This window comes from Nesoenas mayeri (genome assembly GCF_963082525.1).
Source record: "Nesoenas mayeri genome assembly, chromosome: 12".
In the NCBI taxonomy this organism is placed as follows: domain Eukaryota; kingdom Metazoa; phylum Chordata; class Aves; order Columbiformes; family Columbidae; genus Nesoenas; species Nesoenas mayeri.
In genome coordinates this window covers 17828630-17900718 of record NC_137547.1, presented here as the reverse complement: position 1 = coordinate 17900718, position 72089 = coordinate 17828630, and positions in this window count along the sequence as shown.

The following is a 72089-nucleotide window of genomic DNA, read 5'->3' as shown; positions in this document are numbered from 1 at the left end:
TAATCATGCGGTGCTGCAGAGGTTTCCATAAACCTATGAACTTTGCAAGGCTGCTGGGAACATCCAGTGCTACCTTCTCAGGTGAGAGAGCCAGAGGAAACAAGAGATACTCCTCAATTCACCCCTTTATTCACATATAGGAAGGAAAAGTCTTCTGCTGACAATAAACCACAGCAAACATGAGCCACCCCTCTGACACAACATGCAAGCCTACAGTTGTGAAGTAGGGTGGACCCAGCATAGGACACCCCCAAACTTCTGCATTTTAGTAGGATTAACCACCCACTTTGTGGACATGCTCTGCCTTTGGGATTTATCTGCTCTTCCTGAAGGGCTGTAGCTGCTTCAGGGAAAGAGGACAATTTCAAAAAGTCACACGTTTAGGCTAGTGCATTATTATGGGCGACAATTTTCATCAGCCCTTTTAAAGGGGTGGTTCAGTGGCTGTTTGAGGATTTCAGTGTATTATATTTTTGCTGTTTGGATGAGACGGGCTACAACCATAGCTTTGAAAAACAAAGTTTGTTAATATCCCACTGGCTTTAAAAGAAAAGGTTTGGCACATGCATCTTCCCTTTCGGATTTTGATTTCTCGGGTGTGAACCCCATGCAGCAGGGGAGCCACCATTTGGCAGTAAGGCAAAGAGAGGCATGCTGACATTCTTTTGTTCACACAAATCTTTGCACACACCGAATTTTGCTGAAATGCAGGTAAATGTTTAATGAAATCGTAGCTGGATAAATCAAAACTGGGTGAAATAAAGTCATTTGGAAGTGCGGTATCAACTTCCTATTGCCGTAAGTGGGCCCGAGTACCACTGTGGGCAGTAGGAACCCCGAGGGCTCCACTCCCTGTTGTAATAGCAATATGAACATGCTGGCTGAGGTTTTAGTTTAAAGTGCAATAAATCCAAAACATACCTAACCACTGATTCTTCACCCTTGCATATTGATGACTAACCTGCTGTGTTTCTTATCCTCATCACATTCCTGTTTTGGCTGTTTTCTGTTTTGTTGAGTAAACTCAGATATGCTAAACAATGTTATAGGACTTCTCTCCAATCTCAGTATCATTTCATACTACAGCACTTCAGTGCCACTTAATACTGTGACGAGAAATAATGCATTGACTGCAATGTATATCGCTTATGTTCTTCACTGCAACAATGAGTCATTATTCAGAGTATGTTTATGTAATATCATAAATACCAATCTCTGGTATTTATACAGCATAGTATTTACTTGGGCAAGTTGCCACATGCACTAAAGAAGTAAACAAAGAGCCATTCTTTGGAGGGTTAAAAAAGTCTTAAAATGAATCCAATTTTCCTTCATAAGGCACTCCTTGTTATTTTACCTAAAGTGGCTCTTTAAGATATACAGTATGATAAAACACACAATTCCTGGGAGACATAATTACGGTTCCTAAGAGACTGGTGAATAAACAATCAGAAATAGAGTGTTTGTTTTCCCTAGGTTTTTCTTAACTATTAATGGAAGGCATTAAAACATGGAGAGGAATGTATTGGATTGATAAATGGTAAGAAAAGTTGAGGAGCACACTTTACTGAACACACAGGGTTTCTGCCTAAAAGCAATACTATTTTATTGGATTGCAAATAATCCTATTTTGCAAATGCATTTGTGGTGAGGGTAAATACCACAGTGGACTCTTTGTTATATTTACTGTACTGTGTACATCAATGGCACGACGCATGTTCTAAAGTAAAGAGCTTACCTTGTCTCACGTTACCTTTAAGCATTAACACAAACAACTTCCTTCAAATCGGGGTGACAAAATCTTCTGTGTTGTACAAAATGTTCTGTCTGACACAAATTCCTACGGAATGGTGGGGGAAGGGGGCATCCAGTGCAGCGCTGAACCATTGCAAACACTCTTCTAGCAAACCAAGGACACTGCAGTCAACCCTACACACGTGGCCACTGAAAACCTAGAGGATGGCTAAAGCCAAGCTGAATCATCAGCTCAAAACCCCTTTTTTGCAACCTGTGTAGTTCAGAATGGAATTGAATTGGGGGTGACGCTTAATAATATTGGTCTCCACAAGATAATTCAAGCGATACATCACCTAAAAGCAGAGGTTCCCAAAGCCACTGGTCACCTCTCTACATCAGTTACCTCTTCTGTAAATCAGATTGATGAAATTAAGCTGTTCATTCCATTCAGTGGTGTGAATCTTTAACTTGCTGTCATCAGTAATATTTGAGCAAGTGATGGACTCGGCAGGACCCTGGTGGAAGCACAGCTTCACACTGCAGGGCCTGGGCACACACCGGCACCTGTCGCTGCAGGTTCTTAACCTCATGAATATAATGATCAGGTCTTATTAGATTAGCAGAGACAAACATAGACCTCATGTTCCTCCTGTGGCAAGTAAGGTGTCAGAGCAATTGATCACACAGCTGTAGTTAATATGCATTTATGACCTACTCATTGCCTTTAAACAAAACCAAAAAAAAAGCAAAATCATGATAAAGTCTATTTTGTACCAGCTCTGAAGTAAATGCTTATGCCATTACAGGTGGAAAAGCACACAGCTCATGAGCTATGAGTTATTGCCTAAGTGATGGGAGATATTTTGTCTCTTTCTATCCTGCCCATACAGATTTGCAAAAATGCCTACAAAAGAAATATATGTACAGGATGAATCTGGTCAAGCTAGTACTTGTTCCTGTCTTAAGAATTTATTAGAGAAGTGAATAAACATGCTTGTTGTAGTAATTAACCCCACGTAAATCACAAATCTTGCCTTTATAGGGTTTTGTTTGTGCTATTGTCATTAAGGACCACTCGGTGTCTCCAAACTGGAGGCAAGCCTGAGGTTAAACCTCTGCAAATGAAGGGAGAGGACATACAAAATGGGGGACAAGGGGACAATCAGTAAGCCAGCCTGTTTGTCACTGGTTTGCTTCCCTGAGAGTCCGAGGAAAGACAGCAGCAATAAACCTCATCAAATCCTGCAATCATTGGGCAGTCTCAGGTTGGTAACGACATTTCTGTAATCTAAACAAAATTTTAAAAACTCAAAAAATATTTACTTTCAACCTCTCGACTCCTGGGCTCCCTCCTTGGCCAGGAGAACAGGGGTTTGGCCCACCCTGTGCTGCCCCAGCTCGTGTGGGGTGTGCGTGGGGCGCAGGGTATGGCCGCCATCCCTCACTGCGGCCTGACAAGGAGCTAATTATTTGTGCGATACTGGGTTAGCTGCTCCCCAGCCTCTGGATGGTCCCTTCCACGGTCTACCAAAACCTGCAGGAAGCTTTTCATTGATTTCAATGGGCATTGGATCAGATTTAATGTTCGCAAACCATATGCCAGAACACATGCACGGTGGCAGTGCTGGTTCAGCTCTCAGGAATGGCCCCTTGGCTGCTTCTTTGGTTCGTAGGGCCCATCTTGACCTGTTTTTTCTAGCAGTTAACACCATTAGTATTGAAAAATCTATGTCTAATATCTGTAATAAAGCCCTCATTACTTAGAAGCAGTGTGATGCCTTTGAAGAAAATCTGAATTGCTGCTATAAGACTGACTAAACAGATACTTCGGTAACTTGCTAGACCTCTTGCTCACATATGTTATATAGGATATACAAATGGTGAAGGTTAAGCAATAGCAACAAGAAACAAGATAGTTTCTACGCACACCCTTCTGAGTGGTCCTTCAAAGACACCTTACAGATCAGGATGCTTCTTACTAGAGGAAGTTTAATCAGTGAATAATCTGCAGCCACCCAGTTAGAAGCAATCAAAAATATAAGCTCTTTGTAGGTAAATACTGCTTGTGAGACAACTACGCTTCTCTATAAGCCCATCTTGTCTTCTGGTTGCACTGAAGAGAAAATGATCACCCAACAAAGACAGCACAACACAGCAAAATTGAAAACACATTTAACAATTTGCATACCTTGCGTGCCATAGAACACCCCCAAATTCTGGTGGAAATGTGCATAATGTGCCAGACATCTTGAACCCAGGAACTCCCCTCCCCATAATCCCTCGGGACCAAAAAGTTTCTGATTGTACTCCAGCTTCCCCATAAAAGCTTCATTGTTACTGCAGCCCAGCCTTTACCAGGAGTCATGGCATTGGGCCACAGCCTCCAGGGACACTCTCAAGCTGCACAAAACAAGTTTTTCCAAACAGTTTAAGTATTTCCCAGCCCAGACTCTCACATTCTAGTTGTTTGTGCAGGGACAGTAACCCACCAAGCCCTGCCTAAAATACTGGTTGTTTAAACTCCACAGAGACATTTTTTACTAACATTCCTTACTGCTGTAACCTCTTGACCATTTAAAACTACTATTAACGGGCAGACTCCATAGGGCTAATGTCAAGGAGTCATCCCTGCTGAAAAAAGGCAGCAATCAGACAATAGATACATAATCACTGCTTCCTCTGGACCACTACTTCAGCTAGCAATTTCTTAGTTTAACTGGACTTTGCAGCAGTCCATGAGATACATGCAGCATCAACTGCACAGCTCTTAGTTGCAATATTTTGTGATGAAAACAGAAAAAATTGCTCAAGGGGAGTTCACTTGGTTCAGCAGCACCGGAGGAGCTGTATGTCTCGGAGGGACCTGGGCCACCCTATGGGCAACAGTACCAGGGTGCCAGCTCAGTGCTCAGCTCCCTTACTTGGTGCCCAGAGCACCCCAGCTGCAGGGGTGGGTTTCCACAGTTAAATTTTGGAGGGGACATGTCCAAGGTCACGTGCAGAGATTTCATCTTCTTTTCTGATCAGGCAGCACCACAGCGGGAAAAGGCCATTGCGAAATTGCTTGTTGTACTTAAATTTCTACCCTGGGCATTACGGGGAATCCTATTGTTTGCAGCAAGGGTACAGACAGGCTGGGTGCAGGGATTTGATGGCAGCAGGTAGAAGCTGGGGATGAAGAATGTCACTGGGACACTCTGCAGCTGCCATAACAGTCTCTGAAGATGTCTATCTTACACATTGTTCATTTGCAAGGGGACACCACAGTCAAAAGGTCCATGACAGTGGCTCAGGCTCCCTTAGCCCCACCATAAGAAGTAAGAGCCTCCTCCTCTCCAGCAGGTTTTTGACAGCCTCTTCAATATGTGCTACACCAACACCAATCCATCAGAACCTCCCTGCTCACAGCAAAGGGCTGACAGCCTGAAATACACTGTCTTTGGGGATCTGATGAGTGCCTAGTTTCTGCATGAACAGCAGCAGCCTGCCCACATGTTCCAGCCAGTCCCAGGGAGCCATGGACCTGCAGGACAGCAGCTCCCCAGCCTCACTTAAAACAGAGTAGAGCCCCCAATATCCCACACCTTTCCCTCCATTCTAGTCCTAATCAAGCTAATCATGGCACTCATTTCCTAAATTAGTACTAATTAATGAAACTTTACGTACAAAAAAAGGCTCACGAATTCACAGCTTCTATTCATAATGGACTTCTCTCTCAGCCCTTCGGAGGCATTGGCATCTCTGCTGTGTGCTGAGGAGGTCAAAGCCATTCAAAGTCACCAACACAGGTCACAGGGACACTCCAGCCACACCGCCTCGGCTTCCCCAAGTGTCTCATGGGGGAAAAATAACACCGGTTTGAGTCACCACTTAGTGGCATGGAGTGTTTGGTGTTTTTTAACATGGGGCCCTTTAGAAAGCGGCTTTTAGATGGCTTGCTCTGCAAAGATGATAAAACAAACAGAATTGGAGCTAGAGAGGAATTTCTGGAGTACTCGGGACCAGCCCTGGCCTCTACCGGGAGTCCAGGCAAGCCCTTAATGAGCCGCTGCAGGCTGGTGAGTGCCAAGTGGGTATAGCCCTTTTACAGGTGTCTAAATACACACTGTTATTTGAGGAAATAAAAGGCTTTAAAACGTACTCATGAATTCAGACAGGGGTGCTCATGTTGAAATGCCCGTAGTCTATCCAACCTTTATTTTCCTGGACCTTGAGGGGCTTTGGGCAGGGATGTAGACAGTGCAACCAGCCAGCTGCCCTCCCTGCATGCTGCCAAGCTTTTGGCTTTGTGGCAGTGTCCTCTCCAACCAGACAGCTGCATAAAGCAAGCATGCAACAGAGCGTCATCTAATACATCTAAGGCCCTTTGGCTCAGTTCGGTCTAATTTGCTAACACACGCACCATAATTAACAGGGCTTGCATTTAGGAATATCTCAAGTGTTCCTTGTACATATAATAGGAGGGAAGCATCCAGAGATCATTAGGAAAGACCCGCCCTAAACTGTCCAGGGCCGGGCACAGAGCCCTTTGCACAGGTTGAAAGACCCCAAAAACCTTTGGGAATTTGGTGCAGATAAACCTGACATCTGGCAAAATTCTGCTTTTGCACCTTGCCCTTGCTTCTTTGCAGCCTCACTGGAGACTGCTGGCGAGGCAGGAGTAGACATGCAGGCAAGCTCACTCACGAGGGTGCCCAGTGACTCTACAGTTTTCAGTGTGGTGTCTCTTCCTTGCCTTGCCCCGGCTATGGACACAACGGCAAGATTGAAGGTGCCAACCTGGAAAGGGCTCAGCCGGCCAACCTGGAGAGGGCTCCTGTGCCACCATCCCCACCTCCCAGTGGGATGCACGACTCACGGAAGGAGACTCAGATGTTTACACGAGGCTTCTTGCCAGCATAGCTACATTGCTTAGAGGTGTGTTACCTTCCTCTTACTTGACCATTGTAGCTATGGCCACAAAATTTACATGGAGACCAAACTCGAACGTGGGAGTTGATTCTTTGCCTTGTGTGTGCCTAACGGCAACATCTTGTGTTGTCTAATAAGCTCTATCTCGCATCTCTCATTGCACAGATTGAGCCTTGTAAAAGCTTATTGGATCTCGTATAAGCCCTCAGCCAGGTAATGTGCAGCCCTGCAGAGAGGGCAGCTTCTCCTGGCTGTGCCCCCGGCATGGGCCATGGGCTCTTCCTTCACGTTTGCTCAAGTTCTGCACGGAAACCATTCTTGATCCAGACTCAGCGACACTCGCTGCTTCTGAACACTGAGCAGAGATGTTTTACATGCTTTGAGATGGCAGCAAACCAACAAAGAACAGCTGATACAATTAGCTGATGGAAAAATAAGTTCATGGCATTTTTTTGGCCTAGAAACCTATCTCACATTAATGCAAATATTCTATCAGAAATCCACCGAGTCTCTCCCCCAAATAGGCCTACACCTGACGGAGCAGTGCTATGGAGCTGCGCCATGCAGTTACATGCTAGCAGGCTCCGAAGGTAAGTGAGGTGCTGTGCAAGGCCCCGAGGGTTCTGCACCCCAGGGCTTGTTTCTGAACTCTAATGGTTTCTGTTTGCAATACAGTGAATTCCGGGCCTTCAAGTGGGGCTGTTGTGTGGGGGCACAACGTGACAGTAACAGCTCTGCAGTGGTTACAGTCTTGGGGCAAAATGGGAGGGTGGCAGCGTTACCAGGAAGGTTGGTGCCTCTTTCCTGACACTTTTATGGAGTTTCTGACAATTGTTTAAGACATTTAATTTATAAATTTCTCAAGAGAGATTTTTTTACTTCCCAGGGGACTGAAACATTTTGAGCTCTTTACACTGAATTATTGGCTCCAGCTGAAGATGAAACCGTGCAGCTGCCTGGACCATGGTGTTTCCATGAGAGGACGGACATGGCTGTCAAGTGCGCCCCCTGTCAAAGCCTATCTCCACACACCCACTGAAAGATCACGGCCCCAGCTCCAAGCTGGCAAAAGCCCTTCCACTGAAGTGCTGCACTTACAACTGCTCTCACTGAAGCTACATTTGGCCTTTTATCTGACCTTGTTCGGTCTGTTCCACAACCTCTGGCAGGTCTTCAGTGCATTCAGTTCTTTATACTAAAGCAATCAATTCCACATGCAACCAATTACGTTTAGACATAGTTTGGTGACCATAATATTGTACAGACATTCTACCAAGTTTTCAACAAGAGAGGGTGGCTCCTACATGTCACTTTCTAGTGGGGAGCATGCTGACTGCAGTTCAGAAATATCCCAAGGAGAAAAACATATTCCAGAATTACACTCCAAGCCCAAACATCCCACTTGCAGACAACATGCTGGCTTTGTGTACATACAATAGGGACCCAAATTCTGCTCCTCCTTGTTGGGCACAGCAAGAAAGGGCAAGAATCTCACTAGACCTGTGTGACCAGGTTTGTCATCCAATAACCTCATCACCTGCCACTGTCATTGCCCGTGACACACACCAAATATGTTTTGCTTATCAGAAGCAAAGAGGCAGCAGCACCCATAAAGTCTTCTAGCTCCATTCATTTTGTCCACACCCCTAAAGAGGGGTGGGAGGGCAGCCAGTGCAGGTGGATATTTGCCTTCACTGCCTTTGCACTGAACGCACTGCAATCCTCACTGCTGCTCTCTCCCTTGCTCCTATACTGATGCAATGCAATACAGCCAATGTTTATCGTATTATCTGAAGCTCCTCTTTGGGCAGTCTTCACGTAGAGATACATCCTCCATTTGTTTATGGTGTCAAATAGTTCATACTTGGACATGGATGAAAAATGAAACTCCCTTCTTTTCAGATAACACTCGAACTGCACAAGCCTTTCAAAATTCAGCAGAGGCACTGAAAGCACACCTCCAGTGTTTCTTTTGAGCTGTGGGACACAGGCTCAAAAGAAACATTTGACACCGCTATTTGTTGAAATGTCCTTGAGCCCTTTCACCATGGACTTCGCCCTGTTAGTGACAGAGAAGGAGCACATTTCCTCGTGTGGGTCATTTCCTTTTGATGGAAGGAGCCAGCGCTGATGCAGATTGCTGGTTTGTTTGCTTGCTCCCCTGCCAGCAAGAGCATTCCTTGTGTCAGGGGGCTTGGTGGCAGCAAGAGCAACTTCAAGCCAATTCTCCCACACCTTGAGAACCCTCTTCAGAAAGAGTGATCTTCTCTTCCTGCTTGCACCTTGCCAAGGAGACAGAGACACCTGTGCAGACCTTCTATGTCTTGCTGTAGCACAAACATGCAATAAGAAGCCCACAAGCAGCAGCATTATAGACCATGGTTCTGCCACTAGAATATCTGTAGACTTTTCGCGTTACAGCAAAAGGTCCGGACAACGTGGCAATAGGAACTCTAATGAACTTCAAATGGAAAATTATTTAATGGAGTAGCTTTCCTTCAAAAATGTCATTCTGTCACAATCAAAATGCTTTGTGAGGCTATTATTTTTTACCAACTTCTTATTTTTTGAGGAAAAAAATGCAAACAATTTCTAGAATAAAACATTTAGTTTTTTGATTTTATATAATATACACATTTTTAAAGTTATAACAATCTAAATAAGCCAAAACTATTTATTTTTGTGGAATTTTCCTTTGTGGAGAATTTCAACATTTTGAGGTTTTGTTCTGAATTGGAATGAAAACAAATTTCAAAATCTCAAAATCGTCTGTGAAACACAATTTCCATTCTCTTGCCAGCTCAAGTTTCAGGCTAGAACATGTATAATAGCTCCCCTGCAGGGAATCCCTTTAGGAAAAAAGGCTCTGAATGAATTTACTGGTGGAAATATATAGTTTTAAAGATTTGTCTATTTGTCCAAGCAGACATCTGCACCACTGAAATCTCCTTCAAGTCACTATACAAGAAGCCTCCACAAGCTACTGAAAGACTTATTTCTGAAAGGCATTGCTAACTTTGTACAGTTGTTGGTGGTCAATTCTGGTATTGATATTAGTCAGGCACAGTTGCCACTTATATGCCATAGACCACAAAATTGATACCATAACCATTTTCTTGTCCCACTTCAGTTGGACTGCTTTTAATAGTTTGAACTAGAGATTCTAAGCTTGGATTACATATTCAAGGCAGGTACTGTCTGTTCAGATTAAAATATGCAACAGAACAGAATTTATATTCTAGAATATTTAGATGAATTTAAATATTTACAGCCTTAGCAAACAATTCTGCCTCAAAAAAAATGGCACATTACAAACAAGAAGACTTGCACTTTTGTGTGTAAAGAATAAAAACCTGCTGCAGGACAAATTAATTATTAGGGATGCTAATGGAGACCTACTGTAAGTGCTGTTTTCAGGTGAGTTACTTTGGATTTACGGTGACATAAATGAGATCATAAGCGAATCTCCTCACAGCAGCTTTATATCTCACAATGGTATTAAGAAGACCAATATTGAAATGAATTAACGTAAATATATTGTAAGTTAATCACACACTCTATTTAAAACAAAAAACAATCCCAACACCTGCATACCGTGGGGGTTTTTTCTGCCTTTCTCCAGTGTGTTTTTCTGGAGAGGAGTTGGTGTGCGATGTGCTATGGACACCGTCTCTGCTCCTCCAGAAAGAAAGGCTTTGTATCAAGGTGAAAGCTGAACTAAAGACACACTGCAGTCAGTCTGTTTATAACTCCTGATTCTGCTGGGTCACTTATGTGGCAGTTTCACTAAACAAACAAGTAAAAAGCAGGTCAATGTCCAAATACTAGAGTGCAGCTTATTGAAACTGCTTCAACAGTTGTTGGAGGAGTAAAACTGTAAGTGAAACAAACAGCCTCTGCAATAAATAAAAGTGCATGAAACACAGTGGCTCAAACTCATGCCCAGGTATGACTCTGAGCTGTCCTTGTCTTTCACTAAGATGCCTTTGACCAAGTTTCAGCATAAAGCAGGAAGTTATTAAAAGCACATTTGGCACTTGATGCCTTTGTTGCAGAATCAGCAACATTAATCTTTCAATTCACTGTCTCCAGTTGCTATATTGTAAGGTGTGTGTTAAATCATCACAACAGGAATCGCTCTCTGAAGGACTGGTACAGGAAAAACAAACCAAAATTGCATGGTAAATCTATCAAGGAATGACACAAAGGGGTGCAGTCTGTTGAACCAGTACTGTATCTGTCCCTTTCCCATGCCTCAGATATTTTCTGGAATCATTACCCTGTTGAGTTAGCTGTTTACCTTACATATACAAACCACCCTCTTTAGTAGACTGCCCATGCACCTCATATGCCTTAATGTAGTTCTCTTTAGAAAGCCTGTGAGGTACAGAAGTGCCATTATCCCCATTTTCTATAGGCAACTGAGGCCTAAAGTTAGGAAGCTGCCAAAATTTAGGCAGCTAAACACCAGCCCTGTTTTCAGCTGAGCCTTTCCCTTTGTATTTTCTTCTTGAAAGGCTGAGTGCTCGTCTGGGTCTGGAGAAGAACTTTTTCATCCCCTGTTCTTTCAACTGCGTACCCTGTACTGAACAGACAAATATTAAAATGAGCAATCGTTCATCTGATATGCATCAACAGGTATCTATCAGTTCATAAATTTGTTATCAGCATACGATGTAACCACAGCCTTTTGACTTAATAGCCCATCTTTCCTTCTATGCTAGGATGCGTGTAAAAAAATGCCCATCTGATTAGATACGTCATTTTAACGTTAAACAAACCCTATATGAATTTGCTGCCTTCTTGCCTTGTATTGTCCAAGAAACGTGTTTGTCTGCTTCCTGCTTGGAGGCTGACTGTGCAAAGGCACTGCCGCGGCACCCTGTCACACTGCCACCAATGCCACAGCTCAGCCGAACGGCGAGTCTCACCCCTTGGAAGGGAAGCTATGACTGCTGGAAGGGGAGAGAAAAGGGTCTAACAGGGAGTCAGCACCCTGCTGGGAAGGACCTAGTGGTATTTCTCACGTCCTTGAAAGTAATTCACTTGCTTGATATCAGCAAACTCATCAGGTGGAGTCTTGGTCACTTTTCTCTGTGTAAAATATCAGTACAGCCATTTTGGAATGATACATTAATTTTTATTCACATATCAAGGCTCTTCTCTTTCCAGCATGCCTCTGCTCCTGTGTTTGGAAAAGTTCCATATAGATTGTTGTGGTTGCTCTCGTGCATTTTTGCTCTCTGTCAGTATTTCTGAGGGGGAGTACCAGAAGCACTCTGTGTTGGTCTCACTCTGCCCTGCCCGTAGCATGGGCTGCCTTTGACAAGAGCAAACGTAAACCACAGTTGTCTGGCTTGGAACACTCCAAACTGAAACAAAAATAAAGATTTGTAAAATTAAAGCAACCTTACTCATGCAGATTTATTCTAAGGGAAGTGGGCAGAGAATTGGTCCCAGGAAGATCGCAATACAGGGATTCCTAGACAAAACCTGTCTAAATGAGTTTGTGGTCAACACTTGAAACAAGCAATTGGCCCTCCCATCAGCTCTTACAACAGAGTGATTATGGCAGAGCTCCATGTGGCACGGATTGCTCCTCCGCGGCTTCTGCTGGCAGTCTGACATACGAAGGTGCAGTAATATATTAACTGTGCACCACAAGATAGAAACCACGGCTTCTTTTGATTCTACCTGGGATACTTTTTTTTTTCCTACTCAGCCTGTAAACATGTGAGCAAACAGGGAGAACAGTTTAAAAAGCAGCAAGCCTGATTAAAATGCTTAAAGCAGAAGATATTGTTCAGCTGAGTAGAAGTGAGAGGGAGGCAACTATCCAACTCAGAGGGACAAGGGATTTGCTCAAGGAGCCACAGAAATATTTGTCTGGAAGCCATGGGAGAAAATGAAGAAAACTATGCTTTATAATAAACATCAGGATGATCTTGTATCACTGAGATCTAGCAGGCTGAGAAATATTTCCTTCAGGGAAGCTCCGGACTTCAAAGTCTAACAGAGATTTTCTAATAGTTAAGGAATAAATACATGCATAGAGTAATTAAATAGTATTAGATTTCCATGCAGAATGTATAAATGAAATAGCAATAGCACTTTCAGAGCATCAAGTATTATATAGGACTAAAAGCCTAGTGAGACAAAGCTAAATTGCTGTCCCATAGTCAGCGAGCTATGGTGTCTGATCTGCAACCATGTCAGAAGGAAATAATGGGAGAAATTAAATGGGTCAGTATAAACCCAACAAGGAAGTAGAAGAAACAAAATCTGTGACACAGTATCAATATGTTGATCACTTTTTGTCATTCAGCCCATTTTACAATGTGGAAATGGCTGGTTTGCAGTGCCACAGTGCAGGAAAACCCTACTGCATGCTTTCTTGTATCTTTCTCAGCAGATGATCACAATTACAAATTCTACTTAACAACTAACAATTCTGTTTTATTAGTAGTAGCAGCAGCAATGGTTGTTGTGTTACAGTAGCACTGAGAGTCACAAACTCTATGCCCTGGCCTGCTGCACATTGCACTCTACAAGCACACAGTAACAGATGGAAGAGTTTAAAACCTGGATCTTACTCGTTTGTAAAATTTTGATTTGATTTAAAATTTGCTCTATTCCAGCAAAGATTTATTTGTGTGCTTTTCTTTACCACTGAGAGGAACGTGACTACTCACAATGTGGAAAGCAAAGCACATCAGAATCAGAAACAAGCAAGCAAGAGAGGGGAGATGGAGAATATTAGCATTCCTGAAGTCTTTATTTGATTTCTTTTCTTTATAATGTGAAGCTTTATTTACTGCCAAAGCCCCTCCACACTCAGAAAATGGGTGAAGACCCAGAGCATGTTTAGATGGCCTTAAAACTTCAGAGATGTAAAAATGGCAACACTATTTGGCTTCTTGTTATTTGGCATCTGGTTTCCGAGCCTTGCAGTGCATTTGGATCACATTTTCAGGCTTTTCCCTGCAACTGGAAGAATTAGAAATTTATTGTTTAAAAAAAAAAATGAAAAGTGAGAGAGTCATGTGATCATGTGCTTCCAGGAGCTGAGACTTGAAGAAAAAGCCCCCCCCAGATTCACAATAAAATCATGAGAATTGAAAACACCAGACTTAAGAAGCTCATCCAGGCTTTCTGCTGTGCATATGGAAAACCAGGCTGTTGTCAGGACTAGTTAGCTAATGTTATAAAGCACTCAGAAGAACAACGTTCATTATTATTTAGGAGGAAACCAAAGTGTAAAGTGTTTTACATATAAATCTGCCCTCTAGAAAAGCAACATTAAAAACACAAGATTGAGCTCTGAATTACTGAAGTGTAATAAAGAGGTTTTAAACACAGCCATAAGTCATTCTGCATGAAAATGACTCAGCAGTGCCTTGACCAGGCTGGAAACAGGACCTCTGGAATTGATTAGGAGTGGACTGTCTCCCATTGCCCTCCCGCTCTGATCAGCTTGGGACAGTAGATGTGCAGTGTGGCCCAGGGAAAGGAGCTGAGCCCAGGGCCGAGCAGGGACACAGTGACTCTGAGCCCCGCAGCCACCCTGCCTTCCACCCAGGAGCAGAGCCAAGGGTGGTGGCAGTGGCTCTGCTGGCACTGGCAGGTAATGCCTTGCAAGGAAGCAGATTGTGCTGTGAACTACATGGTGTGGCCATCCTTGTGTCTGTATGGCAGCAATTTCAGGGGTTTCAGACAAGCTATAGCCTGGCTATGTGGACTGAACACCCCCACTAGGAGTTGGAGCCCATTTGGTGCACTCCTGGAGTGCCTCTGTCCATTTGCTTTCGGACAGAGCAATGCAGTTTGCACAGGTGAGACCATGCTGCAGCGCAATCAGAATTGTGTGAGCGGCGACAATGAGGATATTTCCTTCAAAAGTGACTCCTGAGCTGAACCGACCCGCTGCCACAGGCTCAGCCACAACCCTGCGGTGAACATCGGCTCGGAGGGCAGAACGGAGCATTCTGCAAAAATATTTTGGGCCAAGTGTTTTTCAGTTCTATCCACTTGTGGGTTCATAAAGATACTGCCAGTGGGGGTGAGGACTTGGTGACAGCAAATGCAAGCCTGCTGACAAAAGGTTTGTTTTTCCTTTGCACCTTTTGCAGACTCTTCAGAAGTCCCTCCCCGTCTGAGACATCCCCAGCTAAGGATCACTGGTTTCAGTATTTTGGACCAGATCTATGAGCAGCCGAGCTCTGTTCAGTTTGGTGGAAGTAGAATAATTCACACATGTTGAAATGTTCATTTCCTGGCTTTTGCTGCTTTAGAGCTGGACCTGTCCTCCACGCTACACAACTGCTTGGAACCCGCTGGTCCGTTCCTCCTTCAGATGTGACACGAAGGGAGTACTGTTACTTTGTTAGGAGAGAACTGAAAACAAACAAACCAGCACCAACTGCAGTTCATGTATATGGTTATGATTTTAAATTGCAAACAGGAGGCTACTTGGCTTTGCATGGTAAGCATTGTCTGGCAGCGGATGGGCTCCTCTGATCTCCCTGAGCCTTGGATTGCTGCTGTGAGATTGTGTCACAACTAGTCATTAATTATTTCATCAAAAGCTTATTTTTCTCATTTCCTCATCATTATTTCCACCTAGTTTCTCATAAATTGAATCCAGTTATTGGTAAGTCTTGTTTCTTCCCTAAGTGGGGTCTGGGCTTTGCAGAGAAAAACATTGACCTAGAAAAAACATACTGTTGATATATGTAATTCATGTGCATAAACTGAGTGAGAAATTACTATATACATGTATAAACACTACTCTGACCCTTCTTTTGTCCTCCCATTTACTCTGGAAGCAGATTCCCCTTGTTCCTACCTTTTAATGGACAGAAACATTGTCATTTTCACCATGGGAATGAATGAACAAGGAAAAGCAGAAAGAAAAAACAAGGTGAGTGCAACTATCAGGAGATTCGAACAGTATCTTCACCTCCTTGGGAGATCCTCATTTTCAAAAAGTGCCATAGTATTCTTGGAAAAATGGAGACCCCTCCTGGTAATGCCAGCCCTGATATACAAAACAGAACAGCACTTCCCATGGGAATAATTACAACCTCAAGAGAGTTGTGAGTACCAAGCCAATGAAATGGAGGAGGAGCAGGTCAGCCAAAAGGTCCAGAAAGAAGGCTCAGAAAGGTCTCCTGTCACCAGCTGCTGAGATGCTAGCAAAGAGAAAGGAACAATGGGATCCACCAACCCTTCCATCCTCCCAGAGAACCAAAGCAGCCTCACAAGCACATGGAAGGTGACAGCCCAAAGCATGGAGGCTCCTGGGCCACAGTGGGCCAGAGGTAAGGGGAATGCCCCAGGAGAGGCTCCCCAGGCAGCCCCTGCAACCCAACAGCCTGCCTGCTAAACAAAACAAACAAACAAACAAACACACACACACACACAACCATCAAAACCCAAAAAAAACCAAAAAAAAGCAGCAACAAAAGCTGTTAGCAGAAAGCTGCCACTGCTGCCCTTCCAGAGCCTGGAGCTGGAGCAACCCAGCTGCAGGAGACAGGAACACTAGCAGCAATTTGCTGTACCTATGTCAGAGTCATCTTGATGAAGAACCCAGCTTATTTTGGGAAACACAGAGTCTTCCCTTCACAATATGTTCAGCATGTTGTGCGCAAGGCAATGAGGAATGTCAGCAAGATCCCGTCTGTGCCTGACTCAGCAGCGGCGCCATGATACGCACGGTTTGTCCTGCAGCTTGTGCTAAAGAACGCAAGACTTACCACAAGGACTCCAACTCTTTCACAACACGAGAGTGAAAGAAGCCGCACTGGGCCAGGCCAAAGGTCCATCTAGTGCCTGTCTCCAACAGTGGGCAAAAGCAAAATGCCTGGGGAAAAGTATGAGCACAGGGTAAGCACATACAATATTTCCCCCGAGTGCTCTCCCAGCTGCCAACCATCTCCAGATTAGAAATTTCTGGAGCCAAGTATGTTTTCATGCACTTAGAGCCCTGCAAACTGCCCCGGGTTGCATCCTTCAACAGCCCTTGTGCTTCCTCTAAGCCTTGTGCTCTCTCAAGACTAATTCTTTCTGATCTCTCATTTATTTGCCTTCCAGATGCTTTTCACCCTCTTCATGATGGATGTATGTCCCTCCATACCATTCATCTCACTTTTCCACATTTAGTCTTACATGCTCCTCCTTCCTTCTCCATCCTTCAAACTTCACCACAACTGATAAAGAAGATGCCTAAAGCTCAAAGTCACCTACTGGGACTGCTCATCACTTGAGAGTTGACTCTTCCACGCTACAAACTCTCAAAACCTTTTGGTCCCAGGATACACATAGTGTCCCATGTTTCCTCACCCTCACCAGTTCTTTCTGACCCTTGTATTTTTGTGGTCCTCTGCTCAGGGCTGGTGCCTCTCCCTGAGGTTTACCTGTTCTCATCCCAAAATCTCCGTGGATCATTGGCATTTCGCTGAAGATTTTTGCCTTATTTGTAGCAGAACTGATGATGAGAAGTGATGGACCATCCTTCTGGTGCTGTTACTTTGTGTAACCAAGGTTAGGCCATGAAGTGTGTGAACTAGGTAGATCAAATATACATCAGATTTCTGCAAAGTGTGAAAAAGACAAAAGCCTTAGGTCTTTCTGGAAATCCCTATGCAATCTTTTTTTGCTCCTGAGAAAGACCCATTAAACTGTCTGCAAGCCCTCATTGGCAAAGACCCCATTCTGAGGGGACACTACATGTAGTGGCCCCGTCTTAGTAATTCTGAACTGACAGTGAGGAGACAAATCCCCAAGATCTGCACCACGTGTCTCATTCCCAGAAGCAGAAAGTCATTTTCAGTGCTACAACAGTCAGGGGAGGAGTCCATGTAAGAGACAGCAGCTGTCCCTTTGGGAAGGCGGTGTCCATACTTCATCCTGGACTTCCCCAGTGATGAATCACCTCTCTAGGAAAGCTGTTGCCATGAGTGCAGTGGGTTCAAAGAACAGCTCTTGCACCCATGGTGATGAGTCAAGCCTCTGCTCTCTATGTTTTCTGTTGGATTGTCATCAATGTTGACGTGCAGAGCCCACTGCTGCTCTACCTGGGAACAAAACTACCAGAGCTTCCTGACTACGGCTACAAACTTCTTCTGGGGAAGACAAACTAATCTGGCCAACCAAAGGAAGGCTGTTAGTCCTTCCACCCCTCATTCCTGGTGGAAATGGAGGAGGTTAGGGAAGGTCATAAGTTTTTTCTCTCTCTCTTCTCACCAGTGATCACCGTGAAGGACTGAGTGAGCCCCATGGGCTCTGAGCAGTTTTTTTCCTCACCCACATGTTCCACAGATACTCATTATACAGAGTCAGTTCCTTGCCTGGCTTCTAACTTCCAAGGTTAAAGTCTGTTGCTCATAGAAATGGTACATGCTGGGCAGGCTTCTTGTAAGCACCTCCACATTTCCCTGTGCTGATAGTAAGGTGTAGAGACCATGTCTACATATCCGCAGGGAGCACATTTTAATGTCCATCAGTCTCTGGCTTCTCACAGCCAGTAAGTGTCATTTTGAGTGGTGTTCTTGGGAGCTCCTGAGTGCTGCTCTGCCAGAAGATATCTTAATTTAGAAAAGCAAATAGTGAGGCAAGCTTCATCTTGCTGCACACACAAAGAAAAGAGAGGATGCAGAAAAGTGTGTAGCTTAACCCTTGGATGCTCATCACAAGGACTTGGCACAGGAGCCATCACAGTACTTCTCGAGTGTCAAACGTCTGTCAAGCCAGCTATTGCTCACCTCTGCAAATGGCACTGGAAGAGTCCATATGTATTCTAGCCCTGTGACAGACCATGACTTCAAAAGCCATCCCGAGCAGATGATATGCTGCAAACTTGTCCAAAGTTGTAATTATCTCCACCACAAGAAGGAGCACACAAAGCATAGAGGAAAGTTATTATCAACATAAACAGTCTTATTTTTTGCTTTACCAGTTGTTGCCCATTTGTGTCTGGTGTGAAGTCATTGTCCTGCAACTAACAGCAGGCTCATGCATGCATGACATTATCAAAGCAGAAGGAGATGTTGTCATGCTCCACTGGAATTAGAAATCTTGCCAGGAAGAGGAAAGAATATTTTTAAATATCGTTTTGCTACATCCCCATGGCTCTATAGAGCAGGAAAATGTTTTAAGGATTCTTACTTAACATCTTTCAGTGTATAAGCAAAATGAGATTATTTTATAGCTAATGTTCATCTGCGTAAAAAGTTGGAACAAAAAAGGATACTTAAAATCCAGCTAATGAATATGTAAATCAGCCATTGGTTGAAAAGGTTTCACTCAGTTCAGTGGAAAAATGTTATTAGAGCATTACCCTCCACTCTAATTTTTCTCCTACCTACACCTTTAAATCATTCATCTGTTTAAACTTACATTCAATATTTTTAATAGTTGCTATATAGAGACTGTGAGTTCTTAGGGGCTGGGATCTTGCCCCCTCCACTCCTCCCCAACCTAACACAACAAGGTTGTGCCCTGCCTAATAGCCGAGACATCTGTTCCCATATAAATATTAATGCTACACCTCAGCAGGCACCCTCTGATAGTTATCAGGGCTGTAATTCACAACACACATCTCACTGAGAGATTTTCCTGCACAGCACTCCAAAGCCCTAACAAGCTTTGAGCAGATGACAAAACAGTTTGGCAAGCTGGCAGTGACAGCAAAAACGGACATTTTTGCAGCAAACCCAGAGATTTATACAATGTCTTCTAAAACAGAAATACATTATGGAAACACTACATATCTGCATAATTGCACTCTGCATGATGCCATCTACTCCATACAGCCCACTGTGCTGGAATATGTGCACTCATCACCTAAGGTACACTGGGCTCCATTTAGATCACATTAGTACTAATCACAGCATCTTGTCATGCTTCCTTTGCAAGAATAAACACCAGGAGGAATGTGTTGCTCTGCCCATCCCCGCCATGCACATGCAGAGACTATACAGCAGCACTGTGTCCCACTCACAGCAGACCTGAGACTCAGCATAATATAGGTCAGCTCCTTATGGAGGTAACATCACTATACAGGGTGTATGGATTTCATTTTCAACAATCTGGCTGGTTTAATGGTAATTAGTCCTTTTAGGAGCTTTACACTGAAACATTCACACCCCTAGACCAGCCCAGCTCAGACGAGCTGTCGTTAGAGTGTCTGTGCCAAGTAGCCTGTTTCAGAAGTCCCTTCGGTCACAAACCCTTTTCTCTGGTTGCCCACCCTCCTACTGTTCCCATCAAAAGTACTTTGGACACTTCTGAGCTCCAGCTTGGAGCTCTCAGCTGCCACCAAAGAACAAACAGGACAGCAGTGGCAGAGCCTCTGCCACATTTCAGTCTCAAACCTCAACCGCAGCAGGGGCGTGAGCTGCAGTAGCCCACGGGTGCTCTGCTCCCACGGCATGCACCAACCCATGAGACTGAGCCGTAGGCATCTCTGCAGCTTCTCTCAGTGTCAGCACCACTCACTGAACTGAGCTCTGAGTTTTTCACATTAAGAAGCAACTGGATCTGTCTTTCCCTCTTGGCATGTGTGTCTTGTGTAATCTAACAACAGCTACACATATGATGGTGAGGAGTGTAAGGGAGATACAAGTTAGTAAAAAGTTAGAGCTCCTTTAGAAAAGGCACACAGAAAACAGAAATCTAAGCAGACCTCACAGTGCCAGTGCTGTTTCTGAGATAATTCATTTAAAAGCTAACGGGAATAATATATTTAAACTGAAAATTACACTATTAGGAGGGGCTGGGATACTATCCAGTTGACAGAGTAAGCAATGTAAAAGAGCCTTAGCCATGCATCAAGAGAGGAACTGGACACATTTTTGGAAACACAGCAAACCGAGGCATAAAGCCACTGACCAAGGTTAAATGAGCTGGAAAAGAAAGTGATTTATATGTCCTGGGCTGATAAGGGCAGGTCTTGCTGGGCTTTCAGGACAGACTTTCCCCATTTGTTAGTGTTCCTGCATTGCTTGCATGTTCAGTTTATAGAGACAAGATTAAATGTAATGACTTTGGAAGTGTGAAGCCATGATTGTTTTGAAACTCCCAATCAATGGGATAAATCCAGATTGCCTTCCCTGAAGCCAGTAGAGAAAGGCTGGACTTGGCTCAGTTTGGCAAAAATCAGTGTTCAGCCTTCGATAAAACATAACATAACACATAACATATAACATAACATATAACATAACACAACACTGTTTAGCTTAGGCAAAGGTAGCAGATTTGAGCTCTTGAGAACACACTACTCATATCAGAGAAAGGGCATTTTTTTTCTCTCTCTCTTTCTTTCCCTACCATTAAATATTTTTCTGATGCAATATTCAGTGGTAACCAAATTACATATGGGCTGAAACACAAGCTGAAGTTTTGCAGCTCACATTGGTTCGGCATCTCTGAAAAGTCAATGCTGTGCATATGCACAATTCTCAACAGGGAAATAAGGATAAGGCATCCTGGAGAGCAGACCAGCTCTTCCCTGGCTCACATTTAACCATGTCCATTCAAGCACATGTATCATGTCCACTGCCACCACCTACTATGTGAAAACTGAAATCCCTAACCAAGGGGAGGGAGGAGGCGTATTGGGGGTGTCTTCCCTCTAGACTTGGTAATAAGAATAAAAAGTTACATCAGGCTTTCTCAGAAGCTAATCTGTGGCTTTCAGGCCAACATGGGTTGTTGCCAATGACAATTTGATTTCTGCATCAGCAGGTCACAGAGATCAGGTGGGAGTAGAGGGAGTGCACGTATCAGCCCAATGAGACAAGGCAGAGCTCTCTGTCCATTGCCTCCTTCCCCTTTGCTTGGCGTCTCCCTGTCCTGAGTTTGAGAGTATGGGGAGAAGTAACCCTTTGAAAAACAAAATGCAGATGTACACAAAGGCAGATGTGGTGCTTCCTGGCCAGTCGGGGGATTCTGTAAAGCCAGGAGATGAAAGGACTGTGTACACGCAGAGTGTTAAAGGCTAGACAGATGAGATAGTGGCTCTGATACCTGTGCTAACAATACTGCATCAACCTCCTTGCTGCCGCTTCAGGGCACAACAGCTCAGGCACTGGCCTCCTGCCTCCTGGATTACTGTCCTGATGTGCAGACTCTACAAAAGGTCTAAGGACCGAGGCCACAGCAGTACAGGGCACTTGGCAGCCTGCCGGGGAGGTGGGTGCCATTATGGTGCACTGCACTGGAGTGGCTGACCTTGCTTCAGGTGAGTGGTGTGGGGTCACCACACACTCCAGCTTCACTGAGAGTCCTCCCTGCTGGATGGACTGCTCTGCAAAACCAGCTGAAATGGATGCTGGAGCTATTTCATCAGAAGGCAGCATCAAAGAGGCACCTACTGATGCCAAATGTGGTGTAGGATGTAAAATCTGCACCCTGGCTCTTGGAGGCAAAAAAAAGGAGACAGGTGAGAGTTGCACAGGATTAATCTCATATCCTCAGCCTAGGAGCCTGGCTACGCTGCAAGCACACTGGGGCAGAAGGTCCAGCTACAGTTGCTGGTTAGCTCTGTGGCAATCTGAGGACAATTTAGCCATCAGACTTGCACAGCATAATCTTTCCCAGCCTCTCCCCAAAGCCTGAGAGAGCTTGGCCTGATTTGTCCTGATTGCATTTTGGATCAAGCCCAGAAGGTATGATGGTTTCAATAGAAGATGGCTGGGACCAAAGCTGCTCAAACAACCCTAAAGCCAAGCTGATAAAGGAACCTTTACGTCACAGTCCCCATTTTATAAATGAAGCAAGAGATAAGAGGAGATAACAAATTAGAGAAGATAAACCCTCTACCATCCTCCACCAGCCCATGATACTCATCATACCAGCCTCCAACTGGCTTTAGCCCAAGGCACTCAGATCCTGCAGGTCTGAGGCCTAAGGTAAAGCATCAGGGGAAACACCATGAACTGAATACAGATCTCCTGGTTGTGGTCACCATTCCTGAATGATAAACACAACTTCCCGCTGAATGAAACACTGAACAGATAATAACAACATTAAATAAAACTGTTACAATAAACCACTTAAATAAAACAACTTGCAATCTGAGATTGTGACTGTAGGGAGGAAAGGGAGAACAGGCAGTGCCTTAGAGGCACGCCAATAGATAATGGCTGAAGAAATCTCATATACAGACTCAGAAACAAAAATCGCTACCCACACCCCAGGTTTAGACTCTGATGATAACAATGTACAATCATAACTGCATTAGCAGAATCATGTGACTGTAACATGAAAATGAGTTTAAGAAACATCTGGTAATTAATAATGCATACTAATAGCAAACTGATCAATTCTTCTTATCTTCATGATCTTGACATATGTGGATGCTCCAGCTATGCAAATTGTAGATTGGTTTCACACCCAGCTGGGAACTGTAGCACCCGACTGAAGAAATTCTGCATTACCTGACTTGTTCTTACTTCTCATATATTTTGGAAGAAACTCCTATATTTAATAAGGTACATTTCCCTCTCTATCTTAAAACAAGATCGACCAGAAACAGACACAAAGTGGCTTCTGGCCAGGACTTTCTTCAAAACATCTGCTCTGCAGCTCAGTCAGGCCTTGTGCCCTGTGAAACCAGATTTTAATGAAGAAGGAAAGGAAGAGGAAGCAAAATCACCTGTGGCTTTGCTTCTGAAGAAGTGGGTATTTACATTAGGCTTGGTTTAGCTTGGCTTTGAGCACAGGTGTTAACTAAAGAAAATGTGTTGCTTTTCTGATTTGCTGCTTATAGATGTAGGGCAAGGAATACACAATCTGACAGGATGGAGTTCATTGCAAGCAAGTCAAGTAAGTTCATGCAGTATAAAATTCTCTTTACATTGCTACATTTTGAGTTTATACATTATGCAGCATAAATGTGTTACTAGTTACCATTGCTCCTACGGGTACATCTGAGGCAAATTGTAACCAATATGAATTCGAAAATGTCAAGGATTAGCACATTTAAGATATTAACTGCCAAACATTTTAGAAATTACTCTGAGTTTCACCAAATCTTAGCACTTAATCCTCTTATATAACCTAAAGAACACATCTCCTTTTGTTTTTAACTTGTACCCAGTGTTGTCTGCTTGGTTACCAGCTGCTGCTATCTGCCTGCTGTGGTTGGTAACTGTAAATGTGGGGGGCCATTTTAAAACCAAAAGAGATTAAAGACAAGAAGAGGAAGTCCAACAACTTGAAGATGCTATCATGAATCCACAGCTGGCCAGGAACAGGAAGCAAGCAGGGATGGCATACATAACATACAGCCTTTATGGCAGAAAGACAAACAAAAATTAAAGGCTGTAGAAATAGTAGAGGTTATTTCTCTATGGGCATCACTATTGCTTCAGGCTGGTCATCTGTGAATGAGGAGCGCACCCCCTTAAAGCACGAGCTCTCTCCTGATGCAGACGGAGCACAGTTTGTCTTACAGCACAAATGCTTTTAAAGGTGGTTTGGAAAAGGAGCAGGGCAAAGTGCAGAATGAAAAATAATGATCTGCCAGGGAACTGGAGGATCAGACTTCATTCCCATGAATGTCAGAGCTTTGTATTGACCACAGTGGAAGGGTATCCAGGTCCTGAATGGTTTCATCCCCGGTTTAATTATAGCAAATGAAATGCAAAACAAGACGAGGCTTTTTTATACACAGCTTGCAGGGAAACATAACGTTATCATCACCTCAGGAGCCTGCATGCAATGGAAAAGCTGCCATTAGGAGAAAGGCCATTTCAGGCCAAACATGAAAGGGCCAGATGTGGGAAGGCACAGAGAATAGCCCTGGAAAGGTGAGCGTGCTGGAGACGCTGAACCACAAGAGCAGCAGTTTCAGCAAAGCTGCTTCGCTCCCTCCGAGGGAGGCGGGAGGTGCTCGGTCCGAGGTGAGGCCTCTGCTCAGGGTTCACAGAAGCACGTTTGCTGGTGTGTTGTGACCATCGGAGTGGCAGACGGGTGTGCTTTGGCTGTGGCCTCCTTTGCACCTGGACCACAGCGCCGTGACAGTCAGCAGCATGGCACGCCATCCCTGCTGCAGCTGCATGGAGAAAAGGGACTCACAAACAGTCTGCAATGTTTTTCAACTTCTTGTGGCCCCTGAAGGCCAGTGCAAATGAGAAGAACTCCCAGGCCTGGGAGGAGCAGAGCATTCAGGCTAGTGCCGGGCACAGACCAGGGAAGGGAAAGCATTACGCCCTGACTTGCAGCCGGTGGAGCTCAGCCAGCTCCAAGGATCTGACCCGCAGCTCATTAAACACTTCACTGTGCAGTCTGAATCTCTTTTTGTGTTTTGTTAATGCCGTGAAGTAAATCGTACCTGTAATACATTTGCATGTGTAGCTTGCATCAGGTTGGATTAAGGTATAGAAAGTTTCTTAAGCACAAAAGTGCCCATTGTAAGAGTGCTGTCACTAATGACACTGTACTCATTTCGAACAGAGTTCAGCCACAGCCTACCTAGCGTCATTGTAGAGAAATCAAAGTGGGCACATTCAGCCTAAGCGCTAATACTCAATATCTGCACCAGTGAGGTAATTACAATAATCCCTTAATTACTGGCACTGGGAGAGTTTGAGGAAAACCAGCCTGGCAAACAAGCTCACCCTATAAAAACAAAAGTTCACAGGCCTGAGAAAAGCTGAAAATATTCAAGTGAATGGTTATATCAGCATGAGTAAAAGAAAATCGAAGGGGTAGCCAAGTGAGAAGAAAAACTAGAATCCACATTTTACAGATTACTTTCTTGTCTTTGCTGCTTGCTTCCCACAGCCCTTCCCAGCAGAGACACAGGATCCATTTCATTGACTTCACTGAGGTCTGTCAGTATCCCAGCTCTTCCTCATCCCCAGCACCGCCCCTCCTGGGAGAGCACAAACATGGAAAAACACAGGGAGAATGCCCCAAAACTCCCACCATTTGAATCACAGCCCCTTTCTGTAGCCACAGGCTTCCCCGGGTTTCTGCACAGCAAACTCTCAGCAGGCAGCAGGCGCTGTGCTGTCCCCACTGGCGTTAGGTGCTAACAGGAAGCTGAGAAAGACTAGATAAAAATGGAGAGGAAACGAACAGCGCCAGATGCAATGAATTTCACCAGGGACCAGCCCGTGCCTGAGCAGCCTGCCCCAAGCGAGGGGCTGCGTGTGGCCCTGCAGCCTCAAAAGCAGAGCGAGGAGAGCATGGACTGTGAGTCATCGCTCCTTTCCTGTTCTCTCCCCTCTCTGCAATGGAGCAACTTGCGCTGGCTGTGCCAGCCACCCTTGCCAGGGCACTCCGTGTCCCAGCCTGGCGCCCCTGCCCAGGGCTGCGAATGGGAAGGGAGCTGTGTGGTGCCAGGGTACTGCCCAGGCACAGTGTGGGGGAGCTGCTGTGAGAGACTCCCGTCACCCCTGCTTGGCTTGGGGAAGTCAGGAGTGCCCTGAATGTCACGTACAGCAAGAGGTGACGCTGGCCTGGAAGCACATGAGTCACAGCCCAGACGAACTCCCAGGACCTGGCCTTGTCAGAGAAGAGTAAAGGTCTCAGATCCATCCCCAATGCATGAATCTGCTTGAAAATATTTACAAAATGGTGATTATCCAACAATTTGGTGGCTCAGGACACCAGGGTGCTCCGCTTGCATTGAAGTTTCCTTCTTTGATCCATAAAGCATATGTCCGCAGACTTTAACTTTGAGAGGACTTGGGTCTGTGTCCTTTTCATCAGAGCTCCAAACGTGACAATGGGGAACATACCATGCCGAACTGCATGGAAAACGAATGCTCGGCTCAGGCTTCGCAAATAGTGCATTCAAGACTGTTTACTAATAACAAATCACAAATATAGCATAGCACATGCTGTACTCAAACTACAAACCACTGCAAAATTACTAATGCAAATCTGTTAAAATAGAATAAAATAGGTCAAGTAAAGCGTGGAACAAACTCAGCCACCCCAGCCTTCCCTCGACAGGATGGTGCTCGTTCTTAATTTTCATGGTCTTTGGTCCTTTTCAGTTGCATGTGCAACTTTTATCCTGATCAATGTCAACTCATCTAAAAATTCACAGGTAGTTTTGCCCTTGTTTTAATTTCTAGAGGCATAGGCAAGGCTGCATTGCGGTCCAGGTACATGTTCAATTGATTAGCTGAGAACTACACCACACTAATTTGGAGACCTGTGCAATAATACCAGTTTTAGGGGAATATGAGTTTTACGCAGCAAAAAACAAGTGCATACCACCACTACCATGGTACATACTACCAGTACAGATTTCTCGCTTCAAGTGACCAGATCAGTTATAGTATCCAGGGAGACTATTTCTCAGAGACAAGGTATTGGAGGAGGCAGAAATTAACACAAACCTGGTAGAAACCTCTAGTATTAATTAAACCAAAAACTGGGTCTGGCATCTTTGTTGACTTATGCTCTGAGAGCAGAGTTGCATGCAATGTTTTGCTGTAAAATGCCTTCTTGTATGATTGTAAAAATGAAAATAAACACTTGAATTGTTCTCATATTCATTCTCCCAACAGCAGATATCAGGCCAAGTTTATCAGCTCTACTGACTTCAGTAAAGATACCCCCAGACTAAATTTGGCTTCCTGACCTTTGCGCTTCTTTAAATTTGGAGTAAATGTTATTAGTTGTGAAGACAAGGGACTGAGCCAGACAGGGCAGGCACGTGCTGTGCAAGCTTCCCCACAAAAGTTCTGCTGATACAACACAATCCTGACCTGCAAAACCTCTGCTGGTCTTAGAGTCTGCCTTTCTTAAAGAGAAACTGTTACTAATATGACACTAGATCCAATTGTTCTGTGACAATAAGCACATCTGTCCTAGGAATTAGACCAAACAAACTTCATGGGTGATCCAAAGCAGCCTTGAATTCTGCTGTGGGTCTAAAAGAAAATAAAACCTAATTAAATCTGCAGGCTAAAAAGTCCCCACATTATTCACACCAGAAGCCTGATTTTCAGGATTCAAAAATATCTCCAAATCTAGGCAAATGTACCAAAAATTAAGCAAGCCACACCTGCTAACAGTTTTCTGGAATGTTCCAGTAAGCTGATAATGGAAATAGATAAAAGTGAAGGCTCATTAAATGTGTGCGTATCATGAAGGATGCATGTATTTTGCAGGGCAAAAAGGCACTGACAAAATTGTTGGAATAAATTCTGACATGTTTTGTGCCCTTGCTGTATATTCTTGGTCTCTGACTTGCCCTCAAGCTTAATAATGAAGTGATTCTATATAATGGGTGGACTAGAGAATTGCATATATGTCCTTTGCTTAATTGCCCATTGCATGCTGTGGTCGATCATGCAATAACAATGAATCCTTTGTAATTAAATCTGGGAATTATTAATTGATTCCATTTACACACATTGTTGTCTTCCCTAGGAGCTGCAGGAATCTGTTGTCTTTAATGAAATTGCACTAGAAATCTTGAGGACTGTTTGAAGTAATATAAGACAGAGATTTACCTGTGGTAGGTATTCCCAGTGAAGATTAGGTAATTAATTTTGTGTATAAATAAAGGCTCAAGTGCACATTATAATCATTAGGTTTGTTTGGCTTTTTAATGTCAAAAATTAAGGACTAAACTTGTTTACTGCCCAACTATAGATTGGTTGGTGTGAAGATGTTTATAATGAAATTCAGCAGCAAGGGAGCAATATAAAAACCAAGGAACTGGAACAGATCTCAGGAATAGAAGTTCAGTATTGTCCTAATAATTATGCTGGCAGCTGTATTTGCATGAAACCATGCTTTTTCTGTAGTACTCAATTAAGGTTATTCAGCTGCCTTGATGCGTTTAGAAACAAAACCACTGGCATCCAAATAAGGCTAATAACAAAAATGCAATATGATGTTTCCCATTTCCAGCAAAGGATAAGAGAACAGATGTTCCTTATGTTGCCATGTTTCACCAGCACAGGGGGGAGCTGAGAAAGTTTGCAATTCATAGTGACAGTGCCATTAAACTAATGTAGTGCAGAATGTGCGCGATGGAAGCATGCAGCTCTGAACAATCTGTTTGGGCACAGAGGAAAGGATGGGGAGAACTAAAATTGACCTTTCAGGTTAAAAAAGAAAAACAAACCAACAAAAAAAATTCCTCTGGCCTCTCTTCCCACATTGCGCAGAGCAATCGGCTATTAGATGGGGCTGCTGATGGTATTCCAGGCTCCTTTTGTTGTCTGGACATCCAGCCTGTGCTATGGACAGTCAGGATCCAAAGGGCAATGGTTGCCTCGCCTTGTCGCCCTTGGTTCCCCTGTGGGAGTGCAGTGCACAGTGCTGCACAGACAGGCTCTGCCCCTGCCGCTGGGAGAGCAACTCAAGAGGACAGTTGGCACGTCAAATGGCTACCTCGGGCCATGAAATGAGCTCTTGGTCTCTCCTAGACAGCACATCTGTCAGTCCATGCCAGGACATGGTGTTACCATAGTGTGGGATGGACTGACACAAGGTGGCAGTGCTCTCAGGAAATTGCCACAGCTTCTCCTCTGGGATGTTCCAGAGATAGGGTGGCTGTCGGTGCTTGGCAGGGCACAGCCATGGCATGGCCACAGCATGGCCAGGTCCCTACGCCCACGTGTGCCCTTGGTGCACCCAAGGGCAAGGCTGGTGGCTGGCACATGAAAATGACAAGTCTTCACTGGGATACAACTGTGCCCCGGGTCTATGGCTGCAGGGTCCTGACCAGAGGGGCAGAGGCTGGGGCACTGTACAGGATGGGGAAGCAGCCTTTGCTTTTCAAAGCTGTTTATTACTCCCTGGAGACCTGGATATTTGCAACATATCTGTCACACTCAGGGACACAAACAAAAGCTACAGACCAAAGCACCCCTGACTTGGACCTCACACACGAGGCCCCTGCCCCAGCATGCCGAAGCACAGCTGCGTGTGGGGGCTCTCAGTAGGCTCTGGACAAGAGGGGGTGAAGCACTATGGGACAACAAACCCCAAGTCCCAGGACTGCTTGTGCTCTCCAGGGAGCACCTAAGTCCTTTTGGAGCCATCCTCCCCCCCTCCCTGGGGAGTCCCCCAGTGAATGCTGAGCAGGGGGAGCCTCCCCCGCTGGAAATTCCCAGAATGAGCTGAGCAAACCATTGAGCAGACATACACCCCCAGGGAGATCTCCTCTCCTGAACTTGAGTCATCCTAATATCCAGGGACCTAAACCCAAGAGCAAAATATTGTATGACACATGTTAGCACATTTTGGGGAGGGGGGAATGAGGAACCACAAACTGCATCCACTTCCTTCAAGGTCTCTGCCAGTGCTCGGTTAATAGTTCAGGCGTCGCCACTGGGGCAGGCTGGGCACTGGGGTGGGAAGTCTGCTTGGAAGACACACAATATCAAGCAAAGGGTAGATCTCCAGTGAGGCAGATGAGATCAGGGCCACCAGCAGAGAAGGAGACACACAGAAACCCGTGGCCGCCAAAGTAAAGCATCAAATGGATCCAATATTGATTTTACTTTCTGTGCAAATTCCTGGGGAAGGCTGAGAGCACCCACGCTGCCCGAGTGAACGGGTTGCGCTCCAGCCTGCTCCTGGGTGAGCACCAGTGCCTCTGAGGGGTGCTGAGCACCTCCCCAATGACAGTAGGTCCTCAGCACTTTGTTGGATGAGACCCTTTGACAGATCTGAAGTATTTTCACTGACCTTCCTCCCAATGTGTATGGCCTTGGCTCACAATGCCAAAGTAAATAAATAAATAGACTAACAAGCAGAAATGCCTTTACCGGACATTATTCTGGGCTGATTGGTTGTGAAACTTTACTCAAAACCCCAAAACCACAAAAACTGCCAGTTTTCCAAGCCCTGTGTTTTTCATAGCTCTCATAGCATTCAGAATAGTTTGCATTATTTCAAACATAGAATAAATATACGTTTAAACTGGTTGGATTATTGACACAGGAAAAAAAAAAAAAGCACTTAACTCCTTGTTCTGTTTCTTTTTCCCATGAAATGAAATAAGAATTATCACCACCAAATAATGCCACAGACTTTCACACGTACAGATGTAAATGCTGACAGCAGCCAGAGTGCCAGCAAATGCATGCATACAAAATTCATTGAAGAGGTGTACTTTAAATTAAAAACAAATAAAAAAATCACCACTTACATCTCTGTGTCATTTATTCAGAGAAAGTCTATTGTAATGAGGCTGAGAATTTGCATTTTTTTCCATTGTATTTTATATATATATATATATATATATATATATATATATATATATATATATAATGTTAGCATATCACCACACTTAGTCAAGCTCAGTAAAACACTTTGGGCTGCAAAGTGTTCTATAGACAGAGCTGTATAAATACAGGTAACCTGGTCAGAACCGTGCCTGAGTCAGTATCAGTGGTGCAGAGTCTCAGCCATCAATTCTCTGCTCCTCTGCCGTTCACGAATGGTATTTGATGGCCACAGATTTGACTTCAATGGCCAGATGTCTGTGGTACCATCCAGACAGGGCACAGCTTTGTGTGACACATGAAGTGCTGGTGCCCAGGCAGTGCTTGTCTGAGCCCATCCAGGCTGTGCACTCAACCCCTGCCCAGGGTCACCCGCAGCCACAACGCCTTAGGGAAAAAAAGGCATGTTTGAGCTGCCAGTCCCCTACCGGTAAATCAGGCACAGAAGGCAATTTCTCCATTATTCCTTCAGAAATGCTGTTATATTTCATAAGGTCATCATTCCATAAATTCAACACACTGCCGAACAATCACAAAAGGCTACTCAAGGACAGATGTCTGGGAAGGAAAACCAGTCTGTTGTATTTGGAGATCCTGCTCTAATGAGTAACCATATACAGTTATTCAAATACAAATGTCTGGGTAGCTAAAGTGTCATAGGTGATTAAATCTCTGCAACAAATTATGTTAATATTGTTACTTCAAGAACACAAATTAATTAAAAAGTTACAAAATGTAGGCATGGAAATCATGTTGTCTAGAACCTGTATAGACAGTTTCCCTTTTTATACAATAGCTGGATTAATTACTGAAGTTTCATGAAAAGGAGAACCTTTGTCAAGTATTAGAAACTTCAAGAGTCTTCACTGAATAACTCGTTCTTGGTACTCTCTACGCACATGAGTGTGATATGAGGAGATATTAATAAAGGAACATCAACAGTATCATGTCCATACTTTTACTAATTGTAACTTTGAGATTATTAAAATTAAAGGGTTTTGCTTAAAGAAAAAGAAAAAAAGATCAGTTTAACGATCAGCACTTGCTCTCTCCCTTAGCATTTGTACTATTCTCTGGTTATAGGCAATGTAAATTTGTTTCTGACCTCTTTCATCCACTTGTCTAAACAATTCTCCCAAGAGATGGAAAGTCAAAGGCATTCGGGCAGTTGTTTAAAACCAGGAATTTACTTTAGTGCTATCTGGATAGGGAAGTGCTTTCCTGAGATGGGGTCTTGGTCCAAGTTTCACTTTTAGTGAAAAATGCTTTCTTTAAAGCAGTAGTAATTGAACTGTGGAAATTAAACACAAACAACTTCAGTTAAGCTTCAGTTGCTGCTTTTCAAACAGAAACAAAAGAAAAACCCTTTCAACCTCTGTTATACTCTGGGTCTAGAACTGTCCAAGTCTTCACACAAACACTCGTTCTTTCTCTGGGATGGGAAGAGTGGCTGCAATGGGTCAGATACGACCCTGACACGTGGGGACTTCTGTGGGGAGCAGGTCCCGGGCATCCCAAGCAGACTGACTGAAGCAAACAGCATTCTGCACAGGTGCCTATTTCTAACCACGTGGGTCAAAGGCCTTAAATAGTCTTCTAAATCAAGTGAAACTGCCACAGAAGGAGGAGCCAGGATCTCTTTCCACTGAAGATCCAAATGCCCTCAGGACTGCCTGGGTTTAATACAGAACACGGAACCAAAAGGCTTTTTATTTATTTCTTTGTTCTTCTGAGCTGAGGGAGCGATGCCATTTTTCTTTTTATGCTGCTGCAACATAGTCACCTATTAAAGTTATGGTTGTGCTCATGCCTGGAATTTGTAATGAACGGTAATTGTGCCTGTAATAGTAAAATTGCTCTCAGCTAGGCTTTAGCTTTGCTGTGATGCATTCCTTACTGTCACCCAAATCCCAGGACAACAACAAGGCTGAGCTGCTTTTATCACAGACAATAAAAACTGAATACACAGTATTGTCATGAAAAAAAAAGTATAACACTTCCTATCAGACTATCAAAAAGTAATAGACATGGGTTAATGAACGAACAAAGTACTTGGTGATTAATTTAAACATTAATTAAACCCTGTATTAAGATACATCTACATTGTGCTGGAAATTAATGCTAGGTCCCTGCATCTCTCTGATTTCATTGAGAAATTAGAACAGCTCAACAGCTCTGGAAAACATCACATGCCTTGAAAGAGTTCTGCATTGCATTAGTAAGTGTCATGATGCTTTAAGTAAATCAATTGCTCCAGAACCATCCTGATTAACAGCCTGGTAGCCCAGTGTTCACCAAATATGTAGAAGACATACAGAGGCATTGTTCCTAAATATGTTTCAGTCCTTGTTTCTAGAAATGAGATTATTCATTTCCACATCTTTACAGCAACGTTACTGACGCTGATCTCCATTTTAGCTGCAAACCTTTCAGACCCAGAATTTGGGATGACCACAAAATGGATGTCTGGCTAAGTCTAGGCTGCAAACTTGAGCTCTCATATCTTTCCTGATATGAGCTAATGGTATTTAATTGGGCTTTTGCATGAAATGGAATAAGAGTGTGGGCGAGCTAGAAGTTAACTGAATCTTTTAAAATGTTTTGACACCTTCATCAAAGGCTGGGTGCAACCATCAACACATGGTACTACAGCTTAAAATAGTATGAAGTAATAATTCCTGAGTGTTAATATACGCAAGCAGCATAGGCTGCTTAAAAGGTGAAATGCTGCCTACCTCAGTGGGATAATAACTCTAGCAATTATCTTCCCAGAAAAAATAACTAAAAGTAAGATTTGACACAGCTTCTACTTGTGTTGGGCTTTGCAATTGCAAGAGGAATCCGTACTGCTGTCCACCTCACCTGGAGTTCGCAGCACTCATCATACTCTCACTCTAACATGTCAATGCTCTTATTTCCCCAGGTCATTTTAAGAATGAATATGCCATACATAATTCTCGTCTAAGCCTATTACAATGGGCTATAACAGAAACAATGGTGAAATGGCTTTGAAATAATGATGGATTGGGCATATGGCACACGAATGTGTGCTTCATCAGTGAGTGCCTTGTGGACACTTTCTGGGCCTCTGAGGCGAATATTCCTCATAGTCCATTATTATTGTTTTCAGTAGGAAGATGTCTTCCCCTAAGCTGTGGTCCCTCTCACCCCGGTCTCTGTTCTTCTGTATAATATGTCAATCCTGTTTCCCAGTTCTGTCCTCAGTAATTTTTACCCCACACTCAAAAATAGGAAGGACCCCGATACAGGTCTACTGCTGTTACTTGGTGGCTGTGTCAGAGCTTCCTATCATGGCGTGTCTCAACAGCAGAAAGTACACATTGCAACAGCGTGGAGCTGTGGCTTACGGCCAATCAACTGTTACAATTACACTACAGCGCTGAGCTGCTTCGGTATTTCTCTGTGAGGAAACCTTTCCGAGGTCTTAAACTGTTTCATAACCTCTTCTGGTTTTACATGTCAGACTCATCTTACTCACTTGCATCTTCCCCTGTACAAGTTCCCCTTGGGAGTCCCTGGGAGATGCTGATGTGAGCAGCAGAAAAATGGGCCCTTCATTAATATGGGCTGTTCATTGAGTTCGCATTAAGGGAACAGTGTTCAGGATACCGATGGGACCTAAGTGCCCAGTTTCTTTTCAACAGGGAGTCAGTTCGAAGCCCTGGGAGAATGCCTGCACAGCCTCCCAGATTTCTTTATAGGGGCTATACAGCCAGAACATACAAACCAGCTTGGGTTGTGCCAACAGCAGGCTCCTTTCAAATGCTAGTGGTTGAGTGCTAAGGTCCTGCCTTCTGCTTCTCAGGAACCCTAAAATAAGATGATATTTGTGCAGTACTAAAGAACGAATTTTAAAAGTGTACGTGAAATTATTCATACGAAATTGAATCCTAAGAAAATATTCTTCAAATACATTGATACTCTATCAGCAAAAATCCATTGGTAACAGATTTCTAAAATGGAAAAAGATGAGAAAAGGAATCAAACTTGGTAGAACAGCAAGAAATTTAAAAGCCATCTTTAACACAGGCCACACTTATTTAGCATCCAGATACATTAAAAATCCCTCATCTTCTTAATTCACTCTTGCTATTATCAATGAGAAATTTGGTAACGAGTTCTAAAGTACCATGTCATGTAATTGATAGCACATTACTATTGAATATAATGCTGAAATGTGCACATGTCTATGTTTTACAGCTGAAAAAAACCTGGGACACAAATGTGGCCCTCACTTCTGCCCAGGCTCAGCACAGTGCTCGTCCTTACCAGCCCCACATCAACCAGGCATTGAGTGGGTACTCCAAAGTCCTCATCTGCAGCGCACAGTGTAGCCTATAATCATAGTAATCCTGTAAGGCAGTGCTCTATAGCTGCCAAAGACCAATTAAAAAACTGGAAATATTGCTTTTTTTTTTCTTTACCCTCCCCAGATCAAGCCCAAGGCAAAATACATTTCTTTGCCAGATACTTTCAGCTCTCTGTGGATTAGTTTCCCAGACGGGGGTAACCAGATGCTTTATACATGTTTTAAACTGGCACTAAAGGTGTGGCCTCTGATTTTCAGTTTTTCAACCTGTCGAATATCTTCCGAATTTTGGAGCTTACACACTGATGACCACTGCTGAGCAGCAATGGAAAAGCCTGTCAAGTACTCTTGAGGTCATGTTTTCATCTGGGTCACTTGTAGCTCTGGCTACCACAGCTTGGCAGGCTTACATAGCACCAGGGCAAGAACTGCACCGTGCTCAGGTGCTCCCTGCTATGGTGCTGGTGAAAACAGCTGTTGAGCTGAAGTGTTCTTCAGTCCCAAAAGACAAATCCAACTCCTCAATGCAAAGACTGTTGTCACAGTCATCTTCAAACACAGTGCCACACTACGGTCTGAAGTGCATTTCACCACAAAACAGCAGGGAAATTCAGTGTCCTGAAATGAATTACAGGTTGAGCTGTAAATGCTTCCTTTCTGCATCACACCACAACAATAAAAAGTCACAAACATTTAGGAGTCACTGAAGCATATATATTATTTATACAAAGGGATGCCCTCGGCAACACTGGGAGTTCCCTGCAAGACAGGGAAAAGGTAGAAGATGAACGAGGTCAGAGTCTTATGAAAGAAAGCTCAAGGAGATAAGATCTCCTGAAATGTGTGGGCACAAGCTATGGGTAGGAAGTGGGGGCACATGGTGCGGTGGGGCAGCTGGTTTTGAGCAATGGCCTGATCCTGCTTTGAGCCACTGCTGCTGAGCACAAACCACACAGCAACATGATGTGCTTTGGTCCCATGACAGAGTCCTGCAGACAGCTTTGGCCTTTTGGACTAGCAACTCGGGCTCCCCTGGTCCACTGGGACTTTACCACTCACTCCATTAGGACCTGGCAGGAGTTCATCCTACAGCTCTAGCCTCCAGTTGCTTATTTGTTATTTATTATTGTTTTTATTACAGTAGCCTCAAATGGCCCAAACATACAAGGGTACCACAGGGTTCAGCCTTGATGAAAAGCAGATGAGGAGCCAGACCCTGCCTCCAGTAATAAAATGCAGAAAGCTGATGTAGCAATGCAACAAGGCTTTTTTGTGGTTTCCTTCTCACTACCCCTGTCTCTTGCTTCCTAGGGGAGGTAGGAGACAGAGTCCTGGTACTACTTTGCAATATTAAGGGGACTTGTTTTCAAGGCAGCAGAAACCGAAGGCAGTGCCTGCCTCCTTTGGCCAGAGCCAGGTCTTAACAGCCCTGTCACATCGAATAGTGCCAACGGGTCCTGTGATGTCCACAGGGTTGCAGCTCACACATATATAAAATGAGAGGCATAAAGATCTGGCTCTAATCATCATTTAGCCACACTTGTCTTGTTTGTGCCAGGTTTTAAACTTCACACTTGAGCCATTTTGGGCGGAGGGAGATTTTTACCAGAGTGCTGTTCACAATAAGGTGGTTCAAATTGTCCTGGGGAACGTGTACAATGTTCCTCTCCCACACACAGAAGTGGCTGAAGAGGTCTTGCTCAACCATAGCACAGAGAACACTGTACCCTGCTGCACAACAGAAGCTGAACTCAAGAAGTTTCAGCAAACAGAAGTACAGTTCAGGAAATTAGGAGCCTGCGAAAAGCAAGGATTGTGATGGAAAATATTTCGCAACCCTAACTCTTGCTGTTTCTAGAGAGATAAGCAGAGGATGGCCAATTTGAAATCCAGCTAAAACATCTGGACTAATTTTTCTGCAAAATGTCACATAGAATTCTTAAAAACACAGTCAGTGCCCTCAACAGCCCAAGACAATATAAAAGCTATATGGGGCTATTGACTCAAGCCACCTACAGAACTAGTAATACCACTTCCCCCAGCATTTACATTACATCGAGAGCTTTCCCATTCAAACTCAGATCAGAGCCAGCCCTATTTAGCTGGTTAATTCTGGTTAGATTATATCAGAGGAGATATGACTTAATACTGATTTTAATAATATATCAAAACGTCTTTTTTTTTTTTTTTTGGACATTGTCCTAAGTAATATATTTTTTTTAAACTAGCAGTGTTAATAACATAAATACAGAAGTGACAAATGCATTTGTAATTGCACAGCTAGTTTGTGGTATTGGCATAGCAGAAAATGTTTTAGGCCTATAATACTGTCAGTAAGAATTACTTTAGGTAACAACTTGGGATCAGTTCCTTCCTCTAAAATTGGAAATTGCTGAAATTACTCCAATTACCAGAGCTCTGTGGGAACAGTATATATACATACCACTTGTCCTCTGTGCTGCTTGGGAATATTTTAACTAATAGCAAATTATGGACTACTCATAACCGGCTACCATTATTTCAGGGAGAGTTCTTCATCTAAATCTGATTAAAAGAACATTTTTGTTTCCCACGTTTAGAGAATACAGCAGATGTGGATCTGAATGCTGTTATGTTTGCTAATAAATGCAGGACACATGGTAGTGTGGTATTAATAGAGGTTTGGGCCAAGATTTTCAAAAATAGGAGCCTAATTTTAAGATTCCACCATCCATATTTAGTGTTGGAAATAAAAAACCTTTTTTTTACAGATCTCCAGCAGCTCCTATTGAAATCAGTGGGTGTCAGAGCTTTTGGAAGTTGAACCACTAATTCAAAAATCCCAAAGGAGAGTAATGAGCCAAATTTTCATCTCCTCATGTTTGAAAATCTTGGGGATAAGATTCTGTGTGTAGCAAAATTCCCATTCACTTCAATGGAGCCAGGATTTTTCTTCTCTGATTTGGAGCTCATTTTGAGAAAATCAGGTTACTCTGAGAGACACAAATAGAAGCAAGAGATGCAGGTCATTCCAGCACAATAAAAAGCATGAGGTCATCCCAGAGATGCCAGGAATTTTATAGAATAACTACTACTATTTTAGATTTTCTTTCACAGTTCTAACAGGCTTGTTAGTGTATTTATTGCTTTTCATTTTCCTGTGTTCTGAGCATTCTTATGCACATGGAAGTAAGAGACAATCTTCACGTGTGGAAGGAGATGCTCAGAATCAATATCATGCATATGATACAACGGGAAAATGCAATATACTGCAGACTTTTCATAACTCATCAGTTTCAATGTGATATCATTGGCACTTTCAGGGACTGGGAATGCAGTTCGTGTGGTCTCAGAGCATAATCCATTTTTCTCTAATTACTGTTACTGAATGTCCCCCAAAATACCTTTCTAGAAAGCATTTCTGCAGTTACTACAGGCATAAAGAGGCTTCTTGACAACAGAAGAGCTGAGCGGGAGATGCCAGACCAAAGCTGGTCTCTGTCCTTTACTCAGCCCCGATCTGTTCCCATGGGACACCTCGGAGACTCCGCTCTGCCAGCAGCAGAGGCTGCGCTGCCATCGGGACACATTCGATACAGACCGTGTTCTTCTGGATGGGGAACTCTGGAAGGCTGGGGCAGATTCACTCCCTGCGTATGTCATCAAAAGCAGAGTTGCAGCCAGGCAGGCCAGCAGCAAGCCCTTTGGCTCCAGCTGGGGTGAATCATGCCAGCGTGGAACCTGATTCTTCAGGGGAGATAACATTGTAGCTCCAATTTTAATAAACAAGGCTGGGCTTGAGCTTCCTCTGGGTAAAACCACACAGGGCCTCTTTCAGTTTCAGGAGGTGAGAACCAAAACCATAATCTGCCTCCAAACAAAAGCTTGCTTTTATCAATTTCCAGGATTTTCCTAATGCCAATGTTGTAGTTCTCATTTTTCCACAAACACAATGCTAGTAAGGGAACTATCTCTTGAAAAGTTCCAGGATTTATAGCAACTAGTAGCATGTTCAATATGTAATTTTTGAGCAACAATTATAAGCTTATTAGTTGCCAGTCTTCCCTGATAAATCTGTGATTCTAACCTTTAAATTTAGCAGTTGCAGTGAGCATATACCTTGAGGGTGTGAAACCCTAAGGCTTCCAGTTAAGAATTGGTTAACTACTAGCAGCAAACAGAGACTATTCACTATCATAAGCTCTGACTTTGTCCAATTAATACTACAGGAAGATATTGAAGCAACTTTGACAACAAGTTCAAGCAAAGATTTCATGAAATTATCTGGATGGGTAACAAACATTAGAAAGTCATCAGTGGAGAGAGTCATTTTATACTGCTTCTAATGAGAAATATGTTGTATCCCTTCAACTTCTTCCCTGGGTCCTGTGGTGACAGCATGAGGTTTCTAATCATAAATTATCTGCACTAACTGGTCAAGGTTTTGAGTTATCTGGCTAAGTTTACAAAGTATCCCTGCTTGATGTTAGCTGAATTTATGTCTTTTAGTAATTCAACTGGTCTGGCTGGATATCAAATGCTAAATAACTATTTCTCAAAATTCTATTCTTTGGGAGAAAAAAAAAAAAAGTAATCAAAAATCTTGTTTATCCAATAATGTTAGATTACTAATGATACAGTCAGCAATTGCTCATGGTGACCAGCTATTATTTTGGCAGAACAGTCATACACATCCAAATGCAGATCTGATATAAGCACTGCAACCAATTGTGTGTTTACAAAATTTGTCCCACTGAATACACACATGAATGCATGAATTGAAAACAAAAATATCGAGGTTAGGTGTGACCAGAACACTTGGAGGTGTTCATTCTGCAGAGCTACTCATGCCCCAAGCTTGCACCTGTACGTGCCTTGCCGTGCGTGCTCGGCGCACCGCAGATGCTCATGTGCTGCACGGGCGCTGTGCCCACTGCGGTCAGTTGAGTAAAGAGGTGTGGGGCCCGTGCAGCCGACCCGGAGTCAAGTCATGTCTCGTAGGAGCAAACTGTACAGATCGCTCCAGAGATTTACAGGTGAGTCAAAATGAGGGTTAACTTCTCCCAAATGTCTAAATCCACAGCACCGAATAGCTACATCCAACCTGGTCCGCAGAGATTTCACAGGATTCTTTCCAGCGGTTACTGCTAAGTGCTATCTGGCCACTTTGTAACCTCTTTTCAGCTGTGCAATTATACAATGAATACACAACATCTGGTTTCTGTTACGTTCGAAACATGCTTGATCAGTGTTTGAATGAGAGGACATGCTGGTGAGCAGCTCTGGAAGGACGGCTGATGCAGCAGCAGAGAGTGTTGCCTTTCCGCTGATAGCTCTGGCAGCATGTGAAGCATTCTGACTGGAGCGATTGCGGTCATAATGGTATGCAGTTGGCATTTTCTGGTTGGAATTTATTGATATAACTCACTAAAGAGGAGCCTATGTGAGCGTGCCCCCTCCTTGCACTGGAATGTTTCACAAGCAGGAAATATCACCTCCCCAGCCAGCCTGGACCCCAGTGCTGCCGGAGAGAGCAGGAGATGGTGCAGCCAGCAGAGCTGATGGCACCTCACCAAAAAACATAGCTTGGTGCTGAGGAAGAGAAAATGGTCTGATTTTGAATTACAGTATCTTTTCTGAGACACTACAAGAGGTGTTGAAACTAAAAGACAACTAAAAAAAAAAAAAAGGCATTAAATATCCATGAATATATTTAGGCTAGAAACTGAAGTCACGAGAAGATGAGAGCCATGTCCTTTAGCCCAAGTTCATATTGTGACTAATAATATTAAAAATTATTTTCATTATCCTTTAGGCAAAATAATTACTTTCCACTTACAGATTTTGTCCTTTTTTTCCCCAATAAAAATAATCTTTTTACAAAGACAAATTTTCCCTCAGCAGTTTAACTCAGCACCACTTTTCCACTCAAAAACCATAGGCAGACAATTTTTGAAGAACTGTTCTTAAATGACAGAAGAAATCCAATGTGGTTGTCTTACCTTGCTAAAAGAATCACAAAGCCATCTTTTCTTTTCTCATCTTTTATCTACACAATTCTGCATTAGAACCTGGGGTTTGAGCACTTGAAAACTTAACTGAGTTTCCTCAGCGGAGATTAAATCACTGAAACACTCTGTTCATTGTATAAATAACACTGGAGCAAATCAATCTTGAGCTAAGCACCAGTAACTATAGCTAAGATTTAGGCAGATCTTTTACAAAGTGTCACACTTCAGGAATTAGTAGTTAAAAACACTGTTTATGTTTCAAGACAAAATACAGAGCAGGAATTAATCTCTATCCATATTCTTATCCATTTAAGTGAGTGATGACAGGTACTATATAAACATCAACATGTGCGATAAACTGAGTTGGCTTTAACTCGGGGATCTGACTGAAGCAATAATTGTGCTGAAAGGTATTTTGAGAATCAGACAAATGCAGTCAGTTGCCTGGCTAGAATAAGTCGTGCCCACCATCTGGACTACAGTTTGCCCCTGACTGCCCATGTGTGCTATTTATCCATGAGCACGGGCAGCTGTTTGAGCCATGCCGCTCAGGCAAGGTCCAGGTGTCTGCTGCCCTAAGACACTGTAAACTATGACTTGTTACTCAAAGGAGCTTTGTTTCAGCAGATTGCACCAGAGTGGCAGCTAAATCCCACTTGTGAATGAAAACATTCACTATGTTCCTCTTGTGTCAGGTATTTTTCCCTCTGTTACATGTCCCATGCTAATTATAGAATTATCTGAAGAGCTTTTTAAGTGATAATGACTGTAAAACACAGTTCGGTGTTGCAATTACATTTCCTCTTTCTATCCTGTGAGGCTGAAGATTAACTGATTTCATCCTAACATGCCAGTTTTTTGATAACTTCATAATGTTTCCTAATCTCTGACTAACTTCCAACTGATGAGTTAACTACTATAAAATAGGTAACACAAAATCATCTTGATGAACGACTCCTCAGCAAAAGCAGTGAATGAGAAAGACAGGGAAACAGCACACAGAAACAAATCAGTTTTATTGTGGTTCATATGGATACTGGACTAAGTTCTGGACTAGATTTGATTGAAAGAATACCGTACGTAGTTTTTCATGACTCCTAACATGTTTCAATGTTTTAATATTTCAAACCTTCCATGCTAACGTTTTTTGAATTAAATGTTTCACTTTCATTTGAAAAAAATTTATCAAGGAGAAGATAAAGTTATATAAGAAATACTTTAAAATATAAAGGGTCAATATCAAAATGCAACCCAAATGCTTTTTTCTTTGATAATTTGCAAAACATACCCACATTTAGGTTGTCTCAGATTTGGGATGCTTGCTTTCAGCATTTGGATATTTTCAGAATGAGAATATTGATTTCTGGGCAGGAAGTTGATACCTGGATTTTAGGAGCCAATGATGCACACAAGCCAACTGTGGGATGCTCTGTACACTCTTTTCATTAATAAATTCTGTCTTTCACACTTTTCCTGGTACCACTGAGCAGGCAGCATCCAATAAAGAGCATTTTCTTCCATTTTTCCTCTTTGGAGCTGTTGAGGATCCAAGGAGGAAAGCAGCCCTGCTACCTTCTCATGGCTGCTGCAAGTCCACTGATGGAGGAGCTCAGAGGCAAGTCCCTGTGCAGGGCTGCTCTTCCAAAGAATCAGACAGACTGCATGCTGTACATGCTCACTCCGTTTTGGCCCAATTCTTCCCATGAATTTTGTCCCAATTCCAGGAGAATTAGACAACCCCACTGTGCCTGCATTGATTACCCCATTGTTCTGCACAGCGGCAGTCAGTCTGATGCCTCAGGGAAACATTAGAAATGTGGTGCGAGTCCTGTAAGCTGTTCAGAGCATGGAAAGTAAATCTGACCTGTCCCAAAAGAATTGGACTTAGTGCAAAGTAGCTGGTGCATGTGCACAGATTTCTGTCTTTAGTTTGTTAGGGTCTGTCCTTTGCTGTGCGATGTGTGGAGCAGGGAGGGATGCAGACCAAGTGCAAAGGGAGGGCAACTCTGAAATGGGTTCAATAAATGAATTTAGGTAACTATGGATGGAGGTGAACAATTAAGTGAAAGAGAGGGAAGAAAACACTACCACAAGTCCTGTACAGAGAAGGACCATATATTCTCAGCAGATTAACAACAGCAGTGCCTAGGATTGCCTTGCACTGCAGCATCCTTATTAAATCTGTCACCCTGTCGCTGGTAAAACAGGACCCAACACCTGGGAGTTACTTGTGCCTGTGTTTTGCAGTATTGACCAAACTGGCTTTGATAAACATTCATTAATCCCATAGCTGCCTTCTGTGATAGATCACAGCATGTCCCAATTTGACTCACATTTGCTGCTGAAGATCACACACAAGTGGAATCCAGGAATCCTGTCTCTGTCTCCTGTGTTACCCACCCAGAACTCTGGTTGGCAAATGACTTCATCAATCATTTCAGTATTTAGGGGGTGCCAGTCACCAGACTGCAGGATCCAGGAGGCAGAGTTACCTCAGTGCTTAAGAGAACAGGAAGGACTGCATTCCCTGCACATGGCTGTGGGTAACTGTGCACACATGTAGACTTTTTAAAGAAACTCCACCTCATCAGACTACAACTTCAGTCCTAAACAAAGGAGAAAGCCAGCTCTCTGCTGCACTAGGCGTGGCTTGTTTCTGGGGTAAAATCTGGACTGGCATTCCAATACGTCCATTTAGAGAGCACTGCATTTTCAAGACTTGCCAAATACTGCTTAGCCCAGGTAGAAAACATCACATTTACAGTGCACAAGGTGCAATTAAAGACTGTAATTTTATTCAGATACACTGGGGAATTCAAACAAAATCACATAGGTAATCTTAGTTATGTCATTTGCTATCTGCTCTGTGTTTGACCTTATAACCTAAATAATTTTCTCTTAAAGAATTGTGTGTGTGTGTGTGGTAGCACTACATGCACTCCTGAAAGACGGTATAGGCTTTTTCATCTGCCACAGACTTGCTGTAAGTAACTGCCAAATATCTGTATAGAGCTCAATGAAGTGTCTCCAGTAGTCTGGGTGAGGAATGTGTGTACTCTCCGGCCTGCGAATGTTCTCGGTGTTAGTCAACAACCTTTGGCCTTGAATGACACAACTTCTGCGTGCTTGCTGGCATTTGTGTCTGTCTGCATGTGACATAAGGCCTGAAGGCTGGCTGGCTGTCATTCTGTCCATATTCTGTTTTTATAAAGCTGCCTATCACAGATTCTCTAAGCACTTTCCAGGATAACTGAAATACAGATAATATAATACAGTACGGGAACATGGAAAAATTCCCAAGTTCAATAGTGATTATGCCTGTGTCAGGACTGCAAGATTTGGTCATACATGTTGATTATTAACAAGGGTCTTAATTTCCAGAAGGCTCTAAATAGTCATATTGATTTTCTAAATCCCAAGATTTAGCTATTGTGCACAAACACTTGATGAGCTCCTATAAGGAAAGATTTTATCAGCTATCTACTCTCTGTGTTTGCAAAGTCTTAAGGATAAATTCCATCTCGTAGAATATATGACTGCTTTCTGTCATCTTAAAATAGACATTGGGTCTCCCAGACAGATGTGAAAAACAGATTATCAGTTGGACATTGTGGAGTTATTACCAATGGATCATTATTTTTAATTGATGAATCAGATAAGGAAGGTTAGTGGTAGTTTTATAACAAATGGTAATTTTCTTCCTCTCTAGTATGAGTATGCTATAGGAAGCAATAGACCACAGAAAATGGCTACCCCCTTTGATTTTACTGCAGATCTGGCCACAGGAAATGTTGCACATTTGGATCAAGCAGGATAAACAGCAAGGGCTTCCTCTTTTGTGAAATCATCTTTAAGCAGCACCCCTCCCCAGGAAAATAGGTTTTCCACTTTACATAATGTTGCAGCAGCGGTGGTTTGTTCCTAAGTTTTTTCTGGGTAGGTTATGAACTTTACGGCTCTGACCACAGATCGGTTATTTATCATAACAGGAAAGATGAGACCAAAGATATTTCCTAACCTTCTTCTTTGCAGATCAGAGAGAAGCAAGCCAACAAACATTAACACATCATATTCAACTGACAGAAATATTCATTCCTTTCTTCTGGTCATATTTGGTTGAATTAATCTGTAATATTAAACAGCGGGAAGCAAATTAATATACACAGTTTCACTCAGATCTGTTCTCCAGTGCAGCGTGATCAATCTCTCGAAAGTAGACATGCATGTACAAAAAGAATATTTTTGTTTAGAGACAAACTAAAGACAGCAGTAGAGAAAAATCCCATTTATAGAGAAGACTCCTCCATTTGATATTTATTGCAGGTGTTCCTATGTATCCTGGTAGCATGATATATTGCTGAGGATAAAAACCTCATCTAATGCATTTGCCCCTCGAGAACTGCCCCTCAGCCTCAGGGAACACTGAACTCTAGTGGCAGATGTAGCATAGCTGTTTTGTTGCAGGAGAAAACTAACTGTAGGAAAGTGTATTCCTGCTTTATAGTGCCATATGACAAGATGCACATAGCTGGGATTGCTCAAGTTACTGTACCACAAACCTAAAGAGTATTTCATACAGGACCTGATTGCAGCACTTAACCACAGGCCTGCAGTGCACCCCTGCAGAGCTGCGCTGTCGGAGGGGGAGGTGGGACAGACACTGACCTCTGCAAAACTAACCTACCAGGAGCGCATTCAGAGCAGTCACCAACAAGCACGCTTACAAGGCTTGAAGAATTGAGGGATTAGTCACAAGTACCTAAACCTTTACTCCTGCTACCCTGGAGCAGCCTTAAGCCCCTCTTCCAACACTCCTCCATATCATCATGCACGTCAGTTGCCCCAGTTCACGATGAATATCTCAAGCCAGCACCTTCACCCTATGCTTGTCAGTGCAAGTATCAGTTCCTGTTATGTTTGCCCTGTGTCTATGTAGTAGCATTTTGCTACCAGTTCTGGAGACTTTGGCATCTCACTCTCAACTCGGGCTTTCAGCTAGCACTGTGTCCAAGTGCCCTCCACAGGCTCTTCTCAGCCTCTGTTTTAACAAGGTGTTTCTGGTGTGTTCCTCTAGGACGCTGGTCACCACAAAATTAATAGAAAGGGGAAACTCTACTGCAGTCCTTCAGAACTCAGGAGATTGCCTTGGGAAGATCTTTCCTGCTTGTCTTAGGTAAGGCAAATACTTTCAGGCAGGCACCCAGAGGACATGAACATCATAGGTTACATTACAGAAGACAAATTGACCAAAAAGCTGTTTGAAGTCATAAGGCTCTACTGCTGGCTTCAGTAACCTTTGGATTAGATTCCAAATGAATTATTTTTGTTTCCTTTTGACATCAGTTGGACACTTCCTAGTTCACATGAGCATGAACACCCAAACAGGACTCAGCAGGTTGGGACTGCAAACCATACAAAGAAATCCTGCAAGCCTGAATTTGCTGAGGCTTGCCTCAAACAGAAACGTGGGTGATCTACAGCTTGTAGGGCGTAAACCACAGACTGCTGGCTGTAAAGCACATACTGCCATTTCTCCATCCTTGTGCATTAGCCAACACATGTAAGAACAGAGATATCGAAACAATATCTTTAACTCAGTTCAACACAATGCTCAACTCAACAAAAGATGCCCAATTGTTTCCTTGCTGGAAACAACATCAAGAGAGGATATGCAATTAGCACGTTAAAAAAACTTTGAGCAGCTCCCAGCAGACTCACCAGTGTATTTCAAGTAAGATTAATGCTTCCACATTGAGAAGTATGGTCTTTATTCAGCCTGCTGCTAAACTTTGTGCCTTGTTACTGCAGCCAAAGCTAGTCATAAAGGCTGTGGCCATCCTGCTGTGTTTAGAAAACCCTGTATAATTAAAATAGATAAATAGATAGATAAACAGATAGCTAGATGATAGAGAGATAAGCAACGATTAAATTTAAACTCACTTTTCCTTAAGTTACAAAATTTCCTCTGAATGCAAATATTTGAAATCTACTCAGTTTAATTCTTTAGGAGGAATTCTATTTTGTCTGGTAAATAAAACTTGACTGCTGCCCTTTTGAATCAAGACCCTTCTGTTTAAGCAGAAATATCACTTCTAACAAGTACAGTATTGGTGGAAGAAAGACAAATCTATTGTCTGAGAAGAACAAGCTATTTAAATTCCACAATGATGGAGAAACTGGAGGGAAAGAGGTGGCTGAGAGGCTTTGTGAGTCGCACAATGCCTCGAACTCTGCAACAAGTCTAGAAAATAATAGTGATCTGCTTAGGGATTGTGCCTGTTTTAAACAATGATGACGACTCTTCCAGTCTCATTTTAGTACTGTTGCTCTTATGGAAACTTTCCCTGTCCTCATCAGCTCGATTTTGTGTCTCTATGACTCTAATGAATCACAGCTGACACTTCCAGGGCGCAGCCGCTTTTGAAGGCATTTGCTTCCTTTGTAAGCTCTTTTGTCAAATTTAAAATCTTATTTTCAGAGGTTGAACGAGGAGTACGAAGGGAGTCTTGAGGGTTAATTGAGAAACATGTGAACACAGACTGTTACAGTACTGGTACTTCTATAATTGCTATTTCTCTAAATAATGCCCTTAAATTTTTGCGAGGCACTCAGATGTAGACAAAAAGAAAATAAATACAAAAAAATAAATTCAGATTCCCGTCTCTGATTTCTTGAGTACCTGTTGTCTGTTTTCCTGCAACTAAGCTGTACAGAATAGGAAATGCTCTTTCCCCTCCTGATGAAAATTTGCCACAGGTACTCATAAGAGCTCAGGGCAAGAAGTATTTTTTCTGGTGGTCTGGATCACTCTTAGGCACTTAAAGTCACTTTTGCAAACAAGACTCACACTCCCAAGGATTAGATCCATAAAAGACGATTGTAATGATGACTTTTGAGCACTCAATGATGCAGTAGAACCTGCAAAACTGCATACAGCTCCCTGTACAATGACTCTAGAGACACAGACACCAAGGAAGGACAAGTGTGCAGAGAAACCATCCATCTAAATTAGCCTATAGTAAACACCAAGAAGAAAGATGAATATTTGACCTGAATCATGTTGCACGTTTTCCTCTGGACTACAAATACACATTGCCCATTATCGACATTGTTGCCTGCAGGTTAGTACTGTAATGGCACCAGCCCTTTCTCTCAAACCTGGCAAGGGCAGCATCTCTTTTTCCCTTCACTAGTTCAGTGGTTACATCACTTGTTTGAGACATGGGAGGCTGGAGTCACTTCCTTCACCTGCATGAAGGAAGTCAGCCCTCTAGGTGCACCATCACCTGCTTCCAGGTAACCGAGGAGCCTGGGAGAGCCCGCTGTGAGCTCAGGAGCAAAGCTGGTTATCTTGAGTGTGTGGTGTTGCACTTGCTCCAGAAAAGATGCTGTCAGAGCCAACACAGCCAGCTCTCTCTCCCCCTTTCCTCTGGGGTGAAGCTGCAAGCTTCATCAGAAATGGCAGCGTGCTTGTGCCAGATAACGTAGGAATACTGGGGGACTCATTACAGTTCTCACCTCTGCTAGCTAAAATAAGGATATTTGTAGCTCCCCATACACCTTCCTGGCTGAAACAGCAGTGGGATGGTGGAGCCATGGGTGGATCATGTGCTACAGAGGAATGGGATGGGATGGAAATGCAACGGGCAGGTCTGTGCAGCTCTAGCATGTGTAGTTTAACTGTAGCCCATTAATATACAACTCACTTCTGATTCTTAATGAAGGTGAAAATTCTCTTTCAGCATTTTTACAATTATCAGACCTTCAGGAGTTTTTACTGGAAATCACTGACAAGCTCCTGTCAAGTATAGATAACTCAGTGTTCAATTGCAGAGTCTAGCTGATAGTGTTATTATACTCCTGAGCTAAACAATCAACTGTGTTTAAGGCCAGATGACTCTCCTGTTGTACATCCATACATGCCTTACAGTACAGCTGTAAACAATAGTGAAAGCCTCTACAGGAAATTAGATTTGCAGATATCAGCTTTTAGAGGTTGGGCAAATTAATTTGGTTATTTAGTGCTGACCTGTCACTAATGCATTTCGCATTATACATTCCCAGGGACTCATCCAAAGAAAGACACACAATGTGAGATTCAAAGGCCCATTGTCACCCTAATTTTAATTTTACTTGCTTTGAAACCTACTTCAAGCAACTCACCAAAGATTCAGTTACAGTTTTCATGGGCTCTAGTGCCAAGAAAATATACTTATTCACCAGCCTAATCGTACAATGCAATGACAGAAAGGGCACAAACAGCGTGAATTTCTTCCTAGTAGAACTATACGCTGTGAGCATTTTCATTGGTAGTACTCACCCAGCAGATGAATCTGTCCCCATAACTCAGACTAAATGACTCCTTCTTTCTCAGCATTTTAGAATATATTTTCCATTTCAATTAATTTCTTATTTTAACTCTAACGAGCTATGGGGCACAGCTCAGTGGCCTCTCTAAGGCATGCTGGCTGTCCAGCTTTCTTACTTCACACAAAGACCTTTTATTTTTTCTCTTAAGTTTATTAGCTTAGATAGGCATGTGAAACACAAAAGCAACAGAACTGAGGATTGAAAGTAAAAATCGGACATGCTTTTTAAAATCTATTTTCAAGCAACCCAAACTACCGTTGATGGCATATGTATAGCAGTAGTAGGCATCCTGTCTTGTACTTTTACATCATGTTTATCTACACACAAAACCCAGGTCAGTTAAACCAGGGAAAGTTTCAATTTAAAAGTGGAATTTTTGCCTTAGCTAAGACCCATTCTGATTAGGCCCATTAGCTGATTTAGGGTAGCCTCAGAAGTGTCTGCTTCAAAGTCTATTGCTGCAGGCAGCCTTTTATATAAAATTAACAATAAAATATGTTTCATTTCCAAATCAGTTTCAACTTATTTTCACCAAATTCCAGTATTTCCTAGGTAAAGTGAGTTCCACATAACAGGAGTCTGTCTCCTTGCCTCTCTAAAGCCTATATCGTAAATGGGGCATATGGCCTTTGCCACTCTAGAAAAATGACAGTGAAGATTTAAAGACTGTCTTGGGGCAAAATAAGTCTTTGCTAGGCCTGGCTTTACGCTGTCCTTCACTGATCATCTGCATCCCAGGACATTGTGTAAGAAAAGCAAAAGAGCAGGTAAGACCCAATCGGGTTCTAGTTAGTGAATAGCAATTGAAGACTACTAGGCAGCAGGGACAGAACAGCGGGTGAATATTGATCTCAAAGTAGTTAAGTTGTATATTATTCTATACATATTTTAATAATGTACATTTAGAGTATGAGTGAGGTATTAGTTCCTTCACAACAAAGAAATAAGCCAAATAAATAAGACACAGAATTTAATTCCATACTCTAAAACTGCAGTTTGGATTTACCCCAAAGTGAGAGCAAGTGCACAGACCAGACTAAAAAACAGTACAGAGAACAAAAGTCAGCCAAAAGTCAGTAATGACTAAAAGTCTAATGACTAAAAGTGTTGTGACCAAAAGTCACAACAAAGTCACTAATAACAACCCAGAGCACATTGGAAGAGATGTTATATAGCTCTTATGCACTTACGAAATAGTTTTCCAGCTTGAATTGCTAATTAACAGCATTGGCGCAGTCAATACAAAGTTTAACAAACAAAACACAAAATAGTGCAAAATGCTGCTGTTCAACTGCTTCTCTACCAAAAGTGACTCAATGTTATCTATTTTCTCATACACCTTAAGTCTTTGAGAAGCAGTTCCTGGAGAATAAAGATTTCCATTTTTAAAAAAAAATCAGTTTAACTGAAAATGAGTTACCCATGGATCCTGAAAGATCTGTGGCATTTTAGATGCAACTGTAAACGTTGAACTACCTCCTACACGGGAAAAGAGGAAAACAAGGGCACTAGGACAGATAAAGAGAGGGGAAAATAAATCTTAATAAACTTTGAAACTCTCTACAAGTGTAATTACTCCCTCCTAGTTCACATGGCTTCTCAGGCAGCAATGTAACTGTGCTACTTTGGTGCTCCCCATGCCACCGATTCAGCCAGTGCTGTAAGCGGGTCCCCCATCAACTGTTGCTGATGTGATCACAGCATTATTCTTTGTGTGGCAGGTGGAAGGAAAACAAGGCATGTAGCCAGCACAAGAGGTCTGATGGAAGGATTTAGATTTTAAAATAAAGCAGTACATGCTGTTTTAAAAGCTGAAAGGGAGAACAGTGAAGATTTAAGAATGGTGGGAAAAGGAGAGAAAGAAAATTACTGGCCTGCTGCTGGTGTTCTTGGGAATACTTCACTTGTTCTACGTAACTAATGTACAACCCAAGGTGTGGACTGAAGGAAAAGCTATTCTCACTCCATCAGTGAGATTGCATCATCGCCTTGAAAACAGACTAGAATTCCTTCCCAGGAAACATGCACTGGGATTTATTAATTCTCTCCCAAACTCAGTTTATGATGAAGTTTACATGGGTTAAACTGGCAAGAACATAATTTCTCATCTTCAAGAGCACAGAAGGGCTGTAAAGTGGAGATTTGTATGGAAAAATCAGCTGTGGTGGATCATGTGAAATTGTGCATATCCACTATCCCTATGAGGACTAAAACCAGCCAAAGATTGGCAGGCAGTGAGGACAAAACAAAGCAAATTCACACCTTGTGTCCTCCTGAGAACTTCAGCATCACACAGAGCAGCCTGTGGAAACAGCCATATGGGACGTTTGGCTTCAACAAAGTGATGCTCATACAAAAGAAGTAACACGCAAGTCCTCAGAGCTGCATCACACTGTGGGTGCACTGCTGGAGTCACCCTGCCTTGTCCCCTTGTGGGGCAGAGACAGTCCCCGTGCCTGGGCTCAGACCTACCCATGCATGTGCTCTGTGGGCTGGAAGGATCTGCACAACCAGGGAGGCACTTAGAGCAACACCCCGTTACAGATGGGAAGAAAAATCCTCCATGTTTTTGCAGTGTTGCAGGTACACAGATCATTTCAAACAAGGATTGAGATACTTGTCTACTGCTTCACAGTGCAGTCTATTGGGTTTTTATTTTCTTCTCTGTGGCTCACTTGGGCCAGGGTCAGCCAAAGTACAGCCTGCAGCTGCTCCCTTCTTTGATTATTGATGAGGATTAGGATTTATTTTTCATATACAGTTCTGTAGGTGTGCAAGACATTTCACACAAATATACAAGGACAGGGCTCCGAAGAGTTTACATAGCCCAAACAAGTTACAGCATAACTAGCAAAACATACATACGATTAAAGGCTTACTGATGTAAACTCCAAGAGTATCTTGTCAGGTGGACAAAATGTAGGTTGCTCTGTGTGGCCTTTTTCTGCAGGCAAGGATCATTTTTATGCATTTTTGTTATAGGAATCTGCTGTTTCAAAGTGTAGCTCACAAGACTCCCACGTCCAAGCTTCGTGAGGTGATTTGCTTCAAAAATAACTTGTGAAAGCGTTTAATTCAGATTAGCATTTGGGAAATAAACAGTATTGGGTAAATAGCAGAAGATGGCCCTTCGCTCTTGCTCTAGAACAAAGCCTGTGTTCCTCCAGCTTTGTCTACAAGACTGAGTAACTGGCTGCAAGGATGTGGGACTACTTTTCCCAAGCTTTCTAAGGCCCTTTATTCTCCCAGGAGTAGTCCCAGGGGAGGGTAAAGGGAACAGAACAATAGGATTTGCCCCAAAACACAGAGAAATAGTGCCTTTGTACTTAAAAAATAACAATTAAAAAAAAAGAAAGAAAAAAAGAAAAAAAAAGCTGTAGTATGCTTTATTCTGCTGCTGGCACTTCACTTAGGATTACACTACACCCCAGCACCTTGCTGTGGCTCACAGTGGGTATCCACAGTCCCCCCATTTTTCACTGTGTTTCTTCCCTTCCACTCCCAGTGATTAGAATCTAGACCAGGAGTGTCGAACTCGTTTCAACCAGGGGCCACATCAGCCTCGTGGTTGCCTTCAAAGGGCTGAATGTAATTTTAGAACTGTATAAACGTAACTATTCCTACATTTATACGCTCCTAAAATTACATTGGCCCCTTTGAAGGCAACTGCGAGGCTGATGTGGCCCCTGTTGAAAATGAGTTTGACACCCCTGATCTGGAGCCAGAGGCAGCTTCACACTGTGCATCCTCACACCACCCCCCATGCACCTGAACGTGGGAAGACCTTCTGTAAACTTTTAAATAAGCTTTTGCCCAATTGGTTTCCTAATATCCACTTTTTCCCACTGCCTGTGCTTCACTGTGACACAGCATCTGAATCAAAACGTGAATAAAGGGGTTGTTCTCCCCATATCATAAAAATATAACTGAGTTTGAAATGACAATGTTTTGTCTAGTTCTTACGTAAGCCAATTTCAATATTGATGTGTGTGTTGAAATGAGAAAAGATCAGCATGTTATATAGCAATTTGAACACAGACCTTGACAGGTGTCCTGAAGAGGGGTGTCAGAGGCACCACAGCTCTGATTTCAGCTGCACCATGTAGGTGCTGCATGGCAGATAACTGGGGCTCATATTTATTATTCTCCCCTAGCTTCAGGAGCTCAGGCTAAGAGATACAAAGCCCCGTTTTCAGAGTTGGTAGGCAGTGCCAGCTGCAAACAAAGCTCTGGAAAACAAGCTTAACATGTCCTATGTGTCCTCACAGACACTAAGGAGGAGTTGTCACTTTCTAAATCTCTACCCTGAACTCTCCCCAGTATGTGCCTGTACATACCCCAGTATGTCATAAGTTTAAGTCTTTGTTTCAAAGCGGACTTTAAGAGGCTTTGGGGATGAGCATGCTGTCTAAACAAAAATTACACTGAAAATTAAAAAAAACCATATAAGGGTCAATAATAACCACTTCTGCTGATCACTGGAGCGTGATTGCAGCTCACTGCAACATGGCTTGAATGATGGAGACTAATACAAACCAATACAAACCCTCAGCAAGACAACCCTCAGGACTCTGAATGAGATGTGCCAAGGCTAGAGGCTAACAATAAGCAGAAGAATCATCACAGGAATATTGAGAACTAACTTGGCATACTTGAGACCCACTGAACAGGCAATGCTTACCATCAAAGATCTTTAACATTACTGAAGAAATTTATTTGGAACCAGTTATCCAAGGAGTCCCATATTTGACAATATAGCACAGCAATATTTTAAGCCAACATGAAGCAATAGGTTTCCGAGAGGACAGCTGTATCTAAAGAATACAACTGGCAAGCCTGGGCTTAGGGCCTTCCACAGAGCTATCACAGCAAGATACGCAGTGCTGTCCGGGATATTTCAGCAAAACACTTCCTGACTCCAGGAGCCTTCGAGTCAGCAATATTTACTGGAAAGGATGCAAAAATTGATGCCTTGGGTAGAAGCAAATCTACAAACCAGCCTTTCAGCTAGTGAAAAAGGGCACTGATTAATGAGCTGGCTTACACAGACAAACTTATTATTCCATCAACTTTACAGGTTGGCTAAAAGCCCCCAAAATTTTGCAAATCACAATTGCTCCTAGGGGACTATCTCTGTCTGGTTAGTTTATTTGTTTGTATGTATATTCAGTAACTAAGGTCAAAAGATTTATAGCAGCAACTGTCTCTGAACTGTTACTTGGCTTTGATTTTTCAGCTATGGTACTGAGACTTTTATGCAATACTGTTAATAATAGAAATGCACTTTGTTTTAGTTTTAACTAATTATAGATTTGCCTGATGCAGTATTTCATGTGCATGGGTAAAAGGTAATTGTTATACCCTTATAAAATCTAAATATTAAATTCTACCTTTAATTACATAGATTTCACTGGTGCTGCAGAGGATTCAATGGGATTAGAATTCATCTACAATCACAATTTAGCCATGAAATTAGGCAAAACACCTATTACTCGATGTGAAATCATGGTGGCACAACCATACCCTACAACCTTCAGAAATGACTGCCTGTACCTGAGCTGAATAAGTATTACAGTATCACATCAGAGTTTGCACAAAGACAACTGATTCCAAGCTGCAAAATTTACATCACTAAATTTGATTAGTGCAAGTACTGTGCAACCCAGCATCCACCCCTATATTTACAAATTCAAAGCCATTCTTATGCCACCTAATTTCAAGCCCCCTACGTGGCATTTGAGACAACTTGCACGTGTCCTATTCTTGTAAGTTTTGGAGAAACATTCAGTCATCACATTTCAGCCTCCTTTGATTTTCTAAAGCAAGTGTTTGTAAGCCAATAGAATTATTTGAGATTATCATTCACTTTAGACTTAGTGCATACACAGTGCAAATACTGCCTATCAAATCCCGGAACAGAGATGATGCTATCTATTCAAGTGACCTTTCCTTTACGAATACTTGAGAGGAGCAGCAGAAGTCTGACAACTGTCTACTTGGTTTTTTGTGGCAAATGTTCACAAACAACCCTCAGAAATAACATCCACAGAAAGTGGGAGTTCCATGAGCAGGAAAATAGCTGAACTCACTGCGCAAGTGATTTGCAGTTAACAATATTGCAGACTTATTGATGTGTAGCTTTATTTAAAATTTCCATCGATAAGCTGATAGGGAGGAAAGTAATCTTAAACACTGAAGAAAAGAGACATTTTCACCTTTAATATAAACTGCAAAAAGAAGCAACACCACAAGCATTTACAACTAAGGGCCCCTCTGGGCATGATGCCATCATCACCACTGCTTTCCATTATCCCCATACACTTGCAAGAATTATGATGTTCAGGTTCCATTTTGAACTCCCATTCATCAGAGTGTATAAACTTGTCCTTTTTCATTTTCTTCAAGCTGAAATTTGGCAGAGGAGTTCTGGTGGGTGGGGAGATTTTGGAAAGATTATTATTTTTAAAATTTGGTCTTTTCAAACTGTTCTAAATACAGCATTGGGGAATATGCCCTGAGGAGCAATGCTGTTGCATGTCTCTCAAGGGAGGGGTATTGACAATTAGATATTGTCAGTCACTTATTCAGAGCAAGAGGAAAACAGGCATTCGTGTTTCAGGCTAACTCATGGAAGGCCTCTGGCCCAGCAAAAATTATGAGTTCAGGGTGATTTTGTGAGGCCAGGAGGCTGGGAAATTGTCCATCAAGGGTTCCCAAGGGTGGTCTATAGTCCTCTTGCAACACACAGAGCTTTTGTATGTGGTCTGAACAGGATCTGGGGGTTGCGGCTGTCCTCCACAGAACCAGCTGATTGTCAAGGCTGTAGCAACCGTCGGGTCTTCTCCGGCAGCTCTGGGATGTGGTGAACGTCTGGGCACTCGGGATCTGCCAGCTACTGGAAGCCTGGACTAGCTTGCCCCTCTGGAGCAGTCAAGCATTTTGACAAGTCTCATGGCTGTGAATTTCAGACCCCTGGCTATTTCTCCAACCCTTCCCATTATTCCACATGACAGCAAGAATTCTCTGCAAGAGCTGACCCAGGAGTGCAATATTTGCAGGATCAAGACTAATTTCTGCTTATAAGAGCAACAGGAGCAGTGCATAGCCCAACTCACAGCCTTAGGTTTGAGCACAGCTGGGGACAGCAAACTCCTACTCCAACCAGGGGCCAAAGTGATGGGCAGACTCTGTCTCTATGAGATGCACTCCAGAGAGAATACCAGAAGTTAAATCTGAGAGGAAGAATGGGATAAGAAGTGATAACCAACAGTAGAGGAGTTGAGGCAGCCTAAACACTGATTTGCAACACAACACTAATCCATTAATATTTTTCTGAGTGCCCTATAATGCTCACAGCTACCTGTTCTCACATACCAGCACATCACCTGCCTCATTCACCACAGAACCCCAGAAACCCCAAACACAGCCTGCTTAGAAGGAGCTCAGGAATGTGGTCTAGAAACAATGACATTCCATTCGCTTGCAGGGATCCCAACTCATTTGCAAATTGTGTTTCTTCAGTTTTATGCCCAACTGCACCATAGTCCCCAGAAGGATGCTACAAATAATGACAAAAGCAGTGAAAGAGTTTGCTAGGAGGCTAACACAGACCAAAATGTGATGTTGCGAAGGGCTGAACCCACTTAGCTACATGCTGCAAGATCACAGCGTTGCCTGGACACTGCAAGTGGTATAATAACCTTAATTACTTTGGCCTAATGGAAATGTTCCAGGGCAACTGGAAAAAATGGACTTTGGATCAGGCCCTTATCCCTTAGTTTCCACACTTGCCTGCTTGCAAAACCCCAAGGTGTTCATTCAGACCCAGCCTGGAAAGATGCCAGAGATCTAGAGCTAACCACAAAACTCTTGAAATTCAGGACAGAAATTCTGAAAACCTTCATTTCCTATTATGTTAAATTATAATGTATAAGTGGATCTTTCTATACATTTGTGCTGATTTGAGCTGGATTATGGAGGAATTCCTACTGCATGTGGCCAGACCCCACAAGGTACCTTCCATCCATCCTGTTCTAAAAAAAGATTCAAATCATGCACAAATTGAAATTGGCAGCTGATCCTTTCAGCCCTGAGAAGAAGTGACCAGCCTCACACCTGCTAGTATCTCACTGGATTCAGCAGGTTTGCTGAACTGCAGGATGGATTTATTTGTTTACTATTTCATAGTACATTTAATTTATCAGCTACATGTCAAATATGATACAATTACCTAACAAGAATATATAAAAAGTAGGATATGTCATGCAGCTGTATCTGTATTTGTTCTCGTGCTTCCTAGAAACTAATCATGCAATTACAAAACCATTTTGATGAAGATACTTTCACCAACTCCTTCACCCAAGAGAAATTACTGGCAGGTTCTTATCTCCTCCATCAGAAGAGCGTTCCTGGAAACAGGACAGTCCGTGGCTAGAGATAACACATCGTGGAATCTTCTGCACCTGCTGGGCTGCAGCATCCGCCCCCTTGGTCACATGAAAGTTATGGTGATAAGAGACAGTAATTTCTGTCCCTTGCGCAGATCGATACGCTCTGCCCTACAGAGCAGAAGTGGTAGCAGTGGCAGTTTCCATCTCCTCAGTCCATGTGAAACCCTTTAAGAGCCTGTTCCGAAGCTAGGTGCTTTTCAGACACCTGGCTTGGAAACGTGTCCATGTAAAGCGTATGAGGAGGAGGTCACATGCCTGTTCCTGGAAGTGTCCTTCCAATGTGCAAAACAAAGAGTACCTACAGTGTACAGTTGCTCTCCTGAGGAGACAGGTTCTACGCTGGGGCCAGGAGCTAATTAGTGACAAAAATTCTTATTTCAAATTACTGACAACCATTTGCTGCATTATGTTCTTATTGGGAAGCAGCACTAGACATGATTTATTTTACAATACCCAAAGAGGAACGGTTTTAATCCTGAGAAAAATTTACCTTTTACGTCCCTTGCTGCTGCCCACCTCTCCTCTCTTATTTCCAGCCACAGAGATGACAATACTCTTTCTCAGGAGCTGCTTGGATCACCAAACGTTAGCTGAAGAAATCAGTGCTTTTACAATATAGTTGTCCAGGGTGGTAACTGTCACATAAAGCATGCCAAAATACAGATGAAGACGTGGCTGGCTTATTATCACTTGCCCTTAATCACCCTACTTCACTTGAATTACAATGAACTCTGTACCCCTACCCTGAGGAACTTGCAGATCAGGCCCAATGATACAGCACCAACTGTAAGCTCAGCTTTCAACCTGACCAAAAGTCAGGGGGTAAACAGGAGGTATGAGCCAGGCAGATAGAGTTTTAAACAGCTGCTTCCTAGTCACATGTCAGCATCCAACATGAGACTCAGAAGAGGGTTGATTTAAAAATTAGTTTTTAAAAGTTAGGGAAATTGTGTGACAATTTATTTAAATTCGGGCAAAAATAAATCACTCCCTGAATTATACTTTTGTTCAGCCCCAAGGGCTGCCACCCTGCTGCTTTAGCTATGTAGAGAGTCAGGGCGCTCCTTCTGTTCTAACATTTATTTTCTGCATCCCTGTTTTATTTTTAACAGCTTACAACAGAGAGAAACGCGTTATCGCATGACTGTCTAAAGCAAATAGTACATTGTGGTTTTGGGCTTGGACACTTGAAAGTGTAACTTCCCAGCAACAAGTACTGTTCTCTCTGTAGAGCACTTCTGGTAACTCAAGTCTCCTAGTGAGAAGTAAGGAAAACTGTCACCTAGCAAGCAAAACAGCTATTTCTTACAACCCTCCCAGTTGAGAAAAAGCAGAAAAATGACAACAGACTGCAATTATTGTACAAGACATAAAGCTGCACAGAAAGCAGCAGGCCTTACTGATTAACACCAGCACTGGGCCTTGAACAACTGGGATATGGTCCTGACCTGCTAGAGGCTACTGTGCTTCCCCAGCCAAGTCATTTCACTTTTCTGCACTTCGATTTCCCAGTCTGTGAAAACGAGTATGCTGTGGTTTATTTTTAAGCATTTCAGCAACTGACATACTGTACCTCAAACTCCTTAAATGGTTACATCATTTTCACTGCTATGAAAAGTTCACTAGAACAGCATTTCAAAATCCCTCTCTATGTATTGTACTTTCTGTTCTCAAGTTTGACTGTGGTTTGACTTCTGGCATCTGAAGTTCAGGCTACTGGGCTTGGTTAACTCCAGACAGCAATTGCTAATGAATGCAGATCTTCTATAGATTTGAATGGCCTGCATAATAAATGGAAATATAAACAGTGCAGCTTTAAGCACTGGTCTGTACTTCATTTAGATCCTGCTTATCAGTGGCTACTCCTTTGAAAATACCATTAAGACCCTGTAAAAGCTAACAAGCCTTTTTCATATGCACCATTCATCGGGACCTCTTAACAAAGAATTCTGGACCTAGATTGTTGAAGAAAATGCACATGAAACAAAATAAAAATCTTTTGAAGAAAAACTATACTCTCCATCCTTGTGAAAGATACCATGTAGGTACATTCAGCCTTTGTATTATTTGCTGATTATTGCCAGTTTAGTTAGAGGCTGATAAATCCAGTTTTGTTACCAAGAATAACCAGAACCTGGCAAATTATTTTGGTGACAAGAGCATCTTCTGCATGGATTGTTCTACCAATAGTCTGAGTTTTCTTAACTGTCTTTGAACTTAAATTGATCAAAGCAAGAAACTCATCAAATAAACCTGGTTTCTCTCTTCTGAGTTTTGCCACATGTTCTCAGTCTGCTGCTGCACCCAGCCTGTCAGCGAGCTGCGGAACGGTGATAAATGGGCTCTAGAGCAGCTGAGGCCAGCGGTAGCAAACTGCGAGGAGGCATGACAAGCAAAGAGAGGGGGAAGAGATGATTACAACACATACAGAGGAAAATATGGCCAGGATTCGATTTAGCTCAACTCTAGTGAAGTTAGCCCATAATTACCAGAAGCTGAGAAACATCACAACTACTGTGCACACACTTTAACAGGCCAAAGTCAATGGGATGTTCAATAGGCACAGTACTAAGACAGCCCCTGTAGGCAGATACGCTCACCATGCATGGGAAGAACGAATCATATGATTCTGAAAGCTGCTAAAGGAATTATAAAACCACTTTGCTATGCTAATAAGGAATTCTTATACTGCTAGAGCAAAAAAATTTAATCCTTCAACATCTGTTCACATGATTAACACCATTGACTGTTAATGCACTCTCCCAAGGAAAGACCAGATGGCTTATTCAATGAGTTTGCATCCTTGATATTTTGCTGCAGTGCTACTAGGAGTAAGCAGTAGAACCCATCTTGTGCAACTAGATGCCACTGGAAAGTCCAAAACATTGCAAAGATGTTACATACTTTCCCTCAAAGGAAGCATTATGGTAATGCAGATGAATTCATCGGAATTCAAGTCAAGCATTGGTCATTTTTCATGACCCCACTTCCCCTTCTCCTTTGACTTTAAATGAAGGGTCATTGGCCAATATCCTAAAGGCAGATTGCTCTTCAGTCTCAGCAGTATAGGATAACACCCATTATGTGGATTGCACTAAAATGAGGCACAACCTATCCTGTGCAAAAGCATTCCACATATGGGGGTCTACTACTTCAGCTCTAACATCACACAAGAAGGGAGAGGGATTCAGTCACTGAACGCATCTTTCCTAATCATTATTTTCAACTGCTCTGCAAGTGAGCAGTTGTCTTGCTGCACCAGCCACAGTGCAGCTTGTCTTTCAGAACTATTTCCTACTCTACCCTTCATCGCTGTGTCTAGAGTAATGGATTTCATTACTAGAATTGATGTAATATTACATTTGAAATCAGTATGTTAGACAACAGTAGTCATATCAGAGCTATAGCAGCAAATTCGCAGTGAAATGTGAAAATTAAGGAACTGCAAAGAATTACTTGAAAGTATTGTGTGAAAGTAATTGCAAAAAAATTGATCCTGCTGTTAATCAAATAAAAAGCAAACTCTTTAAATCTGTATTATCTCCATTATTTGCATACTTCTGTTACTGAAATCAGAACAGTGCCTTCCAGTAAAATCTGGTCAGCTAAGTGACTCATATGACTTCTGAAGTGACCATGGATTGCTTCTGAGCTGCATGCACTCGCAGGAGTTCTCGTGTCCAAGGGTGGATCGGAAAAAAAGGGGAAATGAAAACGGCTGACTGTAAATATGCCTGTGCACTGCACTTCCTTATTTATACCAAAATAAGATAGAAAACATTATTAACCATTTTAAACTTTAAATGACACGACCCCTGGGATTAAGAACACCAGTAGACATGCAAACAAATGCATGCACTTCATTCATGCCCATCCTGCACACTAACCAGACATGGCACACACACAGAAAAGGAACTTTGCGTTCAAGTCTTCAACCTGCACACATGCCTCCCACGGCAGGCACAGACAAGCTGGGTGCCCTTCACACTAACTATCTGAAGCTTCCCACCATCCTGTCTGCATTCAGCTACTGTGTCTGTCTTATTTGGAGTTCCAAGCCTAGGAAAAATGGAAGCTAATAGAAAAATATACCTACGCATTGAAAAATCCAGGCCAACGTTTTCAGGTGATTTGGTACAGCTCTAGTGCTGGTGCTCAGCTTTTAAGACCTGACCTAAGTCTGCTTTTGGGACACAGATGAGCTCACCCATTGCAAAGTCTGGCAGGCAGAGCAAGCAGAAGAGGAGTCACTCCAATCACTCCCTGCTTCTGAGGATCTTGGAGATCATTGGTTCTTAGCAATGGCCACTACTCAAAGCCATCTTACAGGTCTAAAATTCCAGCTCCAAAAATAGAAGAATTTAAAAATGGCATCGATTGAGCAATGTGTAAATAAAACTATTTTTAAAGACAGACAGTGAGTGACCAAGAGAAATGGTGAGCTTAGAAATGATGAAGTTTTCACAGAGGAAAACTTACAGAAATTGCAGAAGAGGAGGAAAGCTTAGAACCACTAGTACCCACTGGTCTCCAAGTGGAAGAGTAAAATTTGTTTTAGGAAGTAAGTATTTGAAGGGTGATGTGTACTGTTCCTGGCTTTCACATGGAAAGACATCACTGTGGTCCCTAAAGCAAAATACTATAGAGGACTGGATTCTGTGCAAATCCCAAATCTCTGTGCATTTTTTCCTACAGAGTAAAATCTACTGACTTCATTGGAACCACTAGGTTATGAATGAGAGTAGATCTAAACTCACAGAAGGAAAATGCTGTGTTCAGGATTTTAGTCTCTGCATTTTCAATACAGATTTACACCCTCACTCCTTTGAATGCCAATGAATATAATAAGGAGGAGCTTTAAAGAGCATGAGTTTGCTTCGTGGTATGCAGCCAAAGTTTGCTTCCTGCAGAGTCTGAGCAATTAATACAATCAGCCCAATTCTCTGTGGGAGGTGACGGCCAACATGAAACCTCTCATTTCCTGCAAAAACAATGTTCTCCCTTTATAAAATTCTGAAAAAAATCCAGGCCACGCCATGAATCTTGCACAGGAAGAATGGCCCCAAGACTGGCACAGGAGAATGGCCCAGCCCTTCTCCCTAGAGATACCCTGAAGTCTCAAGGACTTCTTATGCATGTGCCTCAGCAAATTGAGCTGTCAAAGGACAGTATCACTATGAACAGAGCTAGCAACACAGATGTTACTTTTACTGCATCCTTCAGTCCTGTCCTACAGCTGAAGACCTTTCCATGCCATTGTACGCCTACAAGAAAGAGCAAACAGCAGATAAAAATGCACACACTGAGGCACAGAATAGAAAAAAAATATACAACAATAACAATGGAAATAATGGGAAGTTTTAAGCCATAGGAAAAGCAGAATTGAATTATTTGTCTTCCAAAGAAGGTAAAAGGTCCTTAAAATTCACCTGTTAAGCACACTTAAGGTCACGTGGGCTTTCTATTCCTGACCTTACTTAACCTCAAAGTTTTCATCATCTTGCTCAATCCTGTCTACTGTAATAAGAGGCAAATCAAACTCCTCTTCAGAGTTACAGTCACACAGAAGAAAATTAGAGCTTCATTCCTTTGGAAAAACACTAGCAGATTGTTATCTTGACTCTGATGATGAACAACACCGTGAGCATGAAGGATAGGACTGAACTGTTTCCTCTACAACCTTAGCATAAGCCATGCTGCACTACCTGGAGTGCTACATCTAGAGGAGCCTTTAAAAAGGGACAAACAAACGTGGCTAGAGCAAGGTCAGGGCTGAAGCACAGAGCTACAGCACAGCTGGGACCAAAATGCATCACCAATTCACAAAGACACACTGGTCTAATTAGTCTGAGTTTAAAGTTGATTCAGTGAGTGCTTTTAATGCTACTTAAAATGCATCTAACATAATTTACTGTGGCACCCAACTAGATTAAAATTCATTGATATGGGCTGGTTTAAATTAAGTGAAGAGTATCTACATTGGAAAGAAGAAAAGAGAAGGGTGTTACTCTCATTCAACAAATTGGACTTTTGAGTTTGTCTTGGAACAAGCTATATTGAACGAGCTTTTGTTTCCATTCTCAGCAGCTTCCTCTGGCTCACCTACTACAACATCTTCATGTACAATGCAAGGTGGCCAGAGGGGAACTGCGATTTGAGAGTATAACATCTTCTCCCATGTCCCTAAGCACCACGTCTACATGTCTTTTACCCCCTCCAGGGATGGAGACTCCATCACTTCCCTGGGCAGCCTGCTCCAACGCCTGACAACCCTTTCAGTAAAGAATTTTTTCCTAATATCTAATCTGAACCTCCCCTGGTACAACCTGAGGCCATTTCCTCTTGTCCTATCATTTGTTACTTGGGAGAAGAGACCAACACCCTCCACACTACAACCTCCTTTCAAGTAGCTGTAGACAGCAATAAGGTCTCCCCTCAGCCTCCTTTTCTCCAGGCTGAACAGCCCCATTTCCCTCAGCTGCTCCTCATAAGACTTGTTGACAGCTGCACTGTCCTCCTCTGAACTCTCTCCAGCACCTCAAGGGCTTTCTTGTAGTGAGGGCCCCAAAACTGAACACAGTATTTGAGGTGCAGCCTTACCAGTGCTGAGTACAGGGGGACGATCACTGCCTTAGTCCTGCTGGTCATAGTATTTCTGATACAAGCCAGGATGCTGTTGGTCTTTTTGGACACCTAGGCACCAGGTGGTTTTCTGTTGAGCGGCTTTCCAGCCACTCTTCCCCAAACCTGTGGTATTGCATGGGGTTGTTGTGACTCAAATGCAGGACTTGGCACTTGACCTGTTGAACCTCATACAACTGGCCTTGGCCCATCAATGCAGCCGGTCCAGATCCCTCCGTAGAGCTGGTGCTGTCTGCAAACTTACTGAGGGTGCACTCAATCCCCTTGTCTAGATTGTTGATAAAGATATTAAACAGAACTGGCCTCAATACTAAGACATGGGTAACACCACTTATGATTGGCCACCAACTGGGTTTAACTCCATTCACCACAAATCCTTGGGTTCTGCCATCCAGCCAGTTTTTTACCCAGCAAAGAACATACCCATCCAAGATCTAACCAGCTGGTTTCTCCAGGAAAATTCTGTGGGAAACAGTGTCAAAGGCTATACAAAAGTCTAGGTAGACAACATCCACAGCCTTTCCCTTATCCACCAAGCAGGTCACCTTGTCACACAAGGAGATCAGTTTAATCAAGTATCACAGCTGAGATGTGAAATCTTGGATCTGTATCCAAGAGGGTGGTATAGTCTTGGATGCCAGAAGGAAAGCAGCCCATGTTTAGCTTGCCACCAGCCTCTGGGCTCTGTAGAGTAATCTGGTGCTTAAAGACAGAGCAGTTGGACACCCCAGGCTGAAGCTGTAGAGTACTGCACAACACACAGCAACCATGTACTTAAGGCAGCCATGGGTGGGAAGAAAACATTCTCACTGTTTGTCCTCTCTTTTCCCTCTGCCCTCAGAAACTGTGCCACTTTTGGCATGCTAGATGTAGCAAGATAGCAGCTGGCAGTACTGTCCCCAGACTTGTACACTGCTACAGGGAATCTGCTTCTGAAGGCAGCCAGGACTGGAGTCCTTTGGGGGTGCTCAAAGCATGCAGATCCTCGGTGGCATCATCAAGCAATGTGCTACAGAGCAGTGGAGTCAAGCTCCTATCCTGCATCCTAACACGACTGGCAGAGCAGCTAACCCCATTAGCAAAGCAGCAACGCTGTGCAGAACTAAACTTGCTTGTCAAAATAGATTAAGCCTATCATTCCCCACAATACAGAATGAAAGCAGAAGCAAGCCCTACTTTGTCAAGAAATCAGCTGAAGTCAGTGTAAGCAGCATAAAACCACCCGTAACTGGCTTGTATTGCCCTTCCTTAGGAGCTCTGGGCTCTTTTAAAAGGCATCTATGAAGGACTACTAGCAGAGCTGAGTGAATCACCCCTTTCCTGGCTCTCACTGTAAGGGCATCAAGAACCCATCCCTTTTATTTCACACCTCCCTACAAATATCTTCTTGAGGATTAAGCTCTTTCCCAACCATTGGAAAATTGTGCTCCAGATGCCTGACCCACACACACGGAGGCCCAGTTGATAAGGAGTGGAGGGGAATATCACAATTGTTTCTCAGTTGATTGAAAGACTAAATTAAGCTGAGTCAAACAAATCCCTTGGTTTCTTCACACTCCACTCCCTTTACTTTGGGGAGCTTCAACATGCTAGGAGGGGAGATAACATTTGGCAATAGCAAAGAGGAGCATGCATGAGAAGAAACAGGGAAGTCCACCTCTCCAGAATTACTGTAAAATCTGGCTATCAAAGATAGGCCTGTGAGACTGGGAGGAAGTAGAAAATCATCATGCCAGGAAGGCTCCATTTGCTAGTCAGAGAGCAGAAAGGTTGGTCACTACCAGCGGAAGTTTCCTGTTTTGTTATCTCTTCCTGCTGAGCTGCCCAATGGGAGGATGAAGAAGTCAGCCCATGGCCTCCCGACTTCCGTTTGCTGCCTCCTTTGAAAGAACTCTCTCATTTTCAGCCTGGATATTTTATCCTACCAGAGAGTTGGTGCAGCCTGCAGCCCCCCGCAAGGCCACAGCAAGGGCACAGAGGACTGTAGTCCAGCCCAAGCCATGTTCTGGGTGGCTGCAATGGCCACCACCAGCTGGTCCTGAATAAAGCAGCCCCAAGATGCTGTAATCTCTTCTCTAACATTGCCCTAATCAGTGCTGGGGCCAGCTTGCAACCTGTCCTTGGATCAGGGAGCTATAATTAACTTGCTATGGCTTCCCATAGAATCTGGGCACAGCTCAGATCCCAGTCTTTGCAGTTTAACTGGAGGCAAACACTGGTGTGAGTCTAACATTGCTGTAATTAGTTTTTCCCCAGTGCAAACCAAGACTGTTAAAGTTGCATGTTAAATAGAAATGATATGAGGACAAAAGTATGTGAATTACTCTAAGTTTTGACTACTCTTCAGGCAAGTTTCAGTTGCCTGTTTACTTTGCTATGGTATGAAGGCCTTGGCTCAGTGAGGAACCTATAGAACTGAGCCCATACATAAATCAAACCTGAGCATTGCAGGAAAAGTACAGTATGCATTTTTTCCATAAAGGTAACAGTAAATAATCTACTAAGTTAATGGTTCACTGATGTAACTCAGTTTAAGAGGTGGAAAAAAATCCAAGGGATGTTTTATCTATGACCCTTGGCTTAGGTCTGAGATACAGCTTTAACTGAAGAGCAAAGGTTAACTGTAATAGAAAATGTCGGCATTACTATAGCTTCAAAGCCACATTCTGTTTTGCTGTGGGTTTTTTTTTTTGTTTGTCAAAATGAAGACAACTTCTTTAATTATGGCCACAGAGCCATAAAACATTGATTCCAGAGAACTATTTGTCAATATTTCTTCAGAGTACCATGGAAGAAAATGACAGGAGTAGGTGGAAAGAGAAGGCTTGGGGAAGGAAGGAGACTTCATATTCACTAAAAACTATGAAGAGAAGCAATAGTCTGGAGAGCTCTCAGTGGTGGGAGAAATATCCTTTTAGACAGAGCTAAACACAGTAAAAATCATGTCTCAAAGTTGTGCCCAGACACAGCTTTAACTATGGGCTCAGAATTATCCTGCCAGACAGAGCATAAGCAAAGAAGAAAGATGCAAAAAAATAAGGCAAACAGTAGGAACTCTTGAGACAAATGTTGCCCTCGAGTAACACATAAATGTAAAGGAGAGCAGAACATAGTGCCTCAGCCTGGGAGCCAGCCTTCCAAAATGCAGCTGGGGGAAATATATACATTTCCCAGCTGAAAATCTAACAAACACAGCATTAAGACTGGAGGGTATTGCCATCGCTTTGTTTGACTGACAAATGCAAATACCTTGGGGCATGGTGAAGGGAGGGAAATTCACTCCTGGCAACTATGAACAGCAAGTCTGTGTTCTTTACTGGTATTACAATGCACCAATACCAAACTGGTCAGCTTGCACAGACATAGCTTGAAATATAATGACAGTGGGGGCAGTATGAGACACTGACAAGGACCAAATAAAAAAACTGAAAGCAGTCAGTCTCCACTGGAAGGAATTTTCATGTGGTTTTTCTGGCATTGTCTTTTGGAAAACACTGGGGTTTTGCTACCCTTTCAACTTCTGGAGTTCTCACAAAACCCCTAAACCAGGTCTTTATTTATAATAGGAATTTTGAAACTATTTTTTGCATTCTTTTAGAATCATTCAATTCTTGACCCCAATTACATTGAATAATGTGGTTACGACTAACATAAATATAGTTCTGTTATAAATCAGGACATGTTTGCCTGGACACAGCCCTTTTTCTTCCCCTGGCTCATGTTCTGCAGCTGTCCAAATACATCCCCACACTCCCTGGAACCTGAGCACAGTCTCACTGCCACAGCTGGTGGGGGCAGAGGTAATGGGCTGCAGGCTTCCCTCCCTTCATGCCCAGCCAGCGAGGCAACGTATGCTCCGGGTTACACTGTGATGCTGAAAGGCTGAAAGAATATCTTATTCCTGTGAGGGGTATTCGATCTCCATGTCAGTTTGATAAAGATTCAGTAGCTGGCTGGTTGACTCCCTGGGGCACAGTTCGGTTTTGGCTTTACTGAAGCAAACATCTTACTGCATCTCTATGAAGAGAATAAATTATTCCAGGAATGCAGCTATAACTGAGCATTCAAGGCTTTCCACAATGGGAATTATTAAAAAGACAGCAATTGTTATCAGATATCAGTGATACCATATTTGATCAGAATAGGAACTAAAATCTTTACTACTATTATCTGCTGGTGAATTCTGATCTTAACTGTCATGCTGCTCTGGTACATCAGGTGTCATAGCAACACCAGGACAGCTAAGGGAATTAGCTCACCCATATTTGGAGAACTAACTTATCACCATGTCCCTTGTAATTCATTTTTCATTTTCACCTCCTACAGCCACCTTACTAAAACAAGCCCCTGAGTTGTCCCAAGACAGGAATATTAGCTCTGCTTCTAACATTTTCAGACTCCCCTGGAATCCAAAAGACCAGAACTGCTCCCAGGAAAACCCATTCTTGGGATATTCCCACCCCAGTTCACTGGAGGTGACACAGGATAAGTGTTGACAAGCGTAATGAAACAACGGGCTTCGACATCTACCTGCAAACACATGCCAGCTCAGGATCTGGTCCTTCAAAGGTGTCTTCATGTATAAACTCCTGCTCAAGTCAGTGACATCATAGAACATCCCTAGAAGAGTCTTTGGCATCTCATATATGAATTTTAAAAATACAAATATATTGTCAAAAGAAACAGCACCAAACCTCTAAGCTGTCCTTAGTAAATATCAATCAGGTGAAAAAGAGGAGAGTTTAGCCTTCTGTCTACAAGGGGATCTAGAACTCAAATTCCACCATTTGTACCAATTTTTCAGATGTCCACACAGTTTTGCCACCATCTGAGATAGACATTTGCACAGCAAGTTGGTCATAAATCCATATAGTTACGAGCTGAATCAGGACTGAATTTAATATATCTTTATTATTTTCATTTTATTAGGGTCAGGAAATTCTCTGCTTGATCCAGCAGATCTTACTCTAAAAATATGTTGGATGGAACTCACTGCCTGGAGACACAAAAGGTCATAAGCACCAAAGTCCCAGCTGCTTTTGGTCTGAATGCCCCCTGCTAATGTGCCTGGTGTGGGCAGAGGCAAAACCCATCTCCGTGCAGCAGACCCACAGAAACTGCCTGCATCTTGCTACACTATTGAAATAGGTAGGTAGACTGAGTGCTTCCTGCAAACAGAGCAGTCTCCCCACAGAACACGGTCACCTTCCTCTCACAAGACTATTGCCTTCATCCCTCATCTTCGCCGACAGCTTGGTGGCTACAGCATTCACCCTAAGGAAATGGCCTTAATGCCCTTCTGTAATTGAGGGACAAACCTGCTACCCCACAGGCACTGGAGGGAGGGCTTTCTCGGCTCTGTTGGGAGACACTGTTTAACTTTGCATTGAATCATTAAACAGTGAAGGAGCCAGAAAGAGGGGATGGGACAAGGAAAGAGACTATTTCTCAGCCTAAAGCTAAAAAATGAGGTGGCCTTATATATGAATGCCACCTTGGCTGCATCCACAATCTTAGGACTTGAGCTACAGTTCAGTAATTATGAAGTGCACCACCACAAAATGTCTACTTGCTTTGACCTATGACTGTGCAGTATTTATGGCTCTTTTCTATATATTACCTGTCCATGGATGTTGAACTTAGAGATTATTTACTCAGGGACAGATTCTGATTCATTAACACAGAAGAGGAGCTACACCATGAACAGTCCCACTGAGACTAACTGCACTTTCAGATTTGCTGCACAACTCTATATCCCGTCCCATCAAAAGGTTAACTGGAAGTAAAATACTAGAGGATTATTTTTATCCACTGAGGTTTTATTTCAAAATACCTCCATGCTTTTAGAACATTGACTTTAGAAAGTTCACCCATTAGAGTGAGTACACTGGCATGAAGTGAAAGTTTGCAGCTACACGTGATCCCGGAAACTCTGCAATACATGCTGAAGTGCAGTATCATAGTTTTGCAATTAGATTCATATTCTAAAAAAGAATTGAGATAAACTAAGAAGGAGTTCTCCTACAATATGGCAAAGGATTACAAGAACTTATACAAAGTTTGCAGACAGCTGCTTCCCAGCCTCTTGGTCATTATCCTGGGCTCAGCAATGAGGAAAAGTTAGGGTTGAGGGATAAAGCCATTGTGTCTTCGAACACTTTGTAGTAAGTTACACTGATGAAGTTCTTATCGTTAGAGTGGAAACCACCTCTTGGTACCTTGGGAAGCCTACATGTACTGACAGTGCTAGAACTTAGTTCCATGCATTGTATTGAAGTGTTACCTGGACTGACACTGAACCAACACCACAGTAGCTTCGAGCTGCACTAAGTGAGGGCTGGTGCTGCTGAGGTAGGTCTGACCATGCTATAGCTTCCCCTGAACAAGTACTAACCCTTGCGTGACTGCACAGGGAGACATATGTGAGAAATGATACACATAAAAATCAACCCAATGTATCAGCTAGCCTGTGTTCTCCACATTGCTCCACAAGCACAGGTGTTGAACACAGCTGGGGCAGTACAGTCAGTGAGACACCTTTCCAGGAGGAACCCACACCTGGATTAGGACAAGGCAATCATGATGCTGCAGGATAAGATGCTCACCTCGTGAAGCAGCAGTCAGTGGGAATGACATGACAGGACAGGTGCTGAGTGGATATCCACACCATGTGTATTTGATATACAAGGGTTCAAATGGAAAATTAGGTCGCTCTTTTATGCCATTATGAAATTCTCCTGAGTGTTTCATAAACGAACATTCTCATTTTGCACACCTTTTAACATTTCTTCAGACACTCATGTTGAGCAAACTGGATACATGTTTTGTTTGTAAAGTTTCCAGACACAGTTGCCTCAACCCTTATTTCAATGTCAGTGTCTAAGCTAGGTAAAAGAGCTCAAGACAGGGCCCTTCGGGTAAAAAAAATATTGCAAATAGCAAAAAAAAAAAAAAAAAAAAAAGATCTAATGTAATGTGATTTAATGTTTTGCAATTGCGGGCATTTCACACGTATCAATACTGCTATATTGACCATGCAAGCCCATCACAGTGCTCACAAGGGAAGAGCACAGCCTCTGCAACCTGCTGCTGCTGAACTCAGGAAGGAGAGGAGTTGCTGTGCCCTGACACTGTGGGTGACGTGAGGCAGCGTCACCTGCCAGCTGCCCCTCAGCACCCCAGACCTTCACTCACACACAAACTCATCCAAACAGGAGCTTGCAAAGGGCCTCACTTCTCACCAGTACCTGTCATGCAAGCATCGCTGGAATCACCAGACATTTTGGTCAGCAGAGCGGACTTCAGGACTGCATTCAAGACAAAGGGTTTCTGTGGTGCCATTTACTAGAAATTGGTGGGACCCCATACAGTTCATACTGCAAAAGCCACAAAATTGTCTCATTCCCAACTGTTACATCTAGTTCCTCATCTTTTGACCCAAGGA